Below are 66,908 nucleotides of genomic sequence, written 5' to 3' on the forward strand. Positions count from 1 at the left end.
AATTGTATTATTTGGTTTGACCTATTTTGTTTCAATGGTAGGGACTAATGAGGTCAGGTGTGGGTAAAGTCTTGTATAAAGCCGGTGGGATTTTTGCATGCCTGATTGATTGTTTTATGGTAAAAGGGAGATGCTAGCAATAAAATATGCTTAAAAAGAACTCCAATCGTCTGCTAATGCTATTTACTTATCACCTTCCTTGCTGCTTAAGTTATGCTACATCTCAAATGGTGGCAGCAGTGGCTCCAGGCCAATAGGTTATAGCAATGCAGAAATCAGCCAAGTCAAGGAAACCTCAAGGGCCAACAGATTTTCCCCCAGAGGAGGCCCAAGATGATGGCAACCTGCCAGAAGCTACGGGTGAGCACAGCACGGAAGCACAAAGTCTCTCAGAGCTCTCAACTTTATTAAAAGGCCTGATGCAACAGCATGCTGACCGTGAGGCAAAATGGGAGCAGGACAGACAACGCCAGGATGAACGGTGGCGTAGAATGCAACACCAGTTCAGCCAACTGCAGCAGGAGGTCCAGTCGGAGCGCCGGGAGTATCAGATGCTGTGGGAAGGTGCAGTAGCTGATTCCGGAGTGCCTCTGAGTCCCTCAGTGCGGCAAAAGGTGCAGCAACCTGTGCAACAGCGAGGAAGCTCCCCCGAATCTTCCGCAGCACCACATTCATCCAATCTGGGCAGAGTAAGCGGTTGGAAAGGCCCGAAGATGCAGCCCTATGGTGAGGATGAAGATATTGAACATTATTTAACCACTTTTGAGAGGATTGCAACAGGATGTCAGTGGCCACAAGAAGAATGGGCACTGCATCTGGCTCCACTTCTTAGTGGTAAAGCACGTGCAGCATATGTTGCTATGGACACTGAAGAGACAATGGACTATGATAAGGTAAAAACCGCCGTTCTTGAAAAATTTGAAATAAGTGCTGAGACTTACCGAATCAGATTCCGCAACATGACGGTGAAGGACGATGAGACACCCAAAGAGCTGCGAACCCGCCTTAAAGACCTATATGAAAAGTGGATGCTTCCAAAGGAGAAGACAAAGGACCAAATAGGAGATGTCATAGTGATGGAGCAGTTTCTCAGAGTTCTTAACCCAGAGCTGAGGACCTGGGTGAAAGAGCGCAACCCCACCACTTCAAAAGAAGCTGCAGAGATGGCAGAGGCTTTTCTTGCAGCCCGACGCCCACAAAAAGGGTACATGGTAGGAAAACCCAGTTCAGCCAATGTTTTTGTGGGTAGGTCAGGGGGTGGGAATGGGTACAGAGCTAAAAGCCCTAAACAAAGTTCCCCAATCACTAGCAGTAGCCGCGCTAGAGAAGTAAAGCAGAGAGGCCCATTGGTGTGTCATGCCTGTGGTCAAGCAGGTCACTTTAAGGCAGTTTGCCCAGGTCAGCAAGTCAGTAAGACTTACTTGTGTCTTTCACCACAGTGTTTTGACTTGCTAGAGGAAGAAACAGAGTCTCTAGTACCCTCCAGTGATCAGGAGCACACTATCTGTATTTTCATTGAGGGAAAACCGTGTGTTGCCCTCTTGGATTCAGGCAGTAGCCGCACACTTGTCAGGCAAGATTGTCTCCCTAGCGACACCACATTTTGTGGTAAAGTGAAAGTCTGGTGTGTTCACGGTGATAATGTTGATTATCCTATTGCCAACGTTTGCCTTCAAGTTAATGAAAAGGAGTACATACTTACAGTTGGAGTAATGGATAAACTTCCCTACCAGATTGTGTTGGGCCGGGACATGCCAATTCTTGGGGAGTTATTAGCAAAGACAGAGAAGGACAGAGAAGAGAAGAATCTGCATGTTCCATGCGAAGGTCTGCTAGTAGTCACTAGGTCTGGTAATAAAGCTTCTCAGTCAGAGCCAGGTTTGAGTGAGTTGCCCTATGCAGACAGTGAAATTCCAGATATTGACAGACTAAGTAGGCCGCATATAAAGAAAAGTAAAATGCAGAGAAGACAGGAAAAAGTGAGGGGGACAGAAATTGCTGAGTCACTTCCTGAACCAGAGATTGATGAGCTCCTGGTTGTCCCGAGCAATATTGTCCAACTCCAAAGGGAGGACCCCTCTTTAGCACCCCTGTTTGCTAAGAGCACCCAAGAATCAGCTCAGATTACAGACAGAGTACGGGAAGTATTCATTGTTAAGAACGAACAACTGTATCGTCGTGGCAAAGTGGGTGACCAGTTGGTTGTTCCCAAAAGCTTAAGGCCTGTAGTCTTGCAGTTGGCTCATTCAGTTCCTTGGGCAGGCCACTTAGGACATCTTAAAACCTTTTCCAGAATGGTAACTCGTTTTTTTTTGGCCACAGCAATTTTCAGACACTGTCCAGTTTTGCAAATCATGTCCAGTGTCAGTTGACAGCCCCGAGTAGGAAAGGAGACAGAGCCCCACTCATTCCTATGCCTGTGATAGACGTCCCCTTTTCTCGTGTTGCCATGGATATTGTTGGCCCATTGGAGAGAAGTAGTTCAGGGCATAGGTACATTCTAGTGATTTGTGATTATGCAACAAGGTACCCTGAAGCTTTCCCATTGAGAAGGGTCAAAGCCCGCCAAATAGCTAATTGTCTGATACAGATGTTTTCAAGGGTGGGTATTCCCAAAGAAATCTTGACAGACCAAGGCTCAAACTTCACTTCCAACCTGTTGAAGGAAGTTTACAAACTTCTGGGAATTACCGGAATCAAAACGAGCCCTTATCATCCACAAACTGATGGACTTGTTGAGAGGTTTAATAAAACCCTGAAATCAATGCTGAGGAGGTTCGTAAGAGAATCAGGAAAAGACTGGGATCAATGGCTTCCATTTTTGCTTTTCGCCTATAGAGAGGTACCACAAGCATCAACTGGATTTTCTCCGTTTCAGCTCTTGTACGGCCATAATGTCAGAGGTCCACTGGATGTACTTAGGGAAGCTTGGGAGGAAGCTAGCCCTGAAAAACGGTGCTCTTCCCTCTCTTATGTGTTGAAAATGAGGGACAAGCTTGAACAGTTTCAGGAACTGGCTCATTGTCACCTAGTAAGTGCCCAGCAACGTCAAAAACAGAACTATGATAAGACAGCTCGCAGGAGGACCTTTAAAGAAGGACAAAAAGTGTTGCTGCTTTTGCCAACCACTGAAAGCAGTCTCTTAGCCAAATGGCAGGGGCCATTTGTGATAAACAGGAAGGTTGGTCCTGTCACTTATGAGCTCAACATGCCAGATCGTCGTAAAAAACACCAGGTGTTTCATGTCAACATGTTGAGGGAGTGGATTGAGAAGCCAGAGCAATCACTTCAGTTGTGGGCTCGTGTTGTACTGCAGGAAGAAGAGCCTCAAGAGCAATTCTTTCCCACCTGTATTTCTATTTTCTAAGCTATTTCCAGATTTGAGCCATCTATCACCAGAACAGCAGGAGGAGCTCGTGGCCATAATGCCACAGGAGCTTTTCAGCACAAAACCAGGCTACACCCATCTTATTCAGCATGACATACGCCTGCGTTGTCCGAAACAACCACCCATCAGGGATACCACCTCCAGGGTTCCAGCAAAGCTAATGCCAGCATTGAAACAGGAGGTGGAAGAAATGCTTGCGACAGGGATTATAGAGCCATCTAGAGGTGAGTGGTGTAGCCCTGTGGTACTCGTCCCCAAGAAAGATGATGCAAGACAGAGATTTTGTGTTGACTTCTCAAAACTTAATGCTGTCTCCGTTTTTGATGCATATCCTATGCCAAGAGTGGATGAATTGATTGAGCACTTGGGCAATGCTAAGTACCTCACAACACTCGACCTTTGTAAAGGTTATTGGCAAGTCCCCCTAACAGAGTCCTCAAGGGATTTAACTACATTCAGGGTTCCCAGCGGACTTTATCGTTTCAGAACTATGCCTTTCGGTCTACATGGAGCTCCAGCCACGTTCCAGAGGCTGGTGGACTTGGTTCTGAAAGGAGCTGATGGCTATGCAGCAGCGTATATTGACGACATTGTGGTGTTCAGCGAGACGTGGGAGGACCATGTGAAACATCTGGCTGATGTCCTGCAACGCATCAGAACAGCTGGACTAGTCATCAACCCTGGGAAGTGCCACATTGCACAGACCGAGGTGGAGTACCTGGGATACGTCATTGGGGGTGGGGCCATCCGCCCTCAGGTGAGTAAGGTTGAGAACCTTGCTTCTTGTCCTCCTCCAACTACAAAGAAAAAGTTGAGATCCTTCCTGGGTTTAGCTAGCTGGTATCGTCGTTTCATCCCCAATTTCTCTACCAGATCAGCTATTCTTAGTGATTTAACTCGTAAATCATGCCCCAACAAAATTAAATGGACTCCAGAGTGTGAGGCTGCATTCATGGATTTGAAAAACTGTTTGTGTAATGAGCCTGTGTTGCAGTGTCCAGACTTTACGTGCCCGTTTATTGTACAGACTGATGCTTCAGGAGTTGGGCTGGGAGCTGTGTTGCTGCAAGGTGATGGAGAGGACCAAAGACCCGTGCAGTACATAAGCCGTAAGCTCTTCCCCAGAGAAATGAAGTATTCCACAATCGAAAAGGAAGCTTTGGCAATAAAATGGGCTTTGGACACTTTGAAATATTATCTACTGGGAGGTGAATTTGTGCTTGAAACCGATCATCGGGCTCTGCAGTGGATGAGCAGAATGAGAGACACCAACGCAAGAATCACGAGGTGGTATCTTTCACTGCAGCCATATTGTTTTAAGATTCGATATAGAGCAGGGAGAAAGAATGTTGTGGCAGACTTTCTTTCCCGTTCCTATGAAGAGTAACGGACTTAAAGGGGGGGGGGAATGTGACAAAGTGGCTAGAACGGAATTAATTTGCCAATTGTCACTCGCATATATTGTTATTTTGTGTTCTGTTATTTTACAGTCAGCCATAATGCTTTAATTTAGACATTGCTGGTGTAACTTCTCTTAACACACAATATCCCGGGTTTTGTTTGTGGTAGCAGTAGTTACATTCTTTACATCCATGCATGTGTTTTAAAGCAAACACTACTAACCATCAGATCATCTGAATTTTCTTCTGTTTACAGGCACGTCTGGTACATTATGTTTCTTTATGTTGCTTTGGTTATACTTACCATGGTGTCCATGTTGTGTATTCAGGTCCTGTATGTGAGACAGGTGTGTGGGAAGGGCCGCCCACTACTTCCTGTTTATATAGGGTCATGAGGTCAATGAGTGCATCACTGGGTGTAACCAAATGGAGGGTTTTTCATTTTGTATAGTATTGTTTGTTTTCTTTAAAGTAGCCTTTTGAGTTATATTGTATGCAGTGTTTTACTTTACAAACTATTTAGTTGAGTAAATGAGTTTGTCAGTTTCATGCATGACTTTATTCCTGTTCTTTGTTTAGAATTGTATTATTTGGTTTGACCTATTTTGTTTCAATGGTAGGGACTAATGAGGTCAGGTGTGGGTAAAGTCTTGTATAAAGCCGGTGGGATTTTTGCATGCCTGATTGATTGTTTTATGGTAAAAGGGAGATGCTAGCAATAAAATATGCTTAAAAAGAACTCCAATCGTCTGCTAATGCTATTTACTTATCACCTTCCTTGCTGCTTAAGTTATGCTACATCACAGACAGTAGAAATACCTCTAAATAAATTGACTCACTCTGCAAAGCCCCACCTCCAACATTTGTGTGTGTTAGTAGCTGTAGTGATGGCAGGCAGCCAGCAGTGTTTTTGTGTGTGCGCTTGTATGTGTCAGGACTGCTGTAAAGCTGTTATCTGCACTCAGTTAGCTCTATTGTAATGGAGCAGTAGTTGTTACCAGTGCACTTTCTCAGAGTAGAAATCAATGCTTTTTCTCATTGCTCTCACCACACTGTTCGTAATCACACCTTTGTGGTGTGATTGTATATAGATCAGAACTACCAGAGGTATTTTCCCTTTGACAAATGGGTTGTTGGGAGGCTGAGTCGCTCAGTCAGTTAATATGTCGCACTCTGAATAATGAGTGATTTAGGATCTCATTGATGGAAGGTTTGTGAATTCCTTTAACATTTATTAGCAAATCACATGCCAATAAAACAGTGACCAATAAGAGCAGAAAATAACACAATTAAAGAAAAATTATAAACTTTATAGTAACACAAACCAAATTATTTAGATACAACTATCATATTAACAAGGAAAAACTCCCAGAATACTTGGGGAAAGATACATTTCTAAGGAAGATTTCAACAAGAAAGCACTTCTCCAAGGTTTTTGAGTGTCTTGCAAATAAATCAAACAATGTGGCATTAAGACAATGAAAAGAATTAGACACCACTATCAGAATAGTGTGTACACATGCCACAACAAATGAGCAGAGCTGCATATCAAATCTTAAGATCATTTCTGAAGCATTTTTAACCTCCTAAACTCTTCCACGGCATGTATTTTTAATTTCTCTTTGATATTTGGGCATATTACATATGAATGTAAAAACAAAGAATTACCAGAGGTTTTTTTTTTATTTTACCTGAGTTTTGTTTCTGAGAAAAATTAGAACCACATACGAGGTAAAATTTCGATAGCACAGTGGCAGTATAAAGTCCTCGTAAGTGGATATCAGGCCCTTGTAGAGCAAAATCTAGCATTTTGGTCTAAACAACCACATATGTGGACGCCAGGTCCTAGGAGGAGAAGAATGAACTTCAGTAGACAAAGTCCTGATAATCCTGCCCCAACAGAGAAGCAATGTCATGTCTTTCTTCTATACCAAATAAATATAAGCATCACTGTTAAATAGAAATATTCTCAAAGTGTGTCCAGAAGCCATGAGTTTAAAAGAGGTAGAAAAATCACAGTAATGATCCAAATTCCTATTCCAACCCACTTCACTCTGCTTCTTTTGACTAATATGTCAATAAAAATCATTCAAAAATCGAAATGTTATGGCAGCAGTGTGTGGTTTGTTACCTCTCTGTCTTTGTAGATTTCCTCAGTGTACTCTGGCTCCCTCCTTTAGACAAGCGGTGCCCAACCTTTTATCAATCAATATGGTATTTGTTCACATTTTATATGATGGATTATGCAGAAAAAGTAGAATTGGGCTGAAATATCTATTTCTTTATTACCTATTCAGGTTGTAAATTGTGTTTTTAAAAAGTACCTAAGTAACTAAGTAACTAATTACTTTTGAAAATAAGCAATCAGTTAAGTAACTGGATTACTTTTAGGGGGAAGTAATCAGTAATTAGTTACTGATTACTTTTTTCAAGTAACTTGACCAACACTGAGCAGAACGCAGACAATTCTCATGACAGCAGGTACTCCATTCTGAAATGCTGCCCTTAGCCCAATAAATCTGTGGGTTGTGCTTGCTTAACCAGGCGTAGGCGAGAATTAATGGAGTACTGGAGGATGGAAAACAAACACACTAAACTTCTCCATGCGGTTGCCAGACAGCTTGAGTCAGAGAGTAGGATCCCATTAAGAGCCAAGACTTGTAGAGGTTCTGGGAAAGTGATTAATGGGAGACCGAGACTATGGGCAAACGCCCGATCAGTGAAGTTTTGCTCCACTCTGGAGTCAATTAATGCTTCACATGAGTGAGTTTGCGTGGAATGAATTAGCTTAGCTAAACAGGTGAGTCGTGGTAGGGAAGTATCTTAAATCGTGCCCACCAGTATCCCCACAGATAATTATCAGAATGGTAAAATATGTGTATTTTTATTTATTGAGATTGTGTACTGTACAATGTTTGTGGAATGTTAGAATTTGGTAAACTGGTTTAGTCCTTAACAGCTGAGAGTATTTAAGGCTGTCATTAGACAGAGGAGTGATTGCTGTTAAAGGCTTGACCTGCTATTGATTGTCATGGTTTAGATACATGTAGGCAAATAAACACCTCTTGCTTCCACCATACTTTGTCTCAGTCTCCATCTTCACTGTAAATCAAGCTACAAAAGGTTGCCTTGTTACCCATAAAGGGAAGCAGGAATCCAGGAGAGAACATAACAAAACATAGCAAAAAGGGTTGGATGGTGAGGACCGACAGACCATGACCCTTATGACCTTTGACCTTATTCACTAAACTGAGTAGCCATTTAAGAACAAGACTGGTTCTTCAGCCATGGGGGGAATTAAAAGATTGAGGGTGAGCTAAAGACCTTTTGCAAAAAAGTACAAAAGAGAGAGGGAAAAAAAACCCAACTTGATTGGTTTGAATAAGTTGAAAATGTGTGCACATCCATTTCAGCCTATGCCATATGTTTGTTTAGGAGAGGGGGAGGCAAGTTATGAAAACATGTTTTAAACCCATAAATACAAGAGATTTAGAGAGGAAAACCGAGTCCACCAGTGAGAGTCGTCAGTTTGAAATGTGCCATCAGCTAAGCAGCAGGTAATGGTCGTTCTGTGTGACTGTAAAATCAATCAAAACTGTAAATCGCATCCAGTTGGCTGTGAGTGTCCCAAGAAGTTTCTTTGCATATCTGTGAATGTTTCCTAGTTCTTAGTCTTAAAAACGTGGTCATAAGAGTGATGGCACCGGTGTTTAAGTTTGTCCTGGTCTATTGTTTGCGCTCCGTATCAATGATACACGCTGTTATCTCTCCGATCTTCAATGATGGGTCTCATCCTCTTGTGTCGGCATTTTCCATCCTCTGCCGGTGGCTGGATCCTTGTCCGGCGACCTCAGCAGTGTCCTCAGACCACGGAGAGGGAGAAGAGCAGGTGTCCATGTGAACCTCAGGCTGTTCTGGCAGCGGGGTGTGGTACGCAACATCGAGCGTGTCTTGTTACCTGTACGGGCGACCGTAGCTCAGGGGGTTGGGAAGCGTATCTGTAACCGGAAGGTCGCTGGTTCGATCCCCGGGCTCTCTGGCCTGGTCGTTGTGTCCTTGGGCAAGGCACTTTACCCTACCGCCTACTGGTGTTGGCCAGAGGGGCCGATGGCGCGATATGGCAGCCTCGCTTCTGTCAGTCTGCCCCAGGGCAGCTGTGGCTACGACCGTAGCTTGCTTCCACCAGTGTATGAATGTGAGCGTGAATGAATAGTGGCATTGTAAAGCGCTTTGGGTGCCTTGAAAAGCGCTATATAAATCCAATCCATTATTTTTATTATTATTACTCAGAAAATTTTCATGGAGGGAAATTTGTCTTTCACGCCCCTGCTTGGATACACAGGGCTCGGGTCTCTGGGATCATGCGGTGAGTGGAATCCACGAGCGGCCCAAACCCCGAGTAATTACACCCCCTAACTCGAGATCCTGCTAATAATAAGGCTTCTACCTCGCACACCATGGTGCTTTTCAATGCATGACGAGATTGCCTGTCCCGTTTGGCTCTTTTGCCATCAGAATTATTGTCTAAAGGCAAAGAAAGATGCCCAACGGATTTACTTTACCAAATGGACCATCCCAGCCTCGCCGTATTGGTCTATATGATTCACCTTTGCTTTTATTGTTTATTTTATTTTATTTTATTTTCACTTGCTCCACACGGGACAGGCATGACTGGGGGAAAGAAAGAGGAGAAATCACCTGTTGAGAAAGAAAAAAGAGAAAACAAGGAAAAAAAGAGACACAATATAATAAACAACATCATCGCGATGATCTATGTGAATATAACAGTAAATACTAAATATTAAACATTATTGTGCAGCACGTGAGCTCGACAGCGCACAGTGTGCTTTGAGGTAGGAGCCAAAAAGAGTGTAGTTTGTGTGTGTGAGCACCCGTGTGTACACCTGTGAGCATGAACGCGCTTGTTTTTAAAAGGTTCCTTCATGTAATGATCTGCTAGAGGGTGTGGCCATAGCCTATCCATAACTAATAAATCTTTCTTGCTGAATTATTTGATATTTTCCCCCAAAAAAATCATTATTTATTTCTGACTGAGCCCTGGCAGAGTGACTTAGACTATTTGTCCCTCATTGAACTTTGCCCACACAGCTATTTCTTCATCAGCAAGCCTCGGGTGTCTGGTCATGGAGGAGGTCTTGCTGTGGGGTTTTTTCACGGCTGTTTCTCCTGCCGTTCAGCGAATGTTGGACATTTTCCTTCGTTTGAACTAGAGCTGATTAAAGTCGAGAATAAGGATCCTTTTTATTATGCTGTGGTGTATCGTCCACTCGGCCCAGTAGCTTTTTTTTGGAGTTCATTGACTTCTTATCCTCCACTATGAAGCTGTCCAGACTGATTATAGTTGTTTATATTAAATGTATTACTTATATTTTAATCATACATGTTGATGATGACGCCAACCCCTTTGCCAGAGGTTTTATCAGCATTATGGATTCTTTTCATTTTAGCCAGCATGTGTCCAGCCCCACACAACGCAAAGGACACACACAGGACCTTGTTTTTACTTTGGGTTTAAATATTGTTTCTATTTATTCTGAGGACATTTTTATCTCTGTTCAACACCCGATTCTTTTTGATTTGTCTTAGCCTCTGTATATTCTTTGCTGGATCGTCTTAACTAAAACAAAAATCATCCATCCATCCATCCATTCGCTTCCGCTTTTCAGGGTCGCAGCGCTGGAGCCTATCCCAGCTGTCATAGGGCGAGAGGCGGGGTACACCCTGGACAGGTCGCCAGTCTGTCACAGGGCCAACAGACAGGGACAGACAACCATTCGCGCTCACATTCACACCTAGTGGCAATTTGGATTATCCAAGTAACCAATCCCCACAAGCTGCATGTCGGAGTACCCGGAGGGAACCCACGCAAACACAGGGAGAACATGCAAACTCCACACAGAAAGAACCCGGCCTGATGGTGGAATTGAACTGAGGACCTTCTTGCTGTGCGGCAACAGTGCTAACCACCGTGCCACCGTGCTGCAAAACAAAAAAAAAAACAAAACAAAAATCATCTTTTTGGAGTTGCATGTGGTTAACTTTCTTCTGTTTGCTTTGTTGTAAATGCTCTGGTATTTTTTGTGAAGCACTTGTGATCTCTGTCTTGAAAGCTGCTAAATAAATATAATTTTACTTACTTAAAAATGTTTCTGCTTATCTCCTTGAAGAAAATATAATAAAACCATGTGACTGCAAACACAATAATAAACAAAGAAAAAGTTGAAATTGGGAATAAAAATGCAATAAATACAGGATGAACAGATTTTTTTTTTTTTTTTTTTTAGCTAAGTTAAATGTGTAAGATAGAGAGACTTTATTTGGGGCTTCGGGCGTCTCCACCACAGTCCTATGTAAGACCAGCAAGCCTCCTGCCAAGCACTGAGCTGGCTTTTTTCACCAGCTTGTCCAGCTGCTTGGTGTTTTTGTCTGTCACGCTGCACCACCAACACACAGCAGTATAATAGAGAGCACTGCCCAGTTCATGAGTTCATGAGTAAATGATTTACTCATGAAAGTGGCCACTTTCTCATTACTTTCATATACTGTTTTAGTAAGTATCCAAAACATACAAGTTTAATTTACATAATTTTTTAATGGATCTTATATCTGTTTTCACTCTTGTATGCTTTTCATACAAGTTTCACACAAGACAGAGACAAACTTTATAAGATTTATATCTTTTCCATATGGGGTGGTAGGTACCTATTTCAATAGGACAGAGCCGTAGGCATACAGTCAGTTAAAATGGGTTTAATGTTAATACAAAATAAAATTAAACATGTAACAGTAGCACCTAAAAACAATTAAAAGCTTTCCTTTATTAAATACGGTTAAAACTATAAAATTGTATGATTGTACGTGGGAGACAGGATAAGCGCTGCGGGGAACCTGTTACAAATAAATCAACATATGACCCACATGAAAAGGGACGGAAACTCACACTGAACCACGTGACGACTCTGCGTTCTGAGCGTCTGCTGACGCGGCTCTCGGTTCAGCGGCTCTAGCCTGTCTGGTAACTGCGGCTCACATGACCGCAGTCGGTGCTTCCTCACTGCGCTGAGGAGCCGTGCAGGGGCCGACTCCAAGCACCAGCTGTACGGGGATAACAGCCCAGGGGAGCGGGGGGACAGCTGACATGAGCTGCTGTTAGTCGGTGAAGCTGTGAGCTGGTCTGTGTGCCGTTCTTTCAGATCCTAGATGTGTCCATGCTGCAGGCCGGGGATCCTGGATGGGGTGCGTGTTTTCTTTTATTAATGCCTGCTTTGTTAAAGGGAACATGCTCAGTGGAAGACACGTTGTGTATTGTTCGGTCATCTGCGTTTGTTTAATGATCCGCAGACTGCTCAGTCGTCAGGGCTGGAAGCGCCTCAGAAATAAATGCATCCACCCGCGCATGTTAGTTCCCGCTGTAGCCGTACGGGAGTGTCCGTGTCAGGGTGTGGGAGAAGCCAGAGGACTGCAGGCCGGTACTCGGCTATTTGCAGCATGTTGTACTGCACGCTACATGTGTGGTTTGTTACAGGTGCTGAGTGAGTGTAGGTGGTAGGATTACATGAAGTGCAAAATCAGTGAGTGAGACGCAAAGCGTGGTCCTTTCTAGGGATGGACTGATCCGATATTACGTCTCGGTATCGGTCCGATAGTGACCTAAATTACTGGATCGGATATCGGAGAGAAATAAAAAAATATATAATCCGATCCATTAAATATCACGAAAGCACCTCACAAAACTTGCGATATAACTCAGCTCATAACCTTAGCAGTCGGAGCAGTACGCGTCACGTGATATAGCGGCTGTGGCGTGTGAGACCTGCGCTCTGGTTGAGCATTTGGAGCGTCGCTACCAAACCGGCATTTCATCTCCGAGGAAGTGATCCCAGAGAGAAGTAAAGCAAGTGTGTAAGTTCATCTCTGAATGTTTGTAAAGCATTCCTGCGTTAAGCTTAACAACCGATACTGAATACAGAGCGTCTGCCTCTCTCTCTCTCTCTCTCTCTCCCTCTCCTGCTGCTACTTCAATCATGAAACTGATCAATGATCAGCTGATCGGCTTTTCTGTCGCGAGTCCGTCTCTCTCGTTTGTTTTTGTCTCACTTTGCACCAGAAAGAGGAAACCAGCGGCTGAACAACAGCAGCACGTTTAAGCTTGATCAGCTGTTGTTAGAATTTATTTAATATAACTTTCTACACCAGGATCTTTTTCTACGCTGGTAACTGTGCAGGGGCGGATCTAGCACAGTTTAGCCAGGGGGGCCGATAGGGCATTAACAGGGAAAGGGGGCACAAAGACATACTTTTCTTTCTTATTCTCATTTAAAATGTCTAGCTTTTAATAAATTGAATGAATCTTAAACCAAAGTTTTAATCTGATGTAAAAATGTATAGAAGTTCATTACTGTATATAGTAACTGTTAAGTCTAATATACCCTAGTAAGCTGTAGTACTTTTTCCTTTGGGAAGATACCATCTGTGCAGTCTGCAGTTCTGTTGAAGAAAGATGTTGAATCTATTTAATTATTGTAGAAAAGTTATTGATTTCTGTGCATTTTTTTTTTACACGTGCATTAAATTAAAGTTGATTACGTCGATTAAGCATCACGAGGGAGGGGGGGGTGGGGGTCCCAATTATTTTTTTTGCTAGGAGTTTGCAACCCTATTATTTAGGTTGTTTAATTTTTCTACTAAGTACTCTTTAAAATACCAGAATAAGGAGGATGGAGCAGGGTTAAGTTTATTAGATTGATCAGTGTTGCTGAACTATGAAATATTTTGGGAGCAGTGTATTTTTTTGCATACAGGTATAACAGAATAGCTTTAGTGTTTGTTTGTTTTTTTAAACTTGTCTATGAACATATACAAAATGCAGCAATATATTTATAAAAAACAGTTTTATTGATTATAAAATGCACCATATTTGCATATCGGCAGTATGCAAATTTATGATATCGGTATTGGACATAAAAAGAAGTGTTATCGTGCCATCTCTAGTCTGGATTTTAGAGGAGTGCCTGGCGTTATTGCTGCTAATGAGAGAATTAATCACAGCATAATCACATGATGGTTTAACTGCCTTAGGTTAGCGACCTCCATTATAAGAAACAAACTTGAGCCTGGGGTAATGGTTGCTGTAAATGTGTCTGAATGCATTTACAGTACGGCTAGGCTCTTGTGTTAAGCGAGGACAGAAGTATAGTGAGAGGTTACAGTAGTGGGGTTGGGAGATATTATTTGATTCATATTTCATAATTCCCACTGTAAGCTATTGAGTTTAAATTAATGCACTGACTTGGCAGTATCAATATGCTGTCTCTGAAAGCCTTTGAATTGAACAAAATGCTATAACCCACATAAAACGCTGGCAAAATAATGAAAGTCAGCTGAATGGAGCTTTGTTTGTACTCTGAGTCCTACTGTCCCTACAACCTCTTACCACATAGGTCTTTCGTATGCTCTCTCATAGCCTACCATATTTCCAGTTTCACCCGTTCATTAGAGCTTGTAAATATGTTGGCCGAGAGAAGGTGTGTGCAAGTGCACAGAACAGGACTAGATATAGAAATATACTGCAGATAGCCCAGAAGGAGACAGACATCTGCTGCTAGGATTATTTACATTTGAAATCATTTTCAAGCTGCAAGTCAATGAACAACAACAGCATGCTGGCCTGGTTCCTCTGGTCCCTGCACTACAAAGCAGGTTGAAAAGGATAACCTTCCTCTATCTGGCTTCACTTTCCTGACACTGGCAATCAGGATATGTGGTCCAAGAGTTTATCAGCTCGATAGCTTGAGCCACGTTTTCCAAACCAGTCACGAGGATGGTCCTATGAAAGGGGCAGCTCTGGCAGATTTGACCAGTCACATACATGGCCTAACCCTGCAAATTAACTGGTTTTACAAAGGAAGTTAAAATTGTGATATTATAAAAATATGAAGACGTTAAACATGAACTACTGAAAGTAACACAGCTGCTGCAGTTCATCAATATAAGCATTTTTAACAGCAAATGGACGACACAGTAATATAATATTAAAAGTGCTGTATCAACATGTGTGTGCTTTAAGCACTTTGGTCAGTACCCCCATAGCCCCTGTTTTTATTCAGCCATAATGGCTCCTTTTAGACTGTGTGGCTGCTTGCAGGTCCTTTCGATGCTCACCTCTCCGTCCCTTTTCCTGTCCTTGGGTGTCTAACCAATCTGCTGCTCCCTGTGCTCTCATCTGTCCTGGTTATATGAAGAATGTAATCAGCACGTGTCAATCAAACTCCATCCAGATCTATAGTTTTTGATGTGATTATTTAAGCCATGCTATGTATTAACTTATTTTATATTCTGACTCGACCAATTATTCAACAAGACTGCAGAAAAGCTCATTAACGTGGCTCAGTCTGTTGCTGTTTATTCCTACTGAATTGACTGGATAACTGTGGTTATATCGGTTGGGTCTGATTATTGGGGGGGTCATAACCCCCCTAACCCCCTAGAAATTATGTGCATCTGATACAGTATACTTCTTTCATGAGGTTTTAGTACTGGGGTACAGTTTGATTTTGCATCAATAACCTGAGATCTTTTAGATCACGAGGGTTTGAGAGCATCCTCCTGTAACCATGGTTACATCCTGTCAGAAGTAGACCATGTGAGAGGAAAAATGGAGAGCGACCGTCCTGCAGCCTGACAACACTCTGAGCAGCTGCATGATTTCATGTTTACAGCCTGTTTATAATAACTTCATCATGAATTATAAATTGTCAATGTGACCTACACGAGAAAACGGACGTGTGACAATTAGGGTAGTTATTATGATTAGGATGGCTTGATCAGACAGAGATGTTCTTGTCTTGGTCTCGCTGTCTCAGTCTCGCTGTCTCAGATCGACGTTGTGGTCGGGAGATTTGGAGTCAACAGTATCCATGACACACACCGTAACGTTCGATAATGTGTCATGCGCAAAAGCATCAGCTCTAAGAGCCGTGCTTAGGGAGTGCTTAGTAGTAAATCAGAAGAGTTGACTCCCATTGAGCGAGAGCTGCTCCTCACTTAATTTCCTTTGGCTGCTCAGCTCTCACACAGTGGCTCAGCTATGCTCCAATCCCTCCATATTGTGGCCAATCACATGCGAGGATATAGGATAATATCATTGTGTGAAAAACAGAGAGGGTGAGAGACGCGACAGAAAAGTGGAGCGTGCGTCTGTCCTCTCAGTAAGTGAGTGAGACAGTAGACAGCGGTGAGGAGGGCTGTGCGAGTGCAAAAACACATAAATATGCCTGAGACCCGTAAACGAAGCAGCATCTGGCTGCAGTTTAAAGACTTTTGTCTCGGTCTTGGTCTCATCTCGACTTTGTCTTGGTCTTGACTCGGTCTGTCTTGGTCTTGATACCCTCTGGTCTTGGTATTGTCTAGATCTCAGCACAACTTCATGTCTATTGAAGAATTGTCTGTTTCCGTGGCAGTTGGATGTCTTATTCCACGCAATCTGCACTTGGAATTGTATTTGAACCAGGCTGTCTAATTTATCCTAATTAAATCTTTTCCCCTCAGGTATTGAAGAGTAATCAGTGTGCTTTTGCTGGCTCACCTGTGTCATCAGATAGACGCAGTGCTGCTGTGTCTCCAGTGAGATTCACTGCTCCTTTATACGACTGTTTCTTGACTAGCTGGTGGTTTTGCACACCATGAGTAACTCTGTGCCACATAATGGACTGATTTTAAAATTACTTGAAGTTATATTGAATACTGTGACTCTCTACTGCAGCCCTGTCCAATGGCTTTTTTTAATTGGAGCATTTCGTAATTCTTCTCATCTAGAAAGAAGCAGACGAATGTTTATTCCAGCACCTGCAGTGAAAACATAGCACAGGCAAAACACAGACTTTCTGCTGAGCAACATGAGTACAGACAGACCCAAGCGGAATGTCATCAGAAAACGATATGTAAGTAAACTGTCTTTCCTCTTTAAAGTGTACGTACGTGTATGTGGCCTCTTCCTGATTACTTTTTTTGTTTCAGATCATCAAAGAAATTTTAATATTAGACAAAGATAATATAAGTAAATCCAAAATGCAGTTTTTAAATAATAATTTCATTTATTAACGGAGGAAAAAGTCATTGCACCTGAAACCTAAACATTGGTTGTGCCATCCTCAGCAGCAAGAACTGCAATCAGGTCTGAGGCAAGTAGTCTTTTCACTTGGCTGTGGAAGGATTTTGCTCTCTTCATTGGAGGGCTTTTTCGGCATGAACAGCCTGTTTAAGGTCATACCAAAGCATCTCAGTTTGATTTAAGTCTGAACCTGACTGGGCCACTTTCTGAGCCTTTCAGAGGTAGACTTGCTAGTTTGTTCGGATTATCGGATTCTCACCCCCAACAGGTCGCAGCAGATGGCCCCGCCCCTCCCTGAGCCTGGTCGGAGGTTTCTTCCTGTTAAAAGGGAGTTTTTCCTTCCCACTGTCGCCAAAGTGCTTGCTCATAGGGGGTCATATGATTGTTGGGTTTTTCTCTGTATGTATCATTGTAGGGTCTACCTTACAATATAAAGCACCTTGAGGTGACTGTTGTTGTGATTTGGCGCTGTGTAAATAACATTGAATTGAAAAGTGTATTTGAGTAAATCCCCACATAACTCAGTTTCAGACTAGTCAGAGAAGTCACAGTTGGCAGAATGTTCCCCACTGGCCAAGTATGTTTCAGATTTCAGGATGAAACAATTCACTTGTACCTGTAACATCAATACGTTTTAGTAAACAGATAAAATAAAAATTGTGTTGATGCCCCAAAATATGTGGAGCTAAAGGTGAAGACACTGTTTTTGTGGTGCAGGACATCAGTGACGGGATGCCGTGGTGCGAAGAACGTCTGGTCCGCAAAGTTCTCTTCCTTTCTCTCAGGGAATACAGAGACAAACACCGTGCTGCACACACTCACTCACACATACACAAGTGTCCACATGAATGCAAGTCAAAAAACACACACTCACATGCTCTGCAAAAGACACTGACAAAGCCTAATGCACACAAGAAAACACAAGCAAGAAAAAACATGCACACACAACAGCAAAGACTCACATGCAAACAACTAAATACATACACACAGGCGAACACACGTTCTGCACAAAACATGCACGTTTCAAAGCGCCTACACACTGAACACACAAACAAACGGCAGACAGCTCACTTGAATTGGGTCTCGCACTCTCCAGAAAGTAAATGTACTCGGATACTACGGAACACACAAACTCAGATGAAATTGTGTAAAAGGAAAGTTGCACACACTCTGCAGCGTACTTGCACGGACCAGAAGAGGTCTTCTACCAGGACACTACGCTCAAATAAAACACAAAACACGCTGTCGCTGCAGAACTCAAAATACCCCAAACCTGCAAAACACACAGACACTGCTCAACACACACACTCACTGAACAACATGTGCAGATCTAAAAACACAAAGATGCCACTGAGAGCTGCTCTCTCAGCCAGGACTCTGAGGTCGCACACCCCAACAAGTGTCTGTGGTGAGTAACACAACAAGCGTGCATGTGTATCTAATATTGTTTTTGGGGTTATTTGGAGGCTCGCCGGAAGTAAACACAGCATTTTGGTCCCAAATTTTAGCCACGAGCAGATTGTCTAGGTCATCATGTGTTATTACTTTGATTGTCATGACACTGTAGGTGGAGGTCAGTTCTCACACAGCTGGGCTTGTGCCTGTTCTCTTAAGGCTCTGTAGTTAACACTACGATCAAGCGTCGGGCAGCTGGTCCAAACTGGAGTTGGTCCTTACAGACGCAACAACGCCATCCTACCAGCAATCGTGGTGATGAAGATGATTGTGCCAAAAACAGGTAGGCACGAGTGTGTTTTTGTGTGTGTTGTGATTATGCTTCTCAAACTTGTGATGTTCCAACATCAGAAGCTGATTTTTAAACAAAAATCACATCCCAAGAGGTTTGAATAGATTTTAATAAACACAGTGTTGCCAAAAGTATGCACTCATCTGCTCGAGTGATGCTATATCACTCACTGAACGTGAGTTGGTGCAACAGACGAATATTTATACTTTGTGATTTGCTCCATCTGTGTACAACAACACAACAGTTTCTAAAACTAATCCTGTCAGTGCGTTTCATCAAGAAAATGAAATTCACTTTGAGAACTAAATTCATTTAAAGTCTGTGTCGTCACTGAACTGTGGCTTACTAGATATTAAGATTAAATGTTTGTTGCATTATTAATAAATGCACTTGTTTGATTTGACTTGATGTATGTATGCAGACCTCGGCTGCACGCACAGAGAAAGTTTGCTCAGTCCCCACCCAGCTCTCCAGGACCATTAGTGCTGATGACGTCGGCGCAGAATACCCACTCCCACAGCCTGGCTGTAGTCACCTGTCTGACCAAACGTCGCCCTAAGACTGAGGACTTTTTGTCTTTTCTCTGTTTAAGAGGTAAGCTGAAAACACGGAAGCTGCTCTTACGTGACCAGGCTGTGCACAGGGGTGGCTGTAGCTGAGGATGTTATCTACTAATTGGACGATGGGTCGTTCGAACTCTCAGAGCCTAGCAGGATATTTGTGTCTCTGTGTCATCCACGTTGGTTTTTTCTGTGGTTTCCAAGCCTTTTGATGTTGCTGAGCTGGCCAGGATTCACCTTTTTGAGAATGTAGATCTGACTGCTCCTAAGCTCTTTGGTAACTCTCTGATGGGTTTATTTTGGTATTACAGTCGAATGCACAAAGATCCCTTTGGCCTCACTTACAATGAAAGCTGTAAATACCATTTGAATCAGCGTATCATAGCATACGATGTCATATCGATTTTATTTTTAAACCCACTGAATTAAATCTGAAAGTGTGCACTTCAGGCGAATATCGACAAAAATACTTTCTTTGTCTAACTAACTTTGGACATAATTGTAAGCACATGGAGATTAGGAAGAAGGACTGCAGCCCTCAGCAGCCTGAGAGAGAGAGAGAGAGAGATCTAGGCTGTGTCCCAATTCAGGGTCTGCACGCTTGAAGTACGCATTTTAAGTGTGATTACGTCACTGCCACGCGACGGCGGCTGTCCCAATTCGAAGTGTACTTCAAATGCGTACTCCAAATGCGCTGTTGAATTCTCCAAATATCAAGCGTGATCCGGTGCACGCTTCGTGGTCCCACATATCCCACAATTCATAGCGCGGCGGTGGGTGTGGATAATTTTGCCGCAAAATACGGCAGAAGGGAGCGGCCGAAGACTGAACTGTCAAAAGTAAGTACTGAACATGACGTCACTTATTTATGTGCGAATGTTTAATAACGAAGAACATTAAAACATTACTGTTGGCCACATGTCGGCAAAGTTGTGTGACATTAGTGACGTTTGTACTTTCAGCGTTAAGTTGGTTGTAAAGCCTTTACATACATATATATATATATATATATCATAATAATCTGACAATACTATAATATTGGCCATATTATATTTACATTACCACAGTGAGATGATTTTAGTCTCATGAACAACATGAGCTAATTGTTATTTACTAACTAATCTTAAATGACTGTTCAGTACAGAAATGAAGCCCAACAATCATGTTTTACAGTCCTGTGGTCTCAGCCTCAGATACTCAACTGATCAAAGTGATGTCATGACAAAAATGAATGACCAACAAAACATTTTTTCTCCTTCATTTCTGTCACACAAAACTGTATGAAACGTTTCTCGCGGTTAGTATCGTGGTTGCTAGGCAACCTGAGCAGCACGACGAAGGCTAGACCGTCCCATTTCACGAGCCTCTCACTTCCGCACTTCTCGTACTTATAGTACGCACCGTACGTAGTACTCGTAGTGTGCGTACTTCAAGCGTGCAGACCCTGAATTGGGACACAGCCATAGTTATCTATCTGTCCGTCTGTCCCTTCCCTCATTTCTCGATCCCTGCCTATTTCCTCTCTAATCAGGAGTCCCACTGTGGACAATCTTCACTGGTGTTTAAACAATGACCCCTTTTGGATGCAACCCCCTGTGTAGCCAGACAAAATGTAAAAACTCATAACCTTGGATGCACTCCAAGCAACCTGAACCTGCAAGGAAAATAAAGTCTTTAGGCTCATTTGTCACATGAAACTCAACACAATTTTTTCATTTAAATCATTTATCCATATATCTTTAGGGTCAAATATAACTTCTGTTGTTTCACCAGTACAAGGTGAAAGGAAGAGGAGAGCTGAGCTCCTCGGAGCAACCCTGTTCTGCAACATTTGGCTGTCAGAAGTGTGCACTTTTGATGACTTTTGGGTCATCTAGATGTTTCCTAGATGGCATATTGATTGTGGACCAGGAATATCAAACATCGGCCCGGCTAGGGCTCCAATCTGGCCCACTGGATTTTTTTGTGGAGGGGTAATTCAGCTTTGGACTTTTATCTGTAATTTTAAAAGTTTTGTTGACTGATAAAAACTCTTACATGGCTACTCACAACACATCAAAGTAACTAATTTGATTATAGATTTCTGTGATTTTACACATTTATTTCTTTAAGTTTAAGCCCAAAGGGTTATGCTGAATGAATGAAGCATTTGTTTATAATGTAGAAAGACTGTGACACAACTGAACTTAGTTTCACTGGTCCGGTTCAAGTAAGATGGGCTGTGTGTGGCAGCTTGTGGGTGTTAATTGTATCTGTTGACATTCCCTCTGTGAACCCTCTTGCATTAGCTTAAGCCATCAACAAAGAGTGTAACCTCATTTTTTGTCAGTGGTGCCAAATAAATCAGTGCAAGGGAGTATAGCTGCTTCTAGGCAAGGATTCCCATTTTCCCCTCGTTTGGGCTGGGCCTTGTAATTACAGCATGAATGTTTGATACTTCTGCTTCTATTCATTACATTACACATTAATCACATAAATATTGTCTATTATTCATATAATCATCATATAAATAATACGCAGATATGTTACTTGAATAATTACCATCATGAGAGAAAGTGAGGAAAAAACTGAGACTATTCACTCATATCAGCAGAGAGAGGGCACACGGCCTGTTTTCAGCTCACTTACTCGTCTTTTTCCACACTTTCAACAGAAAAATACGCTACTCACATAATTCACCACCATACAGAATATATTCTGATTTATTGCGAGCAACACAACCTGATGTTGTTGCAGTTGTAGTAATTTCCAGCCTATCCTTGGTTTGTCCTGCCTTTGCCGCTCCTCTGAGTTCCCTGTTTGACATAAAAAAATGGATGCAGGAAATGAAATTGTTTTAAAAGTTTTATCCAGCCTGTACAGCTCATCTACTAACTGGAGGGTTGATGGTGCGATCCCTGGCTGCTCCGGCCTGCATGCCAAATATCCTCGGGCAAGACATTAACCCCAAGTTTCCCTCTGATGCATTTATCAGAGAAATCACATGTGATGATCACAACAGCTGGTATTCATGCACATGTTGAGCATGAGTGCTGGAGGAGATGTGGGTTACATTGTGTTGCTAAAGCAGTTAGTGGAACATCAGTCGACAATTAAGTATAACAGTGAAGCTAGCTGGTAGCAGCTAAGTTGTTTAGACTGTGTTGATAGCACAGAGTCAGGCTGGACAGTGTTTCTCAGAGCATCTTTTTGCCTCTTTAAACTGTTTTGGTGAAATAGCTTTAATTCTGTGAGAGACTACGGAGATTAAAAATAAAAAAGGGACATGACACGCACACTTGATGATGCCATTTCCTCTTTCACTTCAGGTTCAGCAGCATTACCGCACAACATGGCATTCTTATCAAGTAAGCGAGACAGGGAGCCAGGTGACAGTCAGCATTTGCCTTCCTGTCACAAGGCTCCAGCTGAGGAGAAGAAAATCAGGATGTTATGTAGAAAAACAGGTACTCGCCTGCTGGGAATGTTTTTGTAAACGATTGCATCTTTCTTTGCAAGTATATTATTCCTCCTTAAACTCTAGCTGCTATTTGAAATGATAGTTTCCGTTCCTGTGCCTGTCCTGCAGTGCACAGTGACTCCAGATCACTGAAGAGGAGGCCTGCCAGCCCTGCTGTGCTCAGATCCACCTGCCCTTTAACAGCTCGAGCACAGAAAAGGATGGACAGGGATGAAAGAGAAGGGAAGCAACAGAAGAAGGGAGTGGAGGGGGACAGGCGAGAGGGCGCTCAGATACACCTCCTGAGACCTCGCCAGCACTTACTTCATGTCAAGAGGGCTAACAAGGTCTGGTCATGCTTTACTACACGTTTGCTTGTGTGAAAAGTGTGTCGTTGTATCATCGGTATGGAAACCAAACACTAATAAACATACAGGTCCTTTTAACACCCGGGGTTGTTCCTTTTGGACTTTGTCAACAGTTTTGTACTAAGTTCAATGAGAAGAGTAAAAGGTCTTGGACACATTGCCCATGTCAGTGGCACCTGATGGTGGCTGAAGAGGGCCACTGACTGGAGTGTGTGTGGATTAATAAAGCTCCTCTTTGACAGTCACAGCACTGCTGTCAATGCTGCCAAACAGCTGAAACAGTCACAGTGACATTTAACCTGACAAATGCAATATTAAATACAAATGCATAGAGAGCTGTCGCCTCTCTGACGACATCTAGAGCTAAAGTTAAAGTTGCTGGTAAGTGATACAAACAGTCCAAACACTGGGTCTGCAGATATGAATCAGCTTTAGTGTACACAAATGATGTATTTATTTGTTTGTTTGTTTGTTTGGTTTGTTGTTATCATACACCAACATAGCATTATTTTTGTGCACGATGGAATGAGTAAATTTTGGTGTTGTGTGTTTGTATATTTTTGCTAAAGCTTATATGTCAAAGGAAATGTGAGTATTTCTTCACCCGTGTGTGTGCGCGCCCCTTTTGCATTTGAGATTAGCATTTGTTAAAAAAAAAATCCCCAAGACAGACCGTGGGGGTTTGGAGGGTCCTCCCCCCAATGTCATAGATGTTAAATAATTCTCCCCGGATGCTCTGATTTCCTCCCACAATCCAAGGACATCAGTGTTAGTTTGATGGAATTACGATCACTAATTAATGTAAATCGTCGATCGGATGCAAGTTTACTCCATGGGTTAGTCCTCCGATGGACGTGGGAACTATCTGTTTTAGTTTTAATCTCTGGGCTATATGTCATCACGGCTCAGTGATGCCAACACTAAAGTCATGTGATGGTGGCGTTGTTCCTCTGGATGCGTCGTTGACTTCATATGTTGCCAAATGCATTTAAACAAAAATTGCATGGTTACTGTGCTAACCAAAACATCTAAGCATCATAAACCAGGGTGATGCTAACTTCAGGCCTACAAAAATGATTATCCACTGAAGTATGCAGACTATCACAATTTCTCTCTGTTGCAGGTTGCCATGGTTACTAAAATCTCTGAGCAAAGAACCTCCTGTGTAGCGTCAGTCATTCCTTTAACGCCGAGAACTGGTGTTGGTAACAAACAAGGCACAAGGCCAAGCAATACATACAAATCAAGGCGCCATCCCCAAAGCAGAGCCCAGGAAAGCAGCAACAAGTACCACCCCCTACATCACAACCACCATCGGGCTAACAATCAGCACCTTCGCCACCCAACGCTTTCTAAATACTATAGCATCCACACGACCTTCAGTATTCTCCACAATTCAGGAAGAAATTCATGCCAAACTCCATGTTTAAATAAACGTTCAGTGTCTAGACGGCTGAATGAGAACCCTGTGGTCCTGAGGTTATCCAGACGGAGGAGAGGCCTTCCACCAGACACCAGTCCTGTCCTTCCGAATCGGGTTCCCTTGGACAAAAACTCATCAAATGAGTGCCAGACATTTCAGGACAAAGATGCTCATGTCTCACGGGAGAGTGATATTTACGAGATTCAGCAGAAAGGGGACAATGTTAGAGAGGATTATGTGAACATGTGTAAACACTCTGATAACCATGATGTGAAAGCTGTAGAAAAAAGATTCGGGCATGTTGGAGATGTGAAACTTGAGAGGGGAAAGGGAAATATAGAAAAGCTGCCTGTGGCAAGCACAGCTGCTCTGGAGGCCTCTGATCAAAGGGAAAGCCTTACTAATGTCAGCACTAGCTATAACCTCATGCCTGCTGGTGAGGTTGTATGGAAACACCTGAGAGAGAAAACACTCCAAAAACATCAGAACTCTACAATCTTAAAGCCACCTACCAGGGCTAATGAGGCCAGGGCTGCTGCTGCTAGGACTAGTGTAACTAAAGCTGCTATTAACTCAGTTACATCTGACCCACCAGCCAATTCTTTTTCCAGGCACAGTGCCAAGGGTACTAATAACAGCAAGAAAATTAAGAAGAGTAGTTTACGAGCCGGCACCAACATAGCCCATGAATCCAAAAGTGCTACAAAACAGTCTTCAATGAGCACCACAAAGGACACATGCAAGGATGGTGCACTTACCATCAGTTACTGTAGCACTTCCAAAGAGGGGCTTCTCCAGGCCAAGCCTACTACCTCAGCCATCAAGACCAGGTTCAGCTCTAGAATCCTTCTAAAGCATTGATTTTTAAACAGTATCCAAACATGAATACACTCACTGTTATGTGTACTAAGATTTTACGATGACAAGTACAGAAATGTTTTTAAAAGCTTTTATTGTGTTGAATAGTGGCAGAGCATGATGACGGGGTTTCCTTGTCAGACAGTACATCTTCTGTACTGTTGTCATTGTTGAAGATAAAATAAACTGGAAGTCATGATACTGGCTGATGCACTATAAAGTGGACTGTATGATGCAGAAGTGATAATGCTTAAAAGCTGCTAGGTTTCAGTTTATTCATTGTTTGCTTTTTGTCTGTTTATTTTCTTCTTGCTTGCTAATTCTCTTACTGTATCTTGGAAAAAAATAAATAAAAGTATGGGGGGGGGCACCTTTTAGCACATTATGTTAAATGGACTACTCAATGTGAGCTGTCAAAGCACTTTTTCTACACGTTTCATTCACCCATTCACGCACAATGCTTTTATCTATCTAAAGCGCATTTACATAACAATCGCACACACTTTGATGGGAGATCCATGAGCGGACCTCGGTGTTCATTATCTGCTTGAAGGATTCTTTGACACATGGACAGGTGGAGCCAGGCATCAAGCCGCCGACCTGGTAGAGCACCAGCTCTGCCTCGGAGCCACGGCCACCAGAAGGTCAACACTTTGTTTGAACAGCTACAGTAGTTGGTCTCCTCGGCTCCCAGCTGCCCTCAGGCTTCTGTCCTAACATTTCTGAAACGTGTTGCTAACTTGAAATTTATGTATTCAAAATAATAAATACAGTTTTAAAATTGAAGCTTTAACATTTGACATTTTTATACTACTGCTACATTTTGACCCAAGACATTAGTTTGTTGTACTACATAATGTAGCGTTTAATCAGTCTGCATATTTTACCTGCATTACCAATAATAACTTTTGCACTATTTTAGGACCATAATAAACGTTTCAGCTAACATAATTTACTAATGCTAGAATGTAAAGAATGCAATAACGGCACCACTGCTGCATCAAGCAAAGTGCAGCATGATCCCTGGGTGTTTGCTACCCAGGGGATCAAACCCTCTGTGGGGCAAGTGTTGCCATCTTGGAGGATGGAGGTTGGTCCTAGACGATGGAAACACAAGATTTCCACTGATATGTTTCTTGAGTGAGATTAATGACAAGCCTAATTTTTCCAGTAAGGACTATGCTACCCTATATTTTTATGCTGCCTCCACCAAAAGCTGTTGTTCTCCAAGCCTTCCTCACACTTTGACCCTATGATCAAACTGCCATAGGCGGAATCTGGACTCAGTGCTGACAGACTGTTCCTCCCAATGTTCATATCCCAGAACATGTTACTGACACCAGCACAGACAAGTCAAGCTCACAAGTATTAGAACTGCTCATTTGGAAAATCATCGGCTGCAGGATTAGTGAAGCTGAAGCAAACGCTGAGATTACAGCTGTAACAGTGTATCCTGATGCATAGAAAGTGGTTGATTAATAAAATAAACATTTAAATACATAAGATGTTCAAATTGTTATACTCCGGCCCAGTTTGAGGGTTTTCCTGCTTTCTTCTTCTCATAGAGTCAATTTTATAATCTTTTCTCTTTCTCAGCTGGATGGTTCTCTATGACTCGACTTATAGGCAGTTTCCCTTTTCTGGGTTTGCAAGCACCTGTTATATATTACGTCATCAATCTTGGATTCATGGTTACAAAAAGCTGGTACCCAGTTTGTTATGTTAACCCAGGGTTTTCCCTGCATGTTTGCATGAAAGGGCTGGTGTGACAACATCTGACCAATCTAAAAGAGCATCTCACAGTTCATAACACTTTTCTTTCACAGAAAATGATTCCTCTGAGTGTCACCTGTAAAGAAAATAAAAGAAATATACCAGTAAAACACCACAGGATTATAAAAAGGACAAGAGATGAATCGTTCATCTGGTGATTTAGTACACAGAGCAGCAAAATAAACATTTTAATACCAGTTAATTATCTTGTCACTGAGCTGCTGTTTACTTTTAAGGTGATGGAAAGCTAAACCGTCCCACAGGCTGATAAAGGAAATGTGGAAATCACTTTAATGTGTCACAGATCAAAGTGAAAATAATGTGACTGACTGAACCGATGCTCTGCGTGTCCTGTGTTGTAGTAGCTGCTTTTTCACCACAGTAAAAAAGACAAGACAGCAACTCAGTCCAATGAAAGCTGAACTCGACTTATCGACATAAGACCTCAAGAAGTGAAAATCACGAGACCATGTTCAGTCGTTTGTTCGATATGATTTATTTTATTGATTTTGAGCGACATTTTGTCCACACTCCATAACAGTGGGTGGCAGTAAAGCACCATTCTGCTGTTTGCAGCCGCTAATACACGTCAACAAGACGAGAGCGAGCGGTGGCTACAGCTAGCTGTCAGGACCAATATCGCGCGTGTCCGAGAGGCATCATGTTTGAAAACTTCAGAGAAAAGCTTCACATCGTCCAGCAGGATTTCACAACGGGGTTGGTCCGCTGTTTTCTGCACTAGTGAACTTTGGGTAACGTTAGCTGAGTTCATGCATTAGGTCTTGCCAGCGTGTAGCATAGCAGGTAACGATAGCTAATGAAAAAACAACTGCCGTGTGTGCTACAGAGAGAGCAGCGGTTACTGAACCAACGTACAATTCTGCTTTTGTGCTGGCTTTATGGACTCCTGAATGCGTCAGCATACCCAGTACTAATTTCGATTTGTTAGCGTGCCAACTGGTGCGATCCCAGCTGTTTACGTTATTGCTGTCAGCTGATAGTCATGTGATGACCCCCTCCCACAAACAAACTTTTGGAGTGCAGCTGTTTTGTGTGTTTGAGGGAGAGAGTGTGTGTAATCGGGCTCTATTCTAAGAAGCAGGTTCAGCTAATAACGCGTTTGTTATCGCTGAGATGAGGGAAACTCTGTTTGTGTTCATCAAATAGAGTTAGCGTTAACTCTGAGGCAGTTACCAAGGTAACAGACGTTAGTTACGTTAGTTTGTTACTTTGTGTTCTTGACTTAAATGCGTTTTTGTAACAGTGTGATCATGGAGATGGTGTCAATATTTGAATGAATATGAGGCTGAAATAACTTAGAGTCTCACACTAAACTGAAAATAATGCAGCCTGCCGACAGTGTGCGTTCTGACTACAGTTCATGTTAACTTTAATGGATGAATATTAAACATTTTGAAATGTTCAGAAAGTTTGAGATGAGCCTCGACATATTTTGCACTAAAAATCACCTAAATCAGTCTCAGTGGGTTGACCCAAAAATCTGATCCGCTCTAAGAGGATCTTTTTCCTTTTCTTGTCTCCCCACAGCTTCAAGACACTTGGAGACAAATCAAGAAATACCAAAATGAAGAGGAGACCCAGGTGAGAGCTGGGTCTAAAAAAAGTAATAAATAAATAAACATATACATATATGTCTATATACATATATGTGTATATATATATATATATATATATGTGTGTACACACCGTGTATAAGTAATGGTGACCAGCCACGTTCTTGTGGAAGGCTGAGTTTCACCAAGCCAACCAGCAGCTTTGATTCAGAAACCTGTTTTGCCGTCGGGTAACAGTACTAACCACTTCATCACTGTGCTGCTCATCCTATGCCTGAAAAAGGCTTAAGATTCCTCAGGAAACTCAACTTAGTATCTGGATATAATGCAATAAATGCAGTGTTGTTTCATTAGAGTATAAGGATTAGCAGAAATGGCTAGCCATAATAAGCTGACCATGTAAGTAAGCAGCTTCATTTGTGACAGACAAACATTGTGTGATCCGTCTGTCTGTTGTCCAGGTTTGAAGAGCATGTTCCTCATTTCAGTGCTGGCCTGGAAGTCCTGAACAGGTGTCCTCTCTCTCTCACACACACACACACACACACACACATTGAGTGTATTACGAAGTTTGATATAAAAGTTGTGTTTATGCTATTAAAATGATTATTTGTAGGTATGAGGAGAGTTGGTTTCTGCTGCATAAAAGAACGAAGGACTGTGCTCAGGCTGCAGAGGTACGAGCTATTTCTCTGTTTTTGCCTTGTTAGAAATCTACTTTCACGTCTCGCGGCATCGTTCGTTTACCTAAATTTAAGAGGTAGAAAAACTAAAAAACCTCTTTTAAAATTATTATTGTGTAAGTAAAACAGTAGGACTGAATGAGGGTATGATATCTCTTTTCTTTTTTCCACTGTTTGTCTGGGGTTGCTTGAATATCAGTTGTATAGAGTTTGCGACTGTGACATTAATGCAAAGCTAGGTCATTTTAATATTCATTAGTGACTGAAGAAAAGTTATCTCTACTTCTAAGAGTTATGTCTCTTAAAAGTAGAGATAGTGTCCGTCTCCTGAATCCAAACAGGAAGCCAAAACAGGAGAAATCTGCTCTCTCTTTCTAGTCCCTGTCAGGACTCTTGCTGCAGCATTTTGGATTAGCTGAAGGCTTTTCAGGGAGTTTTTAGGACTTCCTGATAATAATGAATTACAGTCGTCCAGCCTGGAAGTAATAAATGCATGAACTAGTTTTTCAGCGTCACTCTGAGACAGGATATTTCTAACTTTAGAGATGTTGCACAAATGGAAGAAAGCAGTCTTACATATTTGTTTAATATGTGCGTTGAAGGACATGTCCTGGTCAAAAATGACTCCAAGGTTCCTCACAGTGTTACTGGAGGCCAAGGTAATGCCATCCAGAGTAAGAATCTGCTTAGATACCATATTTCTAAGCTTTTCAGGGCCGAGTACAATAACCTCAGTTTGATCTGAATTAAGAAGCAGAAAGTTAGCGGCCATCCAGGTCTTTATGTCTTTAAGACATTCCTGCAGTTTAACTCATTGGTGTGTGTTAGGTGATCTGCAGATGATCTGTTAGGTACGTAAGACTGGAGCTCTGCTTCCTTACCTACTCTGGATGGTCACTTTTTGGGGCGTTTAATAAATGTGGCCAGATTTCTAGAAATGAGAGCTGTGCCATCCAAAGTGGGATGGATGCTGTCTCTCCTAACAAGGCCAGGTTTCCTACACAAAGTTGCTTCCTCCTCATCGTCACCCAGCCAGCTATCTTAGCTAATTATAGGCCAATCTCCAACCTTCCTTTCATATCAAACATCCTTGAAAGAGTAGTTGTCAAACAGCTAACAGATCATCTGCAGAGGAATGGCTTATTGCAGAGTTTCAGTCAGGTTTCAGAGCTCATCACAGCACAGAAACAGCTTTAGTGAAGGTTACAAATGATCTTCTTATGGCCTCTGACAGTGGACTCATCTCTGTGCTTGTCCTGCTAGACCTCAGTGCAGCGTTCGATACTGTCGACCATAATATCCTATTAGAGCGATTAGAACATGCTGTAGGTATTACAGGTACTGCACTGCAGTGGTTTGTATCATATCTATCTAATAGACTCCAATTTGTGCATGTAAATGGAGAGTCCTCTTCACACACTGAGGTTAGTTATGGAGTTCCACAGGGTTCAGTGCTAGGACCAGTTGGCCTATTATACATGCTTCCCTTAGGCAGTATTATTCAAAGGTGTTGCATTACAATTTAATTGGTGTGCAGATGACACCCAGCTCTTATCTGTACATGAAGCCAGATGATGCACATGAATTAGTTAAACTGCAGGAATGTCTTAGAGATGTAGAGACCTGCATTTTTGCTTCTAAATTCAGATGTGATTGAGGTTACTTGGCCCTAAAAATCTGAGAAACATGTCCAACCAAATACGGACACCAGATGGCTTTTCTTTGGTCTCTAGTCTGTTGAAATTTCCAACTGTGAACTCTTAAAACCAGGCTTCTGTTCTTCTTATCATTTTCATCTTTCATTACATTCTCATTCATCATATTAATCAGACTTATAGTTTTAGCTCTTTATTGTTATTGTACAGTAACACTGGTGAAAGTCGAAACTAGTTCATGCATTTATTACTTCCAGGCTGGACGACTGTAATTCATTATTATCAGGAAGTCCTAAAAACTCCCTGAAAAGCCTTCAGCTAATCCAAAATGCTGCAGCAAGAGTCCTGACAGGGACTAGAAAGAGAGAGCAGATTTCTCCTGTTTTGGCTTCCTGTTAAATCCAGAATCAGTTCGTAGGCTCTTTAAAAGTAGAACGGCATAAATAAATGTTTATGTATTTGTATTTCTTTATAATTTTTTTAAGCTCAGCACTTCACAGATACAGTGATTTCTAGCAATTCATAGATTACAACTAAGGAAGTGGCTGCAGGACAACACAGAGTGACTTCAACCTAAAAAATAAAAACAACAACTCTGAATCAGCTCTGCTTATATTCAGTTAGTCAAACAGTTAGATAGCCTGTGGTTTTGTGCCTGCGGCAATCACAGATGACCTAACAGTTCCTACTGCCTCTGATCTGCTCACGGTCACACCTCTGTTTGTTTCAGGCACTGGATGGTGACATAGTGATGCTCTCAGCACACTGGGAGAGAAAAATGACGTCACTAACACAACTGCATGAACAACTGCAAAGCTTGCCAGCCTTTATCAGCGATCTTGATGCCATCACTGCTAACATAGGTTCGTGTTCATTTCTGTGGTCAGATGACGATATGATGTCAGCCACCTCAGCGTTTAGAGCTTCTACTTTAAGGATTGAACACAAAACCTCAAGTTTCCATGTTGAGTAATGCTTTACACTGAGGTCTGACAGCTATGCTACAAAGCTGAGTTAAGTGTTAATACAAAATAATAAGATAAACCTTTATTAGTCCACGTGTGGGAAATTTGTTACATTGTTACCCTGACTTAAGCAATGAGAGAAACTTAGTAAAGGGATGATAACAATATGTTAAATGTAGTCTTATTAACAGAGATTGTATTAAAAAGCAACTTGTATTGTGAGCACCTTAGTATATCAGTAATTCCAAGGACATGCAGTTTATGCCTTCACATTTTCCAGCAGCTCTTCCTGCACTGCTCATATTAAAGAGACCGAAACAATCTGGCCAACAAAGACAACAAAATTTGACTTTTTACACATGGGCAGTGTTTTTGACAAAATGGAACAAAGATGCAGATTTTTGTGGTGTTTATGTGCGATTGTTTCTAGCTCATTTGGAAGGCGACTTTGAGGAAATGGAGAGCAGACTGGTTTACCTGGAGGCACTGTGTTTGCAGTGTGAGCAGCAGACAGCCAAACAGCAACATATCAACCAATCAGAAAACTACAAGAAAAAAAAAAGGTATGACAGTTTATTTTTCCTTCTTAATGAAAAACTTTTATATGTGAGATATTAAAATCAAACTGATTTAAAAAGTGATAAAATGATCTTTATGTAATTATAAACATCAAAAACAGACCATTTATATAGAAATAGGCAGGCATCAGTGAAATGTATTGTCTTAGATTTATGGTTGTCATTTTTGAGTGTCTTTATGGCTCCTGTCAGTTTGATTAAACTAATTACATTCAAAATGAAAAAGCAGAAGTGTGACCACATTATTTAAACTGTCAGAGAAATAGAATGACCTTATGGCAAATGTTTGGGTGATTAATGAAAATCTTCCTTTCTGTAAACAGGAGGGAGTTGGAATTACTGGAAGGTGAGTTTCTGTGTGTTCATCCTCCAGTTTCTTACATGTTATTCTCAACAATGGTAAACCTGGTAAAATACCAGCAGATGTTGTTTAAGCTGCGTTTCTTCCTGTTTTGTAGAGGAGTTGGGTTCTGAGCATGCTCAGAAAGTAGCAGAGCTGGAGCTGGTCATGCAGCAAAAACTGAGAGAGCGACAGAAAGTCTATGAAGAAGCCTTTAACCAAGATGTGGAAAAATACCTGTCCACTGGATACCTGCAGAACAGAGGTGAGTCAAATGAAAGATTGTTAACACTACTTTGTCTAACTATATGAAAATGTATAAATAATGAAATAACAAATAGCCTTTAACACCCAAACAAAGACATCTGCTAAGAAAATGACTAATGGTGAATAACTTCAGGATAATAAAAAATAATCCATATCTTGCTCCAAATTGGCTTTTTTTCATCGGCTCCGTCTCTTCATATATAAGATGGAGCACAGCTTATCTTAATGACCTTGTAGTACCATATCACCCTATTAGAGCACTTCGCTCTCGCACTGCAGCCCTACTTGTTGTTCCTAGAGTATTTAAAAGTAGAATGGGAGGCAGAGCCTTCAGTTTTCAGGCCCCTCTTCTGTGGAACCAGCTTCCAGTTTGGATTCAGGAGACAGACACTATCTCTACTTTTAAGATTAGGCTTCAAACTTTCCTTTTTGCTAAAGCATATAGTTAGGGCTGGACCAGGTGACCCTGAATCCTCCCTTAGTTATGCTGCAATAGGTGTAGGCTGCCGGGGGCTCCCATGATGCACTGGGTGTTGCTTCTTCATTCACTGTGTATTTATACACCACTCTGCATTTAGTCATTATTGTTATTCTCTCTTCCACAGTGTCTTTATCCTCTCTTCCTGCCATCAGCCCAAACAGTTCTGCTAGAGGTTGTTTTTACCTTGCAGTATAAAGTGCCATGAGGCGACTGCTGTTGTAATTTGGTGCAAAATAAATTAAAGTGAACTGTATCAGCCAGGACTAGTTGGGGGTTAGGAGAGGAAGACCACTGTACCACAGTACCTTTAATAAGGGTTAGGGTTTCTGTGCTGTGATGAGCTCTGAAACCTGACTGAAACTCTGCAAATAAGCCATTCCTCTGCAGATGGTCAGTTAGCTGGTTTACAGAGATAAAAGGAAGGTTGGAGCTTATCCTAAGACAGCTGAGTCAAGTGATGGCTTTTCAAGCAATGGTTATTTACTGCTAATTTGAAGGCCTGGGGTATGTAGCCCATTAAAAGAGGCCACATACAGCCTCTTTTACATTTTTAGAAGTCATGTGAGTAGGGCTGCCACGATTAGTCGACTAGTCACGATTACGTCGACTATCAAAATCGTCGACGACTGATTTAATAGTCGACGCGTCGTTTGAAGCTTTGTAAGATCACAAAAGACGCAGGAATAAGTAGTAGGATTTAAGAGTGTAATAACGGACTGAAACAGAAGATGGCAGCACTGCATGTACAAGGATGCCAGCTGCCGTTAAACCCCGAAGAAGAAGTAGCTGTGTCCGGTGTCGTAGCTGTGTCCAAATTCAGGAACCGCATCCTACTGTGCCCGCATTTGTAGGCCGAAGACTCCGACAAATGCATAGCCCAGCTCAGTTTCCAACAATGGCGGCAGCTGGTTAGTTTTAATGTTACTCTTATTATTCTTTCTGGGTCACAAAATAAACGTTTAACATATTTTCAGGCGAGAATGTAGCTGTGTAAACCTCAAATACCTGTTCAGTTTATCAAGACACCACATATTTTCAAAAGCGCTCCGACGTTTTCACAGACGTCTGTTACCCACTAGCTCGATAGCTAGCCGGGGGCAAGGCTCACTAGAGCCGTGAGAACACCGGACTCCCGGCTAATCGTTTTCAAACCCACCGCCGTCTTTCGTTACTCAGGTTAAACATGATGTATAAGTCACTTAGATAACTTAAAAAATGTTATTGTTTGGCTTTTTTCAGTCTATTATTTGTTCCTGAGTAAATCGGTTTGGCTGAGATTAAAGTTATAGTTTTTACACAGCTGAATAAACGTCAAGCAGACAGCTGATCATCAGAAGTGTGAGATGCTCGAGAATTTACTCCGGTGTCCTGTTATATTTTAGACAGCAAGGAGTTTATTAAACTTCACTGAAACAATCTGCAAATTTCATTAAAATGTAATAAACTATCATCTTGTCTTTATGTTTAGTTAGCACATACCTTAAACACTTAAAGCTGTAAGCTAATGATAGTTATATAAGAGCAGATGCTGCTGGTGCAATAAGCTGTTTTACGTCCAATGGATGATGATCTGATTAGTCGACTAATCGCAAAAATAATCGGTGACTAATCGACTATCAAAACAATCGTTTGTGGCAGCGCTACATTTGAGTCTAATAATAGATTAAATGCAAAGGCTGTCATTTTCAGCAACTGCATGGATGTTAAAATCACCCACTCTAATTATTTTACCTGAACTGAGTACTAAAAAAAAGTCTGAGACAACAGAGAATTAAAATAAGGGCGAGGTTAGGGGATCAGTCCCATGTTTGCAGTGGTGATTGAGAGGTTGCAGGGGCGTCTGTATTGTGTTCTGGCAGACAACACTGTGATCTGTGTGTGTGTGTGTGAGAGAGAAGGGTGCAAAGGGGAACATGCAAGGAGCAGAGGTAGTGATGTTAGATGAGTTTAAATTCCTGGGCTCAACCATCCAAAGCAGACGGTGCACAGGAAAGGTGAGGAGGAGAATGCAGGCAAGGTGGAGTGGTTGGAGGTGTTTGACACTGACAAAAAGATAGGAGGCTGAGCTCTGAGGTCTCAAGATGTTAGGACTTTAACCGGGAGTGGCCAGAATGGACAAGATTACAAATGAATATTTAAAAAAGTCAGCCTTCATCACTGTCTGATAAATACATAGTCGGCCAGGATTAAATACTACCCCTGGGTAGCAATCAACCAACACGTGTGGCCAAACGCTGTAACCCCTAAGGGTGCTAACATTGAAAAAATAAAAAATACAGAGGTTTATACATATGAAAACAATAGCAAAACCTCCATGTTCTATAAAATTGTAAAAGATTTGTAGTGTTATATCTAGGGATGGGTATCGTTTAGGTTTATCCGATACCGGTGCCAAACTGGTACTTTTCAAATGGTGCCGGTGCTTAAACGGTGCTGAACCGGTGCTTAAAGAATGGAGAACACAAACTTTGTCCTAAAACCTCTCATGTTCAGCTGTTTTTTTGTAAAAAGATAACAATGTTAGACTTTCCTGCAGGTATAGGGCATATATGGTATCACTCTTATCAAACAAGAAGACAGCCGCATGTAGCTACGACGGTGTTTGCTAGTTCACCTTACATGCATTAATGTAATAACGTGGTTAGCCTACTCAACGTAAATTACACACGAACAACATTAAGCTAATCACCCAGAGAAGAACGGCTGCTGCCATCATCATCCGTCATCATTTCTGCTACACTGGCAGGGCTAAGGGCCAGGACTCTCCTCTTCGGGTTCTTGGGGGATGTTGCTAACTCCGGGTCCAATAACAGGCACCACACCCACAGTAGATGTGCTCGCTGTGAGGTCTCGCAGCAAGCTATCAAATATGGCGCATTTCTCGGCTTTTAAAAAAATGCTATACGTCACCAGGTGTTTCATCAGATTCGAGGAGTTACCTCCTTTGCACAGTATCAACTTAAAGCACTTGTTGCAGGCTGCTGAGTTTGCATCTTTTGCTGTGACGTACAGCCAGACTTTTGACCGCTTCGCCTTGGGCATTTTTAATCTGTAGCTCTGCTCTAAAAGAACGTACGTAAAACGATTGGCTAGAATCCAAAGTGTGTGACATCTCAGGGGGAAAAAAAGCACCGAAATAAAGCACGGAAATGTGCGCTCTTTTCGTTCTGGTTACTACCATTTATGTCAGAACAGGTGCCATAATGGCACCGGATACCGGTACCCATCCCTAGTTCTATCATCTGGATGAGATAGACTTCATATGTCTGTGTGTGTTAGTGAACGAGTGAGCTGGTGTCTGTAACCCTTTAAAAGAGTATGTGGCAGCTGCAAGGAAGAAAAGTGAGCGTGCTCTGATCAGTGTTGGTCAAGTTACTTGAAAATAGTAATTAGTTACTAATAATTGATTACTTCTACGGGAAAGTAATCCTGTAACTTTACTGATTTCTTATTTTCAACAGTAATTAGTTACTTATTACTTAGTTACTTAAAAAAAACATGATCCACAACCTGAATATGTAATAAAGCAATGGACCTTCCAGCTCAATGCTATTTTCTCTGCATGATCATCATATAAAATGTAATCAAATAAAAAGAGTCTCTTTTTAAAACTTGTTTTATTAGTTTTAATCTTTTAACTTTATGCACATTGCATTAGGCACAAATTACATTATGTGCAACAGTCTCTGATTTTCTGCATATTCCAGCATATAAAATAAAATAATGTTGTGTCTTTACACTCAGTCTTTCAAATAGATGCAAGTAAAACACAGCAGAAAATAAATAAAATCAAAGATTCAGCAGCTCTTAAATCTGTTGTCACCTGTTTAGCAGGAGTGGGGCGGGTGGAGGTTTGCCCACAGCGGTCATGTCAGTGGGAGGATCCGGGGGTTTCTCTGTGAATGTCACGTTCCCGTGGCAGCGTGCTCGCTGCTCGCTCAGATTTGAAGTTTAATTTTTCGCTGTAGAAAGAAGTTTTTTCCCACGCAGAGTGAACAGCGGATGCTAATGTTTGTGTCACTTTTACAGAATCAAACTGAAAGTAATGTGATTACTTCCGCGATTTAACACTGCATGGTCGTACTCTCTCCATCACTCCATATTATCCATTGTTGATCTGCACAGGTCTGTTACCGTGGACGTCACACGCTCGGACGTCGCTGTCATGAGACACTCTCACAAACAAAATCACGGTTTAGTAACGCAGCAACACAGCGTGCTTACAGGAACGCAACAGTAATCTAATTGCTTTTTTTGCAATAGTAATCCCTTACTTTACTCGTTACTTGAAAAAAGTAATCGAATTACACTAACGCGTGTAGCTCTGATGCAAATGGTTAGACGTGAATGATAATAATAATTCAGTGTCCAACATAACAGCCCCAGGTCAGTGCCTCGGACTTACTTACATTTTTATTGGTCAGCAAAAAATGTTTATATTTGTATTTTGAATTATTAACGCTGTTGTATTAATACTTATTTTATTTTAAATGATAAAGAATAAAGAATGCAGCACGGTGGTTAGCACTGTTGCCGCACAGCAAGAAGGACCTGAGTTCCATTCCACCATCGGGCCGGGGTCTTTCTGTGTGGAGTTTGCATGTTCTCCCTGTTTGCGTGGGTTCACCCCGCGTACTCCGGCTTCCTCCCACAGTCCAAACACATGCAGTTAGTGGGGACAGGTTAATTGGAAACACTAAATTGCCCACAGGAGTGAATGTGAGTGCGACTGGTTGTCTCCTGTCCGTGTGTTAGACCTGCGACAGACTGGCGACCTGTCCAGGGTGTACCCTGCCTCTTGCCCTAAGACAGATGGGATGGGCTCCAGCGCCCCCCGCGACCCTGGAAAGGATAAGCGGAAGCGAATGGATGGATGGATGATAAAGAACGTTACGAAAACCATGAAATATGGTCTAGTACACCCTATGCCCCCCTTGCTTCCAGTATCACTTAAGAAACTTGAGGTATCACTCACTAGAAAGTGAGCTGCCTGATTTAAACATGCTATCAGGCTAAGATGGGATAAACCTTTATCAGTCCCACACGTGGGAAATTTGTTGTGTCACAGCAGAAAGTGGACAGTGCAAAGTTACAGCAGCAAAAAATTAAGAAAAACACTGGAATAGGATAAGATAAAAGAATAACATCCTATATGACTATTAACAGTTCATCTGCTATACGTGTGTGTGTGTGTACACCCTGTTGATTGAAATGATGCACTGTTTGCCACATGTAGTATGTATCAGTAACTGTAGAGTTCGTATATTAAGTTTAGTATATTGCATAATTGGAATGTACGTTTACTTTTGCAGAGCCAGCAGGTGCTGATGTTTGCTCTCTGGATCAGGTGACACTAACTAACACAGACCAAGAGGCTTTGGATGACTTCCTCAACTCCAGTGGAGATGAAGTCACTACTGAATCATCATTGACATCAGGTAATCTCAACTCAAGACATGTTGTCATAGAGTACAAAGCAGAATTATTTATCCTGACAAAACAAAATCAGCTTGGTAAACTTATACAAACATGTCAAAACATCAGCATGCATTTGTTTAATGTTCCAATAAAATATTTCACACTTGTGGTCAGACGTGTACATGTAGTGATCATGGACATGGCTGTCATGGTCATTTTGGACTTTTCATGATTTCTTTGAACTGTTCTTTTCCAATGGTCCATACAGGGGAAATCAGTAAGTGCATTAGAACAACCCAGGAAATTGATCCCAAACATACATCTAAATGGTTTTATAATGACTAAAAGAAGGTGAATATAAAGCATCTGGAATGACCTGAAGCATTTAGAAAATGCATAAAAGCTGTGTCTGTGATAGTAAACCAGCCAATTTAAATGAATGTTACCAACTCTGTCGAGAAGAGTGGTCAAATATCCTGCTTAAATCATGCCAGAAGCTTGTTAATAGCAACATTGAGTAAAACTTGCTAAAGGACATTGAACCAAATATTGAAGGTGCATTAGTGCAGCTGTATGGATATTTGCTAATGTGTCTAAATGTGATCCTCTGAGGTTTACAAAAACTGCAAAATAATTAAAAACTTTTCATTCTTTCAAGTAATTTAAGATGTATGCTGTACAATCATTCCACCCTAAAACAGAAAACAATCTAAGAGCTCTTTTTGATGTTGACCCCTGCCCAGTGTTGCCAACTTAGCGACTTTGTCGCTATATTTAGCGGATTTTCAGACCCCCTTTGCGTCTTTTTTTTTCTAAAAAGTGACTAGCGACAAATCTGGCGACTTTTTGAGATGAGAGCACGTATCGCTCTTACTCTCAACAAGCACCGGGTGCTGCCGTGGCCACCTGACCCGTGCCAAAGCGCTCACAGGTGGCGGTCCCCACGCAGCAGTCACCTCCAGCTGCTGTCAGAGCAGGAGGTGCTGACCCCTACGCATCCAAACTGCAAATGAATCGCACATGACGAAGCCGCTGCACCCACCCTGACTGTAACGCAGTCAGTTCTTCTTTTACTTTCTGTGGATCACAAAGTTTAAAACTACTTAAAAACACACACACTTTTTATTAACTCACAACTCGTCTCTACAGAGGAGATATAAATGATGGAAGCATTAAATATTACGGTCAGATGAGGACTGAAAATTAAGCTTGTCGGGTACTCTGTGAAATAAGGCTCGTCTTCTCTAATAGGTCCAGACCTTACACATTGCTCTTCTGAATCTTCGAACCAAACCTCTCCCCCAAACGACCAGCTGTCCAACAAGGATGTATTCTGGCAGCCAGAAGAGGAACTGGCCAGTCCGGAGAGCGATGAGCCTCTGGTGCAGTCAGACGAAGAGGATATTCATCCAGATGTGGCACTGGTTGGTCTCCATGATGTTGGTACACTCAGAGGCTCTGACGACAGTGACAGTTCAGCAGACCTGCGCACTGGCACCTACGCCCTTGGAAAGGCCTGAATGTTGGACCTGTTGCTACTGCATTGATTTAGCAGGGCTTAGAGCTTTTTCTGGTTCTCAAAGATCTTCCAAATGTTAGCCTCCAATGCTTTTTTAAAGATATATTTTCTTTGTTTTTTCAGAATGTAAAGCTTTTGAAACAATGAATTGATTGTACTAACCACATGTAGGCAGGTCAGAAATGTATTCGAACCAAAATCATTGTTGGTTTGTTTAAAAAATCAAACAAACCCAATTTGATGACCTAACTGAGCCTTTAACATTAGGGCGCTGTATGCAAAGTGTTTCACAATCATAAGTATTTATCACCTGTTATAAAAATATCAATCTGTCATAGCAGTGTTTTGCATGTTTATGTGAAATTTATGATCTTTTGTCAGTTTTGAAACCCGGCAAGCTGATGAAGATAAATTCTTCTGACTTAGACAAATGTCTAATGGATGGTTTTCATATTGTAATGTTTTTGTTTTTTTTAATGAATTACATTTGAGGATGATGTGGTTGCACGTTAATTTCCTCTCTTGCATGTTATTGTTTAGAATATTTGATTCCAGCAATATGTGGATGACAACCAAAATGTTCTGAAAAAAGTGCACTAGCTTGGGCCAAGGGACAGACAGGGGACAGTCTACACTGGGGGAAAACATCGGTGGAAAAGCCCCAGAGACGGGCAGATCAGAACACTCGATAGTATGAACTGCTGCTGTACGAGCTGTCTGTATTTCTGTGCACGTGTTCTTGTTCTTTCAGTTTTTTCTATCAAAGGTTCCACTGTTGCATTTTAAGTCTGCTCGTACATTCCTGCACTGCTTATCTGTTATCTGTACTTTCTCAGCTGCAAATCAGGAAATCAGGGACAGGACGCCGTAATCTTGATCGATAAGCTTTGCTAGAAATATTCTTTCTGCAAAGAGAAACTCAGTGAGGCTCGAAGAAAGGAAGATTTGGACGATTCAGCCTTTATTGGATTGACAGTAGAGTTAGACCAGGCACCTCTAGTAATGGGTCTATCCTTCAATACAAGAGTCACCTGCTCAACCCGGTGAATGAAAGCAGCGCTTTGATTAGACAGAGTCTGAAAATCAGTTTTAAGACGAGGATGAGATTGACCGTTGGTCAGCTCCTAAACCATCGACAGCCAGCAAGGACAGAAATATGTATGTCTTGTGAATCTCAGTGACCTTTCCCAAGGAATGAGGCACGCTGCATGGCTGCCAGTATGGTGCAGCTCATTTAGCAGTTGCTTGTGTGCAGGTCATTAATTCTTATTTTGAACTTTCATCCCAGATGTTTCCTGGTCTAAATCCAATAGCAACAAAACTAAGAGCTACAACGTATGTGGAGCCAAGATAGACAGCAAGACAACGTGCGCCACAAAGCTTTAGCTTGTCTTGTGTAGACTGGCATTAATAGGCTGAATTGTACAAATTGACATGAATCCGATGCACTTCAAATTCACTTCAGTGAATTAACCTTTGCAGTGATCAGAAACCTTGGATCATTTTTATTTCTTCAACATAAAAATGTTTTCCACCCCTTTCATAGTTAGGACAAAATGATCTCGGAGCAGTGACAGTAGAGCCAGCTGGTCTCCCATCAGTTTAATATCAGTCCATAGGTTCTTTCTTAATGTGCACGCGCAAACAACCAGGAAAAAGCTGCTGGCTTGTCATCTTCATTAGCTCAAGCTAACAGGACATGGATACACATCGGAAATGGAGACATTATGCAGTAGGATCCACGGAGACCAGAGCTATAAGCAACAATAACTAACTGCAACCACAAGATGGCTGTAATCTCAAGGAGTGAAGGCAAACAGGCAAGTAGCTTTATGGAGCAGTTTGAGGTGAAAGTTGATTTCGTTTTACGATTTCACTAGAAACACACTGCTCTCCTTGGTGTCCTGACAGAATGCCTCTATGTAAAAACCCTCTTTTAATTTGAATAACTTACTAATAAGGAACTGAACTTCAATAGCACTGTGAGTTTATTATTGTTTATTATTTGTATTATTAGCTTGGATCTACTGGCACTGTTGTAATTATCAGGTGGGAATGTATGTCTCATATTGTTTTTACATTCTACAAAAAGGAAAACAGCATATTATTAGATTTGTCTTCTGTAAAATTGATGCATAAATTTCAATAAAAAATATCTGGGACAAAGAACCAGTCATGTGATTTCTTCTTTTTTGCTCATATGCTGACCAGCCTGTGAACTTTGAGTCGCATACAAACTCTATTTCATGTTGCTGCTTCTTTTATTTAAGGAACATTTATAAATTGCAAGCTATAATCTCCTCTGAACTAGAGAAAACTTTATGCATCCACTGCCTTTTTATAAGCTTAGACAAATCATCCCTGTTACACCAAGCAAGCAATGCAAAGTGCTGCAGCCAGACTTTTAACACACTCTAGCAAGTGAGCTCACATTACCTCTATTTTACTTTCTTTAAATTGGCTCCCAAATGATTTTGGAGTTTGTTTTAAAATTCCTACCCTTACATAGAGAGCGCAAAATCCACAAACTCCAGAATAATTTTCTGAATTTCTTGTTAAAATTCGTCTGCCATTCTTTGCTCAGTTGCTCTCTTCCTGAGTCTGTTGCAGGTGATACATTTATGGATAATCTGATACGTAATTCATCATCCAACTCGGGGCCCACAAAGTCATAGGTTTCAGTTTCTGTTGTAACACTGGCTTGTAACAAGAAAGCAGGTCCCTTGAGCCAGGCACTGTCACCACGGCAACAGTCGCAGAGCGTGTGCCTACGTCAGCAGTGTTAGCGCTCGTAAAAACACAGTGCCATTGTTTCGGTTCTGAAATCCTCCTGATTCGCTGCACCGTGTTAGTGAGATATACATAGAACCGCTTCGTCTGGTTACTTGTTGACAAACACGTGAACCTTCATGCGATGCTCACAGAAGTCATTGGCAGGATTGTTGTCTTCAAGTCAGAGGAAGTGCAAATAGTTTCAATGGTCCTCTCTAACAATGAAACTGAAACATCTGTCTATGTCTGCGGTTACTGCAACAGTTTCACATCTGAATCTCAACAATACTTCCAACAAGCTATTATTGAGGTCAGGTCCAGAGAGGAGGGCATCTTTAAGAGAGACGCCATGACACTTTGCACTTGAGTCAAAACCAACTCTGATCTGACCCGGCTTCTGAGGATGGTACACCCCAAAGGTAGGTAAAAACCAACACTGGTTGTCCACTTCAGGTGGAGGAGCCTGTTCAGCATGGTCACAATCAAATATATTCTGCATGAAGGCAAAGAAATTCCTCTTCATTTCAGGCCTTTTTTTGAGGGTGCGATAAAGAGAGGATTAGCATTTGACCACTTGGTCGTGACTGTTGGGCAGCCGCTGGCGAGGTCCCTTAAATGCAAGTGGTGCCACCCACCTGTCGCTGTCATCAATGAACATCTGTCTCTTTATGACCTCTAGGAAAAGTTTGTCTTCAACGGAAAAGCCGATTTTGTTATCGTCCTCAGATGTATCAAAGAGACTGCTTCCAAGAGTGCATGCATTAACTCTCAGTATTTCAGTGGTAGGAAAGACTTTATGCTCAGCCTTACACCCATAATTTGCTTTGATATGAACCATGGCCTTGGACATGGGCGATTGTTTTCAAGCAAATTAGTGTGACAGGCATCCACAGTTGCAGGCTTGTGAGCATCACCTAAACAGACAACACTAATGATAACCCATCACAGGTCTGTGCGTATGGGGCATTGTGAGGACCATTTCTACGCTGCCTCACCTTATGGAGACTAAGTAGGTCACGTGGCAGCAAAAGGAGGATCTCAGCTTTGTTATCGAGTGGTGGGATAAGGTGGGCCTTTGAGATGAGCATGTTCTGCTGCCACCTCAGGGGTAGCTATCTCAGCTCTGTTACTCAGGATGTTATTACATTCAATATTTCTCAGCAGCGCGACTGATGTGGCTCCATCCAGTGACTCCACTACAAAGCCTGTGGCTCTTCCACCCATCATTTCTGTTGTTCCAGCACATGTACAGAGTGTGAATGGAGACTCTGATCCCTTTATGTCATAAACATCAAAAACCTCTGTCCTGGCAAGGGACCGATTACTCTGATCATCAAGCACAACATAAGCCTTTGTCACTTGCTCTTGCTGCACTTTCAGGAAAACTTTCACCAAGCAGATCTTAGGACAGGAAGCTTCTCTCTTAGCCTCTCTGCACACTTCAGTACAAGTGGATGTTACAGCAGGCTGAGTTGTCTCTTCTGTGCCCTCCCCCCCATGACCAAAGAGAGTTGGAAGGGGTGGTCCTGGATGAAGGACAGAGATATGATTCCTCCTTTCACTTCACTTGATTGTTGTGTTACAGTTCTTGGCGATGTGACTGTTGGAAGAACAGCATCTAAAACAGATACCGTTGTCCTTCAGTAAGGTCTTACGCTCCTCAGTAGGTTTAATGTGAAACCCTCTGCAGCACTTGAGGGAATGTGGCTTTTTATGATGCCTTTCTATATCACAGATTTTCTCTCTCAAACTATCTTGACCAGCTTTCTCCTGTGATATTTCCGTCTTGTGTGCAGAGACTGAACCCTTATGAGGCATTCTCATTGTAATATCTGATCTAAAGTGATCTGTTGTAGATGCTAAGAGACTGAAACCTCGGTCATTGCAAGCTTGGGGTGAGAGAAGGAAGACAGGATAAAGACATGCTGTGGAAGAGAGACAGAGGTTAATAACAGATATGATTCAATGCAGAGAGGTCTGTTAACACATAGTGAGTGAGAAAGGTGACTGGAAAGGAAAAACTCAGTGCATCATGGGAATCCCCCGGCAGCCTACGTCTATTGCAGCATAACTAAGGGAGGATTCAGGGTCACCTGGTCCAGCCCTAACTATATGCTTTAGCAAAACGGAAAGTTTGAAGCCTGATCTTAAAAGTAGAGATAGTGTCTGTCTCCTGAATCCAAACTGGAAGCTGGTTCCACAGAAGAGGGGCCTGAAAACTGAAGGCTCTGCCTCCCATTCTACTTTTAAATACTCTAGGAACAACAAGTAGGCCTGCAGTGTGAGAGCGAAGTGCTCTAATAGGGTGATATGGTACTACAAGGTCATTAAGATAAGATGGGGCCTGATTATTTAAGACCTTGTATGTGAGGAGCAGGATTTTGAATTCTGGATTTAACAGGAAGCCAAAACAGGAGAAATCTGCTCTCTCTTTCTAGTCCCTGTCAGGACTCTTGCTGCAGCATTTTGGATTAACTGAAGGCTTTTCAGGGAGTTTTTAGGACTTCCTGATAATAATGAATTGCAGTCGTCCAGCCTGGAAGTAATACATGCATGAACTAGTTTTTCAGCATCACTCTGAGACAGGATATAATTATTATATATATATATAATAATATATAATTGACTGAATGTAAGAGCTCTGGACAGGAGTTCACACAGTGTGGATCTGTCATCAGTGCTGTGAAGTTGACCAAAACTGATGCTAGAAGTTTCTTCTGAGTTCTTCAGTTCAGGATTCTGATGCAACCCATTTGAACTAGCTACCCAGAATGCTCTGCAGCGTAAGCCGTGGCAGCCTGTAAGTGAACTAATTCATTTTCTAAAAATACATATATAAAACCAAAACCATATAAACTACATATAAACATATATACCATATCCACTTGTCTAGGAGGAGACAGGGAACATACAAAAGCTACAGTCATTAATGAGCTAAATGATTTGTAATCAGTGTATTACACCTTCATTTGAACTGTCTAACTTTGTGTAAATACAGAATTATATGCCTTTTTATTATGTGACAAGAAAAGCAGATTATTGTCAAGAATCAGAATATGATTAGACTGTTAACCTAAATAAACATAAAAAGGTAGACATTCAAAATCCAGACAACAAACCAGTTTAAACCGGTTGTTGTTATGACTTCACTGCATGAAATCATAATTTGCATCAGTGGGAACAAGAGCTGGCCATTTATTTTCACACCACACAACAAAGAACCGCAGTGCTGAGACCAGCCCTCATCCAGTCACCTCAAGTTGAACTGTGGAGCTACCAGGGTCCCGATCAATTCACTCTGAAGCAGATCAGGTTAACACTTATCAAACAGTGGCGGACCGAGAGGCAGTGACACCAGCGACAAAACAAAAACACTTGAGAGTAAGAGTTGATTAAAGTTGAATACATTTTATTTTGTACATTAAAAAAAACAAACAATTTTTAACAAAAAAAAGTTGCCTCAAGGCATTTTATACTGTAGAGTAAAGACCCTACAATATAAGAAAGAAACCCCAACAATCTGATGATCCCCTGTGAGCAAGCACTTTGGCAACGGTGGGCAGGAAAAACTCCCTTTTAACAGGAAGAAACCTGTGACAGAACCAGGCTCAGGGAGGGGCGGCCATCTGCCACGACCGGTTGGGGAGGGTTGATCTTAAGATTCTGCATCATGTGAAGAAAAGCAAAACAGCCTTAAGAAAAAGTTTTTGATCCTTTTCCCTAATGAAAGCCGACCTTTCGGAGGCTTTGTTTTGACTATTCCTTCTCTGCTGTCTGTACTTTCTGTGCTAGAATCTAAATCACTGGATTCAGAGTAAGATCCTACCAGCTGTTTTTGGGTCATCCCAGGCTTTTGTTTGACACCCAGCCTACAAGACATGTCATCTTCTTCATGCCATGCAAACCTGTGAAATGCAGGCTGATTCTTTTTGCGTGCAGCTGCTCTTTTCTGTCGGTTTCTTTGGATTTTAGCTGCAGTCACACAGTTGTTAAAAGTGGAAGACAGTCTAGATCTCCCACTGCTCTGTTCGCTGTTGCTTATGATTTCACTGGAGGTAACAAAGTTTTTGATTTCATTTTCTAGACTGAGGGGTGGGCACACTTCCATGCTCGTGTGGGATGACTTCGTGTAGCACTCTCCTGCAGGGTCCTCAGGAAGATGTTTCATTGTAATGAAACGATGTCCCAGACCCTCAACAGGTGTGATTCTTTTTACAGGATCCACACACAGCATCCATTTGAGCAGGCTTAAAAATGCCGCTGTGTCTTCCACTTCGGATTCTGTGTTTGGCGGTGGGTGGTGTTTGGCTAAATCATCCATGCATGCATATTTGTCTGCGAGTGTTTTAGTTTGTTTGAACAAAGTGCCTGTAGATACTGAATACTGAGCTGGTGTCTTCAGTACCCATGTGTGTTTTATTATCCCTTTCCTCATCCAGAAATATTTCTTACTGTGCTTCCCTTCCTGTAACATGCGTTTATTAGGCTGACCAAGCATGTGAACAAAACTTTGCATCATTTCATATTCACGCCAGTTGAAAAACAGGTGGTTGCCCAAGTATAGAAAAGCTGCGACACAACCGAGAGCCCACATGTCTGCCGATTCAGTCACAGGTATGCCCAACATGACCTCAGGGGCCCTGTAACCAAGGGCCTGAATAATAGTGCCACGTGGAATTTTTGCAGGACTTGTGGCAAAACCAAAATCAATAAGTTTAACTTTATATGGCTGTTGAGACTGATTTACAAGCATGATATTATCAGGTTTGATGTCTGCATGCATCATACCTCTGCTCTTCAGAGCGGTAAGAGCCACAAACATCTGCTTTAAAATGACCCGAATATCACAGAGATCCAGTGGAATGCAAGACCTTTGATTCACGAAATCATGCAGACTAATGTCTAGCATTTCCATTGAAATGAAGGCGCGATGTTTGTACTTGAAAATTTCGTAGTACTTTACCAAATTGCACCGATCCCTATCCAGAACACTCAGTTCTTTTACAGCAGCGGCCTCTTTCCAAGCGAACTTGTTGTATTCCCTTCTAGCTGCCTTGACTGCTACCCTTTCAAAAGTGTCTAATTTTACACATTCCACCACTTTCCCAAAAGTTCCTTCTCCGAGGAGCTTATATACCATGTATTTACATGTTTTACTTTGAATGAGGGCGTTTATTTGTAAACCCTCATCACTGTCATAAGACGACGAAGACGAATCCGAAACCGAAACCATTTTTTCAAAAATATATCTAAAGTTTTACAAAACGATGTGACCGCAATATGAAGCTGGCAGGTTCTGTCAGTAGGCGGCTGTATCAGGGTATTTATGCCTTTTGGATCAAAGGCAGCGTTCGCTCACTGTGATGTAACCGAGTGACGCAACAGAGCGTAATGCTTTGATCCGGAGCAGCGGTTAAGAGCTTAAGAATGCAAAGGTCTCTGGAGAGATATATAGGTTAGGAAGATAAACTGCTTGACTGGCAGTCCACATCTGGAGTGGACAGCCTGTCGGAATGGGATCAGACACGCTGTCATTTCTGGAAAAGTCCATCCCGGAGGTGTCCGACGCGGACAGCGGTACCTTTTAATAAGAATCCCCCCCTGGCTCTACACGGCTGTGTACGTTTGAAAGTGCGGACGACGGTAGGAAATTCTTGATACCTTTAGGTGCACCATGTAAACTCAGCAATGTGTACTCCAAAAGCCACCATGGTTATTTCAAAGTTGTTGATTTATATCTTTTTTTTTACCCTTTTTCTGTGTGAAATTTCTCTTTGTTGATATTTTTGAAATCCCTACTTTTAAATAATGTTAAACAATCCCGATACAACAGCGACATGTCCTCAGCTGCTGTGATCTTTTTAAAGTTTTACATCTGCAGGACTTTGAAGTTATCTGTCACGGTTGCGCTGGCAGACCGTGGCGATGTGGGGAAAATAGGACCCAAAACGCAGGGCTGTGTGCGATGAATGCAGTTGCGTTTGTAACCCACATCAGATTTGTGGGTTGTGCTGCTGAATAAGGTTGGAGGTGTAATTTTCCCTCACCGCCACTAGGAGGCGAGTATGCCTTGAGATGACTTTCTGTTAGTCAACATTTCCTGTTGTGGAAGCCGTTACTCACGAGGCAACCGCCAAATTAACTGAAAGATCCTGGTAAGAAAAGCTGAAATAAAAGTTAAATTCGCAATTTATCTTCACATACTAGCTGTTAACAGATGGCTATTTATTAGGATCTGAAATCTGTGAAATACGGCCGTGGGAAGCTGCGTCAGCCGGGCGAGCTATCTCACCACGAGCTCCGGTAAGGGATGCTACATGAATGTTAGCGCCATGAAGACATGTAGTTGACTGCTGTTAATATATTTCCTGTTTAAAAACAACCAGGCGGAGTTGTGATATTTATGTTTAAAGTACTGTAACATCACTGATGTACAGATGTTTAATTTTAAGTGCTAAAGAATATATTAAAATGTGCCCAGCTAACCGCTAGTATTAAGCTACTGCTTAGCGATTTCTCTGTGTTCTAACATTACTGTGATTCATCTGAGTTTGTTAGCTTTCCAAAACGTTGGAGAAGCAGTAATATCGTCATGTAGTGCTTAAATGCACACCTTTTAGTTTTGTTGACTTGGAAGTTAACTCATTTGATAAAGATGCAAAAAGTTCCTAAAATGTGATTATAAAATGTGAGGGATCTCATTACTCTGTTGAATGTATTAATGTTTAAAGAAGTTGATATATTTTTCTGAGAAATAATTCAGGTTGAAATATCTAAAAAAAGAAGAACAGTTAAAAGCAAGCTGTTAAAAGGATAAATATGGGAGAGTGAATCTTATAAGTTTATTTATTCCCAAAAGGGTAAATATAAGGTATATTTTCTGTTGCACTAAGACCTTGTGTGATGTAACTCAAGTTATTTCATGATGGTTGAGACATTGTATAACTAAAATAATTTGTTATACTTGAGCAATACTTGACTGAAAGATGAGTGATGGAAAAAGCATAGATAAAATAGTAATGTATGCACTCTGAACTGTGTGCATAGATTGGTTTTTGACCAGGACTGGATCATTCGTGATCTGAACCCTGTGGGTTCAGTGGCGAGCCAATCCCAAGAGAGTGACTGTCGACGGACCCGAGTGCGGTGTGGCCAGCCGTGGGATCCATCTTCAGCGAACCTCAGGACTATAACTGCATTCCTTGACACAGATAAGACTAACACTTTAAAAATCTACCCGGGTAGTGTTAGAACCAATGGACAGAAACACACACACACACAAGGAACTCTAATTTCTCTTTCCAAAGAGAAGTGGACTGAGCAACAGGAGCGGAAGCTCTTTAATTGAAACTCTTTGGAGAATTTCCTTAAAGAGGATGTTGTTTTGATTTTATTTTTGAGCCCTTTAATGTGCGTTTGTGCACTGCAGGAAGCCGGCTTTAGACAGGCAGGGTTTGTAAACTTTACAACTTTCAATACAGTTTCTATTCAAATCACATCTTATCTATCATTGTGTGGTTCCTTCTCTGCTGATCCTTTCAAGGCTCCATAGTCTTACCTAGAACTTTCTGATACTAGTCCAAAGTTGTCGAGACAATAATTTAATGCGTATCTCATGTTATTTAATTGTAATACCTGTTACACGTTTATTTACAGTGATGTAAATATTAAGCAATAAATCTCCGTGCGCGCCCCTGACTCCCGTGCCGTGTCTTCTTCCGTACTCCTGCCGGGAAATAACAGAGGCAGCCGTTAGTACAATTAACTTCACTGTAGCAAGCTGGAGAACTGAAGGGAAGTCTCACGCAATAATCCGGGATCGAGGAGCTCTCAGGCTGTGTCCCAATCCAGCGACCGCATGCTTCGGAGTACGAGCAGGATGTACGAGAAGTGCGGAAGTGAGAGGCTCGTGAAATGGGCCTTTGTCGCGCTGCTCATCATTGAGCAGCGCTGAATCATCATTGACATCAGGTAATCTCAACTCAAGACATGTTGTCATAGAGTACAAAGCAGAATTATTTATCCTGACAAAACAAAATCAGCTTGGTAAACTTATACAAACATGTCAAAACATCAGCATGCATTTGTTTAATGTTCCAATAAAATATTTCACACTTGTGGTCAGACGTGTACATGTAGTGATCATGGACATGGCTGTCATGGTCATTTTGGACTTTTCATGATTTCTTTGAACTGTTCTTTTCCAATGGTCCATACAGGGGAAATCAGTAAGTGCATTAGAACAACCCAGGAAATTGATCCCAAACATACATCTAAATGGTTTTATAATGACTAAAAGAAGGTGAATATAAAGCATCTGGAATGACCTGAAGCATTTAGAAAATGCATAAAAGCTGTGTCTGTGATAGTAAACCAGCCAATTTAAATGAATGTTACCAACTCTGTCGAGAAGAGTGGTCAAATATCCTGCTTAAATCATGCCAGAAGCTTGTTAATAGCAACATTGAGTAAAACTTGCTAAAGGACATTGAACCAAATATTGAAGGTGCATTAGTGCAGCTGTATGGATATTTGCTAATGTGTCTAAATGTGATCCTCTGAGGTTTACAAAAACTGCAAAATAATTAAAAACTTTTCATTCTTTCAAGTAATTTAAGATGTATGCTGTACAATCATTCCACCCTAAAACAGAAAACAATCTAAGAGCTCTTTTTGATGTTGACCCCTGCCCAGTGTTGCCAACTTAGCGACGTTGTCGCTATATTTAGCGGATTTTCAGACCCCCTTTGCGTCTTTTTTTTCTAAAAAGTGACTAGCGACAAATCTGGCGACTTTTTGAGATGAGAGCACGTATCGCTCTTACTCTCAACAAGCACCGGGTGCTGCCGTGGCCACCTGACCCGTGCCAAAGCGCTCACAGGTGGCGGTCCCCACGCAGCAGTCACCTCCAGCTGCTGTCAGAGCAGGAGGTGCTGACCCCTACGCGTCCAAACTGCAAATGAATCGCACATGACGAAGCCACTTCACCCACCCTGACTGTAACGCAGTCAGTTCTTCTTTTACTTTCTGTGGATCACAAAGTTTAAAACTACTTAAAAACACACACTTTTTATTAACTCACAACTCGTCTCTACAGAGGAGATATAAATGATGGAAGCATTAAATATTACGGTCAGATGAGGACTGAAAATTAAGCTTGTCCCATTCTACTTGTAAATACTCTAGGAACAACAAGTAGGCCTGCAGTGTGAGAGCGAAGTGCTCTAATAGGGTGATATGGTACTACAAGGTCATTAAGATAAGATGGGGCCTGATTATTTAAGACCTTGTATGTGAGGAGCAGGATTTTGAATTCTGGATTTAACAGGAAGCCAAAACAGGAGAAATCTGCTCTCTCTTTCTAGTCCCTGTCAGGACTCTTGCTGCAGCATTTTGGATTAACTGAAGGCTTTTCAGGGAGTTTTTAGGACTTCCTGATAATAATGAATTGCAGTCGTCCAGCCTGGAAGTAATAAATGCATGAACTAGTTTTTCAGCATCACTCTGAGACAGGATATAATTATTATATATATATATAATAATATATAATTGACTGAATGTAAGAGCTCTGGACAGGAGTTCACACAGTGTGGATCTGTCATCAGTGCTGTGAAGTTGACCAAAACTGATGCTAGAAGTTTCTTCTGAGTTCTTCAGTTCAGGATTCTGATGCAACCCATTTGAACTAGCTACCCAGAATGCTCTGCAGCGTAAGCCGTGGCAGCCTGTAAGTGAACTAATTCATTTTCTAAAAATACATATATAAAACCAAAACCATATAAACTACATATAAACATATATACCATATCCACTTGTCTAGGAGGAGACAGGGAACATACAAAAGCTACAGTCATTAATGAGCTAAATGATTTGTAATCAGTGTATTACACCTTCATTTGAACTGTCTAACTTTGTGTAAATACAGAGTTATATGCCTTTTTATTATGTGACAAGAAAAGCAGATTATTGTCAAGAATCAGAATATGATTAGACTGTTAACCTAAATAAACATAAAAAGGTAGACATTCAAAATCCAGACAACAAACCAGTTTAAACCGGTTGTTGTTATGACTTCACTGCATGAAATCATAATTTGCATCAGTGGGAACAAGAGCTGGCCATTTATTTTCACACCACACAACAAAGAACCGCAGTGCTGAGACCAGCCCTCATCCAGTCACCTCAAGTTGAACTGTGGAGCTACCAGGGTCCCGATCAATTCACTCTGAAGCAGATCAGGTTAACACTTATCAAACAGTGGCGGACCGAGAGGCAGTGACACCAGCGACAAAACAAAAACACTTGAGAGTAAGAGTTGATTAAAGTTGAATACATTTTATTTTGTACATTAAAAAAAACAAACAATTTTTAACAAAAAAAAGTTGCCTCAAGGCATTTTATACTGTAGAGTAAAGACCCTACAATATAAGAAAGAAACCCCAACAATCTGATGATCCCCTGTGAGCAAGCACTTTGGCAACGGTGGGCAGGAAAAACTCCCTTTTAACAGGAAGAAACCTGTGACAGAACCAGGCTCAGGGAGGGGCGGCCATCTGCCACGACCGGTTGGGGAGGGTTGATCTTAAGATTCTGCATCATGTGAAGAAAAGCAAAACAGCCTTAAGAAAAAGTTTTTGATCCTTTTCCCTAATGAAAGCCGACCTTTCGGAGGCTTTGTTTTGACTATTCCTTCTCTGCTGTCTGTACTTTCTGTGCTAGAATCTAAATCACTGGATTCAGAGTAAGATCCTACCAGCTGTTTTTGGGTCATCCCAGGCTTTTGTTTGACACCCAGCCTACAAGACATGTCATCTTCTTCATGCCATGCAAACCTGTGAAATGCAGGCTGATTCTTTTTGCGTGCAGCTGCTCTTTTCTGTCGGTTTCTTTGGATTTTAGCTGCAGTCACACAGTTGTTAAAAGTGGAAGACAGTCTAGATCTCCCACTGCTCTGTTCGCTGTTGCTTATGATTTCACTGGAGGTAACAAAGTTTTTGATTTCATTTTCTAGACTGAGGGGTGGGCACACTTCCATGCTCGTGTGGGATGACTTCGTGTAGCACTCTCCTGCAGGGTCCTCAGGAAGATGTTTCATTGTAATGAAACGATGTCCCAGACCCTCAACAGGTGTGATTCTTTTTACAGGATCCACACACAGCATCCATTTGAGCAGGCTTAAAAATGCCGCTGTGTCTTCCACTTCGGATTCTGTGTTTGGCGGTGGGTGGTGTTTGGCTAAATCATCCATGCATGCATATTTGTCTGCGAGTGTTTTACTTTGTTTGAACAAAGTGCCTGTAGATACTGAATACTGAACTGGTGTCTTCAGTACCCATGTGTGTTTTATTATCCCTTTCCTCATCCAGAAATATTTCTTACTGTACTTCCCTTCCTGTAACATGCGTTTATTAGGCTGACCAAGCATGTGAACAAAACTTTGCATCATTTCATATTCATGCGAGTTGAAAAACAGGTGGTTGCCCAAGTATAGAAAAGCTGCGACACAACCGAGAGCCCACATGTCTGCCGATTCAGTCACAGGTATGCCCAACATGACCTCAGGGGCCCTGTAACCAAGGGCCTGAATAATAGTGCCACGTGGAATTTTTGCAGGACTTGTGGCAAAACCAAAATCAATAAGTTTAACTTTATATGGCTGTTGAGACTGATTTACAAGCATGATATTATCAGGTTTGATGTCTGCATGCATCATACCTCTGCTCTTCAGAGCGGTAAGAGCCACAAACATCTGCTTTAAAATGACCCGAATATCACAGAGATCCAGTGGAATGCAAGACCTTTGAATTAGGAAATCATGCAGACTAATGTCTAGCATTTCCATTGAAATGAAGGCGCGATGTTTGTACTTGAAAATTTCGTAGTACTTTACCAAATTGCACCGATCCCTATCCAGAACACTCAGTTCTTTTACAGCAGCGGCCTCTTTCCAAGCGAACTTGTTGTATTCCCATCTAGCGGCCTTGACTGCTACCCTTTCAAAAGTGTCTAATTTTACACATTCCACCACTCTCCCAAAACTTCCTTCTCCGAGGAGCTTATATACCATGTATTTACATGTTTTACTTTGAATGAGGGCGTTTATTTGTAAACCCTCATCACTGTCATAAGACGACGAAGACGAATCCGAAACCGAAACCATTTTTTCAAAAATATATCTAAAGTTTTACAAAACGATGTGACCGCAATATGAAGCTGGCAGGTTCTGTCAGTAGGCGGCTGTATCAGGGTATTTATGCCTTTTGGATCAAAGGCAGCGTTCGCTCACTGTGATGTAACCGAGTGACGCAACAGAGCGTAATGCTTTGATCCGGAGCAGCGGTTAAGAGCTTAAGAATGCAAAGGTCTCTGGAGAGATATATAGGTTAGGAAGATAAACTGCTTGACTGGCAGTCCACATCTGGAGTGGACAGCCTGTCGGAATGGGATCAGACACGCTGTCATTTCTGGAAAAGTCCATCCCGGAGGTGTCCGACGCGGACAGCGGTACCTTTTAATAAGAATCCCCCCCTGGCTCTACACGGCTGTGTACGTTTGAAAGTGCGGACGACGGTAGGAAATTCTTGATACCTTTAGGTGCACCATGTAAACTCAGCAATGTGTACTCCAAAAGCCACCATGGTTATTTCAAAGTTGTTGATTTATATCTTTTTTTTTACCCTTTTTCTGTGTGAAATTTCTCTTTGTTGATATTTTTGAAATCCCTACTTTTAAATAATGTTAAACAATCCCGATACAACAGCGACATGTCCTCAGCTGCTGTGATCTTTTTAAAGTTTTACATCTGCAGGACTTTGAAGTTATCTGTCACGGTTGCGCTGGCAGACCGTGGCGATGTGGGGAAAATAGGACCCAAAACGCAGGGCTGTGTGCGATGAATGCAGTTGCGTTTGTAACCCACATCAGATTTGTGGGTTGTGCTGCTGAATAAGGTTGGAGGTGTAATTTTCCCTCACCGCCACTAGGAGGCGAGTATGCCTTGAGATGACTTTCTGTTAGTCAACATTTCCTGTTGTGGAAGCCGTTACTCACGAGGCAACCGCTAAATTAACTGAAAGATCCTGGTAAGAAAAGCTGAAATAAAAGTTAAATTCGCAATTTATCTTCACATACTAGCTGTTAACAGATGGCTATTTATTAGGATCTGAAATCTGTGAAATACGGCCGTGGGAAGCTGCGTCAGCCGGGCGAGCTATCTCACCACGAGCTCCGGTAAGGGATGCTACATGAATGTTAGCGCCATGAAGACATGTAGTTGACTGCTGTTAATATATTTCCTGTTTAAAAACAACCAGGCGGAGTTGTGATATTTATGTTTAAAGTACTGTAACATCACTGATGTACAGATGTTTAATTTTAAGTGCTAAAGAATATATTAAAATGTGCCCAGCTAACCGCTAGTATTAAGCTACTGCTTAGCGATTTCTCTGTGTTCTAACATTACTGTGATTCATCTGAGTTTGTTAGCTTTCCAAAACGTTGGAGAAGCAGTAATATCGTCATGTAGTGCTTAAATGCACACCTTTTAGTTTTGTTGACTTGGAAGTTAACTCATTTGATAAAGATGCAAAAAGTTCCTAAAATGTGATTATAAAATGTGAGGGATCTCATTACTCTGTTGAATGTATTAATGTTTAAAGAAGTTGATATATTTTTCTGAGAAATAATTCAGGTTGAAATATCTAAAAAAAGAAGAACAGTTAAAAGCAAGCTGTTAAAAGGATAAATATGGGAGAGTGAATCTTATAAGTTTATTTATTCCCAAAAGGGTAAATATAAGGTATATTTTCTGTTGCACTAAGACCTTGTGTGATGTAACTCAAGTTATTTCATGATGGTTGAGACATTGTATAACTAAAATCATTTGTTATACTTGAGCAATACTTGACTGAAAGATGAGTGATGGAAAAAGCATAGATAAAATAGTAATGTATGCACTCTGAACTGTGTGCATAGATTGGTTTTTGACCAGGACTGGATCATTCGTGATCTGAACCCTGTGGGTTCAGTGGCGAGCCAATCCCAAGAGAGTGACTGTCGACGGACCCGAGTGCGGTGTGGCCAGCCGTGGGATCCATCTTCAGCGAACCTCAGGACTATAACTGCATTCCTTGACACAGATAAGACTAACACTTTAAAAATCTACCCGGGTAGTGTTAGAACCAATGGACAGAAACACACACACACACAAGGAACTCTAATTTCTCTTTCCAAAGAGAAGTGGACTGAGCAACAGGAGCGGAAGCTCTTTAATTGAAACTCTTTGGAGAATTTCCTTAAAGAGGATGTTGTTTTGATTTTATTTTTGAGCCCTTTAATGTGCGTTTGTGCACTGCAGGAAGCCGGCTTTAGACAGGCAGGGTTTGTAAACTTTACAACTTTCAATACAGTTTCTATTCAAATCACATCTTATCTATCATTGTGTGGTTCCTTCTCTGCTGATCCTTTCAAGGCTCCATAGTCTTACCTAGAACTTTCTGATACTAGTCCAAAGTTGTCGAGACAATAATTTAATGCATATCTCATGTTATTTAATTGTAATAACTGTTACAAAAGTGGCGAGCCAGCCAGGAGCCTGGTTAAGTGTCAGCAGTGAAACATATCTCAAGTTTGGGGAATTGTATGAAAAAAAGGTGTTTAAATGTTTTAGTGTCATTGCCAGTGATGGAGTTCATAGCTAACTCGGGTATTAAAGTCCCTAATGCAGTGATTGTGAGTGGGTTGCTTGAATCGCCAGAAGATGAGGAGATTATAGACTTTCTGAAGAAATATGGTTCTTTTAGGCTTGTTTCAGTAACTGATGCTGAATCAGAGTTTTATAAAAACCTGATTATTGAGTATCAAGATGGTGCCGCCATTGAAGCCTTATCTCCTCTTTTGCCTTACACACATGAACTCAAAGAGAACCCAAGTGTCAGGTATCTCGTTCAAGCTTTGGCTAGCATTTATACTACGAAGGTTGGCTGCAGTGTTACCAAAACCTACCTCAATGAGATAAAGAAATTGGCAAAATTAAGTGGGAAAGACTACGAAGAAGTGCTGAGAGACATGATGTCAGAGATCAGTGAGGCAATTGGAACAGACAGCATTGATGAGGCATCTGTAGCCAAACCGTTCGACACATCTCTTGAAATAGTTGAAACCTCAGAGCACCCGATGTTCAGAAGTCCCTCCTTTATGGATTCCGGTCAAGATTGCCCCAAACCAAAGCCACCCACCATCCAGAGGCAAAATCTACCCATCAGGGAGAGTGACCTGCATCCACCTGAAGTTCAAAAGGTCATCGTTGAACACATTGTAAGGAAAAGTGACTGTAACACATATCCACATTTTCCCATCAAGCTTCACCCATTTTCAGGAAAAACCCCAAGACCCAGTAATGAGACCGACTACGACACATGGCGATCACATGCTGAGCTTCTCAGGAAAGATCCCACTCTGTCCAATCTTCAGAAGTCTCGGAAAATGGTTGAAAGCTTGCTCTCCCCTGCAGCAGATATTGTTAAAAGGCTAAGTCCTGAAGCTACCCCTGAAACTTACCTTCAACTGCTGGATGCAGCCTTTGGAACTGTTGAAGATGGCGAAGAACTTTTCGCCCAGTTTATGAACACTCTTCAGGATCCTGGTGAAAAGGCTTCGTCTTACCTCTGCCGCCTCCAGGCTGTTCTAAACCTTGCTGTTAAGAGGGGAGGAATTGCTGCTGAAGAAGCAGACAAATATATTCTCAAGCAATTCTGCCGCGGTTGTTGGGACAACATCTTGCTCTCTGACCTCAACCTAGAAGAAAAGAAAAGTCACCCTCCAGCGTTTGCAGAGCTCCTGTTACAGATCCGTACTGAAGAGGATAGACATGCAGCCAAAGTCACACGCATGAAGAAGCACCTCGGCTCAAATCGACAGCGGGCCATTACTAGCTCGCAAAGCACATGTGCCTGCAGCCAGCAAGTAGTGATCCCACCCGAGTCCAACACATTGGTGGAACTCAAACAGCAGGTTGCATCTCTTCAGAGCCAGCTTACCGCATTGATGTCAAAGAAACCCCAAAAGACCTCGAAACCCAAGGGGAGCGCTGAGCACACATCCAGCCGACCACTACCACCTAAACTTAACCCTAGAGCACCAAGCTGGAAGCCATCCAACCCAAAACAGAATGCAAGGCCAAAGGCCTGGTATTGTTTCAAGTCTGGTCAGGATGGCCATATTTCCTCAACTTGCACTAACGAACCAAACCCCACTCTCGTTGATGAAAAAAGAAGTCAGCTAAGAGAAAAGCAGCGTCTTTGGGATGCAACCGACCATCTAACTCCCAATGAAAAATTTTTAGATGTAGCCTCAGTTGTAGGGCAAACTGAGGCTGTGGCAGCTCACCAGCGCCCTGTTAATAAAGACGCTACACCTAAATTAAGTGCTGCTTTGAACCAGTGTAATGTCAGGAAACACCTTTCGAAGGTTTCCCCAAAACTGATAGGTACAAAGAGTACATGCTAAGTGATGATCCAAGATAAACAGTTTAACTGTCTGATGGACACAGGTTCACAAGTGACTACGGTTACCAAGTCCTTCTTTGATCAACATCTGTTCAAAACACAGATGGAGCCACTGTATGATCTATTGGAAGTTGAAGGTGCCAATGGGTTACCCGTGCCTTATTTGGGCTACATTAAAATCACCATCACCTTCCCAGAACAATTCCTGGGGAAGGAGTGTGATGTCCCAACCTTGGCCTTAGTGGTCCCAGACAGTGGAACATCTGGCTTTCATGTACTGATTGGTACTAACACCCTTAATGTGGCATATAACATGCACAAAGAGAAAGGTCCAGTGATCCACCACACTTCAGCAGATGGCTACAAGACTGTGCTGAAAGTATTACAACTGCGACATGAACAATGTCACGACAGTAACATTGGAGTGGTGAGGATGCATGGGAAAGAAAAGAAGGTTGTTCCGGCTGGAGAAACTGTTGTTTTAGAGGGAACTGTAGCAGTCAAGGGACTCCAGTCGGAGAAGTGTGCCATTGTGGAGTACCCTACATCATCTCTGCCTGGAGGACTTCTAGTAAAGACCTGCCTCCTTAATGTACCGACCAGATCCCCATGCAGGCTACCAGTTGTGATTTCTAATGCATCTGAGCGTGACATCACTATTCCTGCCAAGAGCGTGATTGCTGAGCTCAATGCAATCCAGGCTATTTTACCGCACAAACAGAGTGCGATGGAGGGTCAGGAGCCAACCAAGCTACCTGGATCTAAGTCCCCTGACCAACCTAAGCTGGTCTTTGACTTTGGGGAATCTCAAATTTCTCCAGAGTGGAGAGACAGGATTGTGGAAAAGCTGAATGGCATGCCTGAAGTCTTTGCCATGGATGATATTGACTTTGGGAAAACAGATAAAGTAAAACATCACATCAAGCTTTCTGACCAAACACCATTCAAGCACAGGGCCCGGCCGATCCACCCAAACGATGTGGAAGCCGTCAGAAAACATCTTCAAGAACTTCTTGATGCTGGAGTGATTCGTGAGAGCGAGTCTCCATTTTCATCTCCCATTGTTGTGGTCAGGAAGAAAAATGGTCAAGTTCGCCTCTGTATTGATTACAGGAAGTTGAACCTGCAGACAGTGACGGACGCGTACGCACTCCCAAGGATGGACGACACTTTCGCAGCACTCTCTGGTTCCAGGTGGTTCAGTGTCCTCGACCTCAAGTCTGGTTATTACCAGATTGAGGTTGATGAAGCTGATAAGCCCAAGACTGCCTTTGTCTGCCCGCTTGGTTTCTGGGAGTTTAATCGCATGCCTCAAGGAGTGACGAACGCCCCAAGTACCTTCCAGAGGCTGATGGAAAAGTGCATGGGTGACATGAACCTGAAGGAGGTTGTAGTTTTTCTGGATGACCTGATAGTCTTTTCAAAGACTTTAAAAGAACACGAAGCCAGACTCATCAAGGTTCTCAACCAGTTGAAGGAGTACGGGCTGAAGCTGTCTCCAGAAAAATGCAAGTTCTTCCAGTCTTCGGTTCGTTATCTGGGACATGTGGTGTCGGAGCGGGGAGTGGAAACAGACCCAGAGAAAATAGCAGCATTAAGGACCTGGCCAGTTCCTCACCGCCTAAAAGAGCTGAGTGCCTTCTTGGGATTCTGCGGGTACTATAGGAAGTTCATCAAAGGCTATTCAAGCATAGTAAAGCCTCTGAATGATCTGACATCGGGGTACCCACCTGTTCAGAAGCATTCCAAGTCAAAAGACAAGAGTGGGCAGTACTACCACCCAAAAGAACCATTTCTGGACCGTTGGACACCCGTTTGCCAGCAGGCCTTTGAAATGATTATAGACAAACTGACATCCCCAGTTCTAGCCTTTGCAGATCCCATGTTGCCCTACATCCTACACACGGATGCAAGCTCCACCGGCCTCGGAGCGGCCTTGTATCAGGAGCAGGAGGGGCAGCTGCGTGTTGTTGCTTACACTAGCAGAGGGTTATCACGTAGTGAATCCCGCTACCCGGCTCACAAGCTCGAGTTCCTGGCATTGAAGTGGTCTGTGACAGAGAAGTTCAGTGACTATCTGTATGGCAATCAGTTTACGGTGGTCACTGACAGCAATCCTCTCACTTATATACTTACTTCTGCCAAGCTCGATGCAACCAGCTATAGGTGGCTGGCTGCACTCTCCACCTTCTCTTTTAAGCTCCAGTACCGCCCTGGGAAACAAAATGGAGATGCTGACGCATTGTCGCGACGCCCTCACGGCAATCTGCGTGATGACCTACCATCTCAGAAAGAGTGGGACAGGATACGTCGTTTCACTCAACATCACCTATCTGACCCAGGAGACATTGAAGTGGTTAATCCAGAGGTCGTTCAAGCCATTTGTGAGAGACAACTTATCTATTGCGCCGACAATGCAATGGACTGTGATGGTAGTATCTCCCTGGTTGAAAGCCTGGCCATTTCTGCAGATGCGGTGCCTGACAGTTTTGGGCATGAGGACGGGCTTAGAGGACTACCCATCATCCCAAACCTTTCAGAAGAGGACCTCAGAGACAAGCAACAAGCTGATCAGTGCATTAAGCATGTCATTTCCCAGATTGAGCACGGAGTGAAACCACCACCTAGTCTAAGAACCGAGCTTCCAGATCTGCCTCTTTTGTTGAGAGAATTGAACAAGTTTGAGCTCCGAGATGGCATCCTCTATAGAACACGCCTAGAAGAGGGACACCCACAACATCAGTTAGTCTTGCCTGAGGAACTTCGGGACGTGGTATTGAGAAGCCTGCACGACGACATGGGTCACACGGGAAAGGAACGCACAGTGGATCTAGTCAGAGCTAGATTCTACTGGCCAAGAATGGCTTTGGACATTGAGAAGAAAATAAGGACGTGTATCAGGTGTGTGTGCAGGAAAGCTCTACCTGAGAGAGCTGCACCTCTGGTGAATATAACGACGACGCGACCACTCGAATTAGTATGCATGGACTTTTTGTCTGTTGAACCGGACAGAAGCAACACAAAGGACATCCTCGTGATCACTGATCACTTCACCAAGTATGCTGTAGCTGGACCGACACAAAATCAAAAGGCTCGAACAGTTGCAAAGTGGTTGTGGGACAATTTCATCATCCATTATGGATTCCCAGAGAAGCTGCACAGTGACCAAGGTCCTGATTTTGAGTCGCGGTTGATCAAGGAACTCTGTCAGATTGCAGGCATCCGTAAAACGCGAACAACACCATACCACCCAAGGGGCAACCCGGTGGAACGCTTCAACCGCACTCTATTAGACATGCTTGGCACTCTGGGAAGTAAAGAAAATCGCACTGGAAAGACTTTGTAAAGCCGTTGGTCCACGCGTACAACTGTACCAGGAGTGAGGTGACTGGGTTCACACCATATGAACTAATGTTTGGACGCCAGCCAAGGTTGCCTGTCGACCTCGCATTTGGGTTACCAGTGAAAGAACAGCGACACAAGTCACATTCCCAATACGTACAGGACCTTAAATCTCGTCTTGAGCAGAGCTACAAAGTTGCCACAAGGACTGCTGCCAAGGTAGCTGAGAGGAATAAGATTCGGTTTGATAAGCGAGTGAGTCCTTCTGCTTTAGGCGTTGGCGACAGAGTACTCGTCAGAAACGTGCGTATTCGAGGAAAGCACAAGCTTGCTGATAAGTGAGAGTCCACAGTCCATGTGGTAGTAAAGAAAGCTGGAGACCTTCCAGTCTATACAGTTAGACCGGAGAACGGCGAGGGTCCCAAGCGCACGCTGCATCGCGATCTCTTACTCCTATGCGGATTTCTTGCTGCACCAACGGAGGAGCGTGCTCAGCCCAAACGAGCTAGAAAGCCTAGGACACGTCAGAATACTCCCAACAGCACAACGGAGCTTGACCAGTCTTCAGACGAGGAGGACATTGTTCCCATTGCCTGGTTCGAAACACAGCCAGTCTCTGAGACGACCGGGGGTGCTGCAAGGCAAAATGCCCCAAGAGACCTAGGTTCCAGTCACGCCAAGAATAACCTGACATCAATCTCCGCCGAGTCAACGGATGTTCCGGAAGGTGCCAATGTTATGCCTGATGTCACATCAATTGACCATGAAACAGATCAATGTGGCGATGAGCAGACTCCAGATGACTGTCAGACCTCACCTCCTGCTGCGGACGTACCAGCACCTGAACTCCATGAATCTGTGGGAGAAGCAAAGATGGATGATAGTGCATCCACTGAATCTGAGGGACAAAGGATGCCGCTGGATGGCAGTTCAGGAGAAGAGGAGTTGCTTAACGAGGTCAAGGACTTAAGTGAGGACCAACCTAAAGAGATCCCAGTCCTCCCGGACAGGTTGGAGGATGTGACGAATAATCCTGGAACTGAAGGACAAGAGGAGAGTGGTGAAGTAGAGGAACGTGCTGACACTAATATCCATGTCAGGAGGTCTGAGCGGGATCGTCAACCACCAATGAGGCTCGACTACACTGAATTGGGGAAACCAATTGTCACCGTTGTAAAGTCTTTCTTCCAAGGGTTGACCGATGCGTGGAATGACATGGTAAATGAAGGTGAAGCACCTGCTTCTTCTCTTGCCTTTCCCCCCAAGAAACATTTGTGTCTAAATCACTGGATTCAGAGTAAGATCCTACCAGCTGTTTTTGGGTCATCCCAGGCTTTTGTTTGACACCCAGCCTACAAGACATGTCATCTTCTTCATGCCATGCAAACCTGTGAAATGCAGGCTGATTTTTTTTGCGTGCAGCTGCTCTTTTCTGTCGGTTTCTTTGGATTTTAGCTGCAGTCACACAGTTGTTAAAAGTGGAAGACAGTCTAGATCTCCCACTGCTCTGTTCACTGTTGCTTATGATTTCACTGGAGGTAACAAAGTTTTTGATTTCATTTTCTAGACTGAGGGGTGGGCACACTTCCATGCTCGTGTGGGATGACTTCGTGTAGCAATCTACTGCAGGGTCCTCAGGAAGATGTTTCATTGTAATGAAACGATGTCCCAGACCCTCAACAGGTGTGATTCTTTTTACAGGATCCACACACAGCATCCATTTGAGCAGGCTTAAAAATGCTGCTGTGTCTTCCACTTCGGATTCTGTGTTTGGCTGTGGGTGGTGATTGGCTAAATCGTCCATGCATGCAAATTTGTCTGCGATTGTTTTACTTTGTTTGATCAAAGTGCCTGTAGATACTGAATACTGAACTGGTGTCTTCAGTACCCATGTGTGTTTTATTATCCCTTTCCTCATCCAGAAATATTTCTTACTGTGCTTCCCTTCCTGTAACATGCGTTTATTAGGCTGACCAAGCATGTGAACAAAACTTTGCATCATTTCATATTCATGCGAGTTGAAAAACAGGTGGTTGCCCAAGTATAGAAAAGCTGCGACACAACCGAGAGCCCACATGTCTGCCGATTCAGTCACAGGTATGCCCAACATGACCTCAGGGGCCCTGTAACCAAGGGCCTGAATAATAGTGCCACGTGGAATTTTTGCAGGACTTGTGGCAAAACCAAAATCAATAAGTTTAACTTTATATGGCTGTTGAGACTGATTTACAAGCATGATATTATCAGGTTTGATGTCTGCATGCATCATACCTCTGCTCTTCAGAGCGGTAAGAGCCACAAACATCTGCTTTAAAATGACCCGAATATCACAGAGATCCAGTGGAATGCAAGACCTTTGATTCACGAAATCATGCAGACTAATGTCTAGCATTTCCATTGAAATGAAGGCGCGATGTTTGTACTTGAAAATTTCGTAGTACTTTCCCAAATTGCACCGATCCCTATCCAGAACACTCAGTTCTTTTACAGCAGCGGCCTCTTTCCAAGCGAACTTGTTGTATTCCCTTCTAGCTGCCTTGACTGCTACCCTTTCAAAAATGTCTAATTTTACATATTCCACCACTCTCCCAAAACTTCCTTCTCCGAGGAGCTTATATACCATGTATTTACATGTTTTACTTTGAATGAGGGCGTTTATTTGTAAACCCTCATCACTGTCATAAGACGACGAAGACGAATCCGAAACCATTTTTTCAAAAATATATCTAAAGTTTTACAAAACAATGTGACCGCAATATGAAGCTGGCAGGTTCTGTCAGTAGGCGGCTGTATCAGGGTATTTATGCCTTTTGGATCAAAGGCAGCGTTCGCTCACTGTGATGTAACCGAGTGACGCAACAGAGCGTAATGCTTTGATCCGGAGCAGCGGTTAAGAGCTTAAGAATGCAAAGGTCTCTGGAGAGATATATAGGTTAGGAAGATAAACTGCTTGACTGGCAGTCCACATCTGGAGTGGACAGCCTGTCGGAATGGGATCAGACACGCTGTCATTTCTGGAAAAGTCCATCCCGGAGGTGTCCGACGCGGACAGCGGTACCTTTTAATAAGAATCCCCCCCTGGCTCTACACGGCTGTGTACGTTTGAAAGTGCGGACGACGGTAGGAAATTCTTGATACCTTTAGGTGCACCTTGTAAACTCAGCAATGTGTACTCCAAAAGCCACCATGGTTATTTCAAAGTTGTTGATTTATATCTTTTTTTTTACCCTTTTTCTGTGTGAAATTTCTCTTTGTTGATATTTTTGAAATCCCTACTTTTAAATAATGTTAAACAATCCCGATACAACAGCGACATGTCCTCAGCTGCTGTGATCTTTTTAAAGTTTTACATCTGCAGGACTTTGAAGTTATCTGTCACGGTTGCGCTGGCAGACCGTGGCGATGTGGGGAAAATAGGACCCAAAACGCAGGGCTGTGTGCGATGAATGCAGTTGCGTTTGTAACCCACATCAGATTTGTGGGTTGTGCTGCTGAATAAGGTTGGAGGTGTAATTTTCCCTCACCGCCACTAGGAGGCGAGTATGCCTTGAGATGACTTTCTGTTAGTCAACATTTCCTGTTGTGGAAGCCGTTACTCACGAGGCAACCGCCAAATTAACTGAAAGATCCTGGTAAGAAAAGCTGAAATAAAAGTTAAATTCGCAATTTATCTTCACATACTAGCTGTTAACAGATGGCTATTTATTAGGATCTGAAATCTGT

At 42.3% G+C, this 66,908-nt stretch overlaps 5 protein-coding genes across 7 annotated transcripts; 3 read left to right on the top strand and 2 right to left on the bottom strand.

Moving 5' to 3' along the window:
* The first annotated feature begins 11,774 nt into the window (after positions 1 to 11,774).
* Positions 11,775 to 26,099, top strand: LOC146377066 (uncharacterized). The gene is made up of 8 exons (XM_084943038.1): positions 11,775 to 12,045; positions 16,624 to 16,748; positions 17,636 to 18,326; positions 18,533 to 18,656; positions 19,087 to 19,259; positions 22,534 to 22,671; positions 22,794 to 23,011; positions 24,156 to 26,099. Exons 2-8 carry the CDS (start codon positions 16,704 to 16,706, stop codon positions 25,314 to 25,316), a joined length of 2,550 nt encoding a protein of 849 aa, XP_084799164.1. The 5' UTR covers positions 11,775 to 12,045; positions 16,624 to 16,703; the 3' UTR covers positions 25,317 to 26,099.
* A 1,554-nt stretch (positions 26,100 to 27,653) lies between these two features.
* LOC146377067 (dysbindin-A-like) lies at positions 27,654 to 42,735 on the top strand. The gene is made up of 10 exons (XM_084943039.1): positions 27,654 to 27,803; positions 28,635 to 28,688; positions 29,122 to 29,172; positions 29,277 to 29,337; positions 31,729 to 31,861; positions 32,394 to 32,526; positions 32,865 to 32,887; positions 33,000 to 33,146; positions 38,942 to 39,067; positions 40,299 to 42,735. Exons 1-10 carry the CDS (start codon positions 27,748 to 27,750, stop codon positions 40,565 to 40,567), a joined length of 1,053 nt encoding a protein of 350 aa, XP_084799165.1. The 5' UTR covers positions 27,654 to 27,747; the 3' UTR covers positions 40,568 to 42,735.
* A 4,025-nt stretch (positions 42,736 to 46,760) lies between these two features.
* LOC146377068 (homeodomain-interacting protein kinase 2-like) lies at positions 46,761 to 48,609 on the bottom strand. Its single transcript, XM_084942769.1, has one exon. It carries the CDS (start codon positions 48,569 to 48,571, stop codon positions 46,994 to 46,996), a length of 1,578 nt encoding a protein of 525 aa, XP_084798895.1. The 5' UTR covers positions 48,572 to 48,609; the 3' UTR covers positions 46,761 to 46,993.
* Positions 48,610 to 53,920: 5,311 nt separating this feature from the next.
* On the bottom strand, positions 53,921 to 55,498 carry LOC146377069 (homeodomain-interacting protein kinase 2-like). Its single transcript, XM_084942768.1, has one exon. The coding sequence runs from the start codon at positions 55,496 to 55,498 to the stop codon at positions 53,921 to 53,923; it is 1,578 nt and encodes a 525-aa protein (XP_084798894.1).
* Positions 55,499 to 55,655: 157 nt separating this feature from the next.
* LOC146377070 (uncharacterized) lies at positions 55,656 to 59,844 on the top strand. 3 transcript variants are annotated; one of them, XM_084942766.1, is made up of 3 exons: positions 55,656 to 56,420; positions 56,498 to 56,568; positions 57,313 to 59,844. In XM_084942766.1, the coding sequence occupies exon 3, from the start codon at positions 57,979 to 57,981 to the stop codon at positions 59,842 to 59,844; it is 1,866 nt and encodes a 621-aa protein (XP_084798892.1). In that variant the 5' UTR covers positions 55,656 to 56,420; positions 56,498 to 56,568; positions 57,313 to 57,978. The 3 variants fall into 3 exon arrangements, with proteins under 3 accessions (XP_084798892.1, XP_084798891.1, XP_084798893.1); XM_084942765.1 differs by having other exon boundaries at positions 55,656 to 56,568; XM_084942767.1 differs by lacking the exon at positions 56,498 to 56,568 and having other exon boundaries at positions 55,656 to 55,908.
* The last annotated feature ends 7,064 nt before the right edge of the window (positions 59,845 to 66,908 follow it).

Source organism: Perissodus microlepis, chromosome 11, assembly GCF_051167445.1.
Source record: "Perissodus microlepis isolate ML-2025 ecotype Zambia chromosome 11, ASM5116744v1, whole genome shotgun sequence".
NCBI classification, from domain to species: Eukaryota; Metazoa; Chordata; class Actinopteri; order Cichliformes; family Cichlidae; genus Perissodus; species Perissodus microlepis.

What these genes read in the sequence shown, in the direction of transcription:
- LOC146377066 (XM_084943038.1), top strand. Translation starts at nt 16,704, where the DNA reads ATGAGTACAGACAGACCCAAGCGGAATGTCATCAGAAAACGATAT. An exon ending in GTCTTTTCTCTGTTTAAGAG is followed by an intron (nt 19,260 to 22,533) that starts GTAAGCTGAAAA and finishes CTTTCACTTCAG; the next exon opens with GTTCAGCAGCATTACCGCAC. An exon ending in ATGTCAAGAGGGCTAACAAG is followed by an intron (nt 23,012 to 24,155) that starts GTCTGGTCATGC and finishes TCTCTGTTGCAG; the next exon opens with GTTGCCATGGTTACTAAAAT.
- LOC146377067 (XM_084943039.1), top strand. Translation starts at nt 27,748, where the DNA reads ATGTTTGAAAACTTCAGAGAAAAGCTTCACATCGTCCAGCAGGATTTC. An exon ending in ACTGTGCTCAGGCTGCAGAG is followed by an intron (nt 29,338 to 31,728) that starts GTACGAGCTATT and finishes TGTTTGTTTCAG; the next exon opens with GCACTGGATGGTGACATAGT. An exon ending in AACTACAAGAAAAAAAAAAG is followed by an intron (nt 32,527 to 32,864) that starts GTATGACAGTTT and finishes TTCTGTAAACAG; the next exon opens with GAGGGAGTTGGAATTACTGG.
- LOC146377068 (XM_084942769.1), bottom strand. Translation starts at nt 48,571, where the DNA reads ATGGTTTCGGTTTCGGATTCGTCTTCGTCGTCTTATGACAGTGATGAG.
- LOC146377069 (XM_084942768.1), bottom strand. Translation starts at nt 55,498, where the DNA reads ATGGTTTCGGTTTCGGATTCGTCTTCGTCGTCTTATGACAGTGATGAG.
- LOC146377070 (XM_084942765.1), top strand. Translation starts at nt 57,979, where the DNA reads ATGAAAAAAAGGTGTTTAAATGTTTTAGTGTCATTGCCAGTGATGGAG.